We start from the raw sequence: 72,089 nt of genomic DNA on the forward strand, positions 1-72,089 counted from the left end.
GAATTAACTACCATCTCAGCACATGCCCAGGTATACCTAATTTTCAAATGGTGGATGGCGTATTTTTTGTATCCTGAGTTGATAGGATTACCCAGTCCTCACTATTGCCTTGAAGTCCACTAAGGCCTTGGCTTTGCTTCAACGTGTTCTCTAAACACAACTTTATGGTTTCAGGAAAGTCTTTTCACCAGTATGCCAGTACCCTCTGGGCTCCCATAGTACCCTGTGTTCCTCTGGTAACATCCCTGCTATATTGTAATTAATTTGTTTATAATCAGTCTGGCTGGTTAGACTGGCTCCCACATAATTGTATCCTTGGAACTTAATTTTAACAAAGGACCTGGCACAGGCTAGGCTCCCTATAAATATTAAATGGATTTAAAATGGAGATTTAATTCCTGGCTTGAATTCATCTCACAAAACATTTACTAAGTCTGTCCTATGAGCCAGGACATTGTGATAAATCAGCTAGTCCTTACCTTCAGGGAATTAGTATTCCTTTGTAATAGACTTAAAGACAAGAAGAATAGCTGACATTTATTTGGGAGCAGATGCTGTGTTAGGTGCTTTACCCGTGTATCTGAGTTATTCCCATTTTACAGGTAAAACAACCGATACACTGATGGGTTAAGCAACTTTGCTGAGGTCAGTAGGGGCAGAGCGGGGATTTTAGCCCAGACAACCTGACTCCAGTGACAATCTCCCAACTATTAGGTTGAAAGGTGCCATGTGAATTCACAGTTCTATCATTAACTCAAAGTGGAATAAGTTAATATGACCAACGTGGGGAATATTTCTGTTCTTTATTGGCCAGTGTGGATGGGCGAACTGAGATGCATTAGCTTTCTGTTAAAGCAGAAATGAATTTTGGTTTGGCTTCAGATATGAACATCATACAGTCAATAACATTTATTGGGCTCCCACTGTGCGCAAAACAGGTGTTCCCTGCCAGTTCCTCTGCTCCCCACACCCTGGAGAAGGGAGGAGAAGTGGAAAAGAAAAAAAAAAAAAGATAAAGAGCCTGTAAAGAGTGGGCAGATGAGCATTCTCTATACACCTGGGTCGCAGCCCCGCGCCCATACCGGCCACGCCCCTCAGCCTCGCCCATGCTCCAAACCCAGTTTAAACTCCCGCCCCCTCTTAATGACGACCAATGTCCGGCCGGGGAGTCCGCAGGAGGCTGCGGATTGGCCGGCGTTGTGGTTGCCGAGGTGACGGGTGGACCCGGAGGGGTCCCGGGAGCAGGGCGTGGGCTAGGGTGCCCGGCGGTTTCCGCCCCGCCCTGGCCCGCGCGCGTGGGTGGCGGGAAGGGCCCTCGCGCCCCCAGTCCCGCGCACCGCTCCCCCACCCCCCACTGCCGCGGGCCTCCTGCTCGGGGCGCGCCGCCCTCCTCCGTCTCCGCCCCCAGGACCTGCGGCCGCCAGCTGTAAGCGCCGCTTCTCCGGCCAGCGGCGCGATGGGCTGCGGGAACTCCACTGCCACCAGCGCGGGCTCGGGCCGAGGTGAGCTCAACGGGCTGCCGGGGGGCGTGGGGCGGCGACACGGGGGCGATGGGGAGTCAGCAGGGCGGACCACCTGGGCGAGGGAGACCAGGAGAAAGGCGGTAGGATGGAGGGAGCCGGAGAGGGAGGGCGTGCAGCCCCCGTGCCCGTCCTCTTTTCGGGACTGGAGCACACCGCCCGCTTTTGGAACCATTGAAAGCAGGGCATTTCCCCCGCGCGGGGGCGGACACGCCTGGACGAGGAGAGCCTGCAGGGTGATCCTGCAGAGGGAGCGCTGGAAGGACTGGCGGCGGGGCTCCCCTGCAGCGTGTAGGCTGGGCATTCTCCTAGGAGAGAGGGTTCCTAGTGGTGGTGTGTGTCCGTGCCCTGCGCTCCTACACTCGCACCCCCTGGGCCTGGCCCCCAGCCCCTCGGAACCCAGGCGCTGCACCTGGAAAAGTGTAGCACAACAGTTCAGGACTTTTATTTGGTGGTGCTGCTGTGGGGATGCGAGTGGGGTTGAGAACTGCAGACAGGCTCTAAATATTCATCCTAGTCAGTCTTGATGTTTAAGACCTGCTGGTCCTTTTGTGGGATTTCTCTGAGAGGTTGCAGTACACAGGAAGCTTCAGGTATCTGATGGAGTTTTAGTGTTAGCAGTGATCTGTTCCTATATTTTTCTTAAAAAAAAAAAACATACCGAAACTTCTTTTTACATCACTTCATTTTGTTGATTGGCAGCGAGTTTTTTCTGGATTCCCCTAGTCACCCAGGCTTTGTATCAGTGACTTATTTAAAAAATCCAATCCTTCCCTTGAGCCCAGCTAGTGCCTCCTGATTTAAGAGTCTGGATCTGTTTTGAGTATTATCTGCTGACCTATTTTAGTCTCTGTTAGGATAAAGAACTTGTATCTCCTCCAACGGAGATCAATCAGATGCCACATCCCATCCCAACCAGCAAATGTAAACAGCGGTCTGATGCTGCAGTATTTCCTAGGTGGGGGTGGCTACCCTGTCAATGACTTTGTGACCTTGAGGTGTCACTTTCTTTAACTCAAATCACGGTGGAAAATGCAGTTTTAAAACCCAAGACTTATTTGCTTGTTTATTTTAAAGTTTATTTTCACGCTCATAGACTGGATCAGCTGTGGAAATCTGCTCAGTTAGTTGGCCAAGTTTGTTTTTCATCCTTGGTTGTCAGTGGCCTCATATGTGGAATATATTAAGAGAAGGTGCTAAAATATGTGGGATTCTAGTCCTAGAGCTGTGAATGAGCCCAGGTAATGATTTAATCCAAAGTTTATCTCTTCCAGGTAATCTTTATTATCTTGAATTAAATTCCTATCCGTGTAACATGTACAGAGAGCCACCAGGGAACAAATCTTTTCAATTCAGATAACAGTGACACACGTTAGTTAGAGCCTTATGCTAAGGAAGGCAAGAACAAAATTCTTGAGAGTGGCCAGAGAGCTCTGCATGGAGACGTGGAACAATGTCAAGGCCACATCCCACACCATGAATTATATTTCTCAGTCTAACATGCCCTGTGGCCCTATGTCAGCCACTGTATGTACACCCACCCTACTTAACAAAAAGTTAAGGACAGTTATCCATGTTAAAAAAAAAAAGTAAGAAGGATTTGTAACAGATTTTCTTTAAAGTGGAGGCAGTTTAGTTCATTTGCATTTTTATTACTGAACTGCTTTTGAGCTGTGGGAGGAGCCCCATTGCTAATTCAGAATGATAATAAGGTGGCTCTGAAGAGTGGTAATGTAAGAAAATGGGAAAATATGATTCTCTTTACATGTATCTGGTTGATCTTTTTATTTGTTTACCCCCCAGGAGTACACCCTTTAGTACACGAAGGGAGGTACAGTTATGTTGAAGAAAACCATGCAGAACTCCTGTCTTCTTGATGAGTACCCTTTTGTTTATGAAGGACAGCTCATGCAAGAGCATGCTGTTCTCTCCTCTGGCTTGCTCTTTGCTAAAAATTACTTTATGTTCAGGGAAGAGCAAGATAGCCTGCAGACTGTTAAACATTAAGGAAAAGAAAACATCACGAACAGGGAGTTACTGCATCACCTCTTTGAGGGATCTGCCCTTGTCTTTGAGAAGTCATTCCCCAAACATTTCCCTGCTGGTGAATCCAGCTGGCTCACTTGGGGATTTGGTCATGGTTATTTTGAAGTTTTCTGTAATCTGGTAGTAAGACTTTAGTTTCAGAAAGGTCATGCATAGGGATGAAAGATGACAGGGCAAAAAAAACAAAAACAAAAAACAAAAACCAGGCCCTGGCCGGTTGGCTCAGTGGTAGAGCATCGACCTGGCGTACAGAAGTCCTGGGTTCGATTCCGGGCTAGGGCACACAGGAGAAGCGCCCATCTGCTTCTTCACCCCTCCCCCTCTCCTTCCTCTTTGTCTCTCTCTTCCCCTCCCGCAACCGAGGCTCCATTGGAGCAAAGATGGCCCAGGCGCTGGGGATGGCTCCTTGGCCTCTGCCCCAGGCGCTAGAGTGGCTCTGGTCGCAACAGAGCGATGCTCCGGAGGGGCAGAGCATCGCCCCCTGGTGGGCAGAGTGTAGCCCCTGGTGGGCGTGCCAGGTGGATCCCGGTTGGGCGCATGCGGGAGTCTGTCTGACTGTCTCTCCCCGTTTCCAGCTTCAGAAAAAAATACAAAAAAAAACCCAAACCCCAGAGTGCAAAGGTTTTTAAATTTCTTTCAATTGTGAACTTTAACATCAGTGTCAATTATGCTATTGACTGAACTGCAATAGTACTTATAGTACTGAACCCCGGGGCAATGAAATGCATTAAATAGATGCTGTTCCTGTGTTCCAGGTACTTATAATGTTCAACTTCTGAAATGTCCCAGGATCATACAGTTCAATAGCCATGTTTAAGCTTTTCAGCAACAAAAGTGCAGAGAGAGGTAATGGGAAGGATGCTGAACTTGAGCCTAGAGAGTGAGGCTTAAGCTGGACTTTGGCACTGTGCTGGTTGCTGTGGCCATTTCAGTTGCACTTTTTTTTGAGTTCCAGAGTGAGAGCACTCTGTACTGTATTTATTATAGAGTAGTGGAATATTACCATGTGGAGGTGAAATGGCTTTTCCTTAGTATTTTTCTGTAAGAACATGGCAAATCCACTTTCAAAGGAAGCATTGGCCCATTATCATAATGCTCCCAAACCTGAAATCTCCATTATAAGCCCTGTTTTACTCCCTAAGTAATTCAGGTAAAACCAGATCATTGTTTCTCCTTTCCCTGAGTTATCTGGACAGCTGCTTTTCTTGGCTTTTGTCTGGTGGAATTGGTTAATATGACACATTGGTATTTAGTAGTGTACTTGAGTAAATTTGATTCAGTATGTTCCCTATGTGGAGAAACTGATATGCAGCAAAATGGTCAATGGCCAGAAGAAATCAGCCTTAGATCATCAGCCAGGCTCTAAATCATTCAGTTAGATTTCCTTCACAGGAGTTGTCTAACGTCAACTTAAACACACCTCCTCTAGGTGCAGAGCACTGTACTAGGAAGTTAGGGGAAGGGTTGGGGCAGCCAGTAATGATGGTTGCAGAATGAAATCAAACTTTCTTGCTCCTGAGAAGTTAATTGTCTAGGTAGGAAGATTAACCTTTGAGAACAACTGCAAAGCAGATAGAATTCACATTGAACATCCATGTGGCCAGGACGTTTTGAATGATGTAGTTCAATCAGAGAAGGCTTCTGGAGGAGGAGCTCAGCTGTCAGTCTACATGGTATCATGAGAACCATTTCGATTACACAAGAGCTCTCTCTATTTTAATGTTCTAGGAAGATCCCTTTCTCAATGGAGGAATTTGATTTTTCCCTACCGAGAGCTATAGTAAAAGGATGGCTTCTTGTATTTTTCATTCAGTGATGATTCAGTACATTTTTCCTGCATCTTCTGCAGTCTAGACCAGGCATGGCCAACATACGACCCTTGGGCTGGATCCCGCCCGCGTAATAAGTTTATGCGGCCCGCGATTAAATTTTTAATATTCTCCACTACTTTAAAATCTCAGCTACTCAGAAGCGGAAGCATCTTTGATTATTGCAAATCGAGATATTTAAGAAGACAGTGATATGCGGAAAAGAATTCCGCGTGTGACTGATCTAGGGTTAACTTCCAATAATTGGTCAAATGGATTCATGATACTTTATTTAAAAAAAAAATTCCATTATAAAGATTTACGGCCCTGGCTGGTTGGCTCAGCGGTAGAGCGTAGGCCTGGCATGCGGGGGACCTGGGTTTGATTCCCGGCCAGGGCACATAGGAGAAGCGCCCATTTGCTTCCCCACCCCCCCCTCCTTCCTCTCTGTCTCTCTCTTCCCCTCCCGCAGCCAAGGCTCCATTGGAGCAAAGATGGACCGGGCGCTGGGGATGGCTCCTTGGCCTCTGCCCCAGGCGCTAGAGTGGCTCTGGTCACCGCAGAGCGATGCCCCTGGTGGGCGTGCTGGGTGGATCCCGGTCGGGCGCATGCGGGAGTCTGTCTGACTGTCTCTCCCCGTTTCCAGCTTCAGAAAAATACAAAAAAAAAAAAAAAAAAGAAAAAAGATTTACAACTTTTGTACTCATATGTACTCGATATGAACTGTTAGACGTTTAGCAGCAATGTGAAACCCACATTCTTTTAGGCGGAGTTTGCCAGTGCGCACCCAAGGTCAAACAATTCGTTATTTTTGTAGTTAAGTGTGCTGAATCAAGTGGCATTGTAGCATAGACAATAGCTGCAGTTGATAACTGAAAATGTGTCCAGGCTGTTTGTAAAACGAAATAATTGTTTTATTTGTGATATAACCCCTTCAAGCTTATTCTATTAATTATATATTGTTTTGATTGATTGCGATACAGTTTGGATATTTATACGGTATGTAATTATATTTTTATTAAAATAATATTGTATATTAAAAAGTTTTTCACTCACTTACATTTATTCATAAACAAATTACATAATAAAATTTTGTTTACTTAAACGAATCGTTTTTGTATTTAACATTTTTTAATTTTAATATTTCATCTGGCCCGTGAAAAAAGTTTTCTTTCTAATCTGGCCCGGGGACAAAAACTGTTGGCCATGCCTGGTCTAGACCCTAAACTATAGAGCAGCGGTTCTCAACCTGTGGGTCGCGACCCCGGCGGGGGTCGAACGACCAAAACACAGGGGTCGCCTAAAGCCATCGGAATTTCCTATAGAGAAACATGTGAATTAAATAGTTTATTTTAAAGGGTTGCATCTGCTGTAAGGCAGGGAGCTTTTGCTTTCTGTCTCTGTCCCCCAACCCCCACCTCTCCCTCTCAGCCATCAGATTCTCTCTCCCTTCGTTTTTCTTTGAACATATTCCCTAAGCAGGCAGAGAAATGAGCAAGCCTGCATTCAAGGCAGTGATTTCAAACAGGTCAGTCATTCCCTCTTACACAGTTGTACACATAGATTGTTAAGTGAGTCCGTAATGTAATCCAGAAAGTCCCTTAAGAGTTTGGATGGTTCCAGTTATCTATCTACTAAAGCATATTTCAGTGCAGGCAAAGGCTGTAGAAATTACTTGTAGCAGCACAGTTATTTCAGAAGTATTCTGCTTATGATAGTTGATTGAATTGGTTAGTTGTAGTTTTTCTAGCAGAGGTATGTAACTGGCAACTATCTAACCATAACTTTGTGGGCAGTTTATTACCAGACTGCTTCTATCATGGTTCCACTGCTATTTATATAACAATAGTCAGGAGGAGGAGACGTTTAATAATTTTTTTTTCCATTTTATAAGTTAGCCTAGGGAGTTGCTATAATTCTTTTGGGTCCAGTTACTTAGATTAGTTATTCTCATTCCCAGTTAGATAGATTACTACATTCTCTTTTGTAGCTGTCTGGTCCAGTCTGTATCTACAAATGCTTTGGTAGTATCGAAATGCTGCCCCTGTGCTTAGCATTAGTCCAGGCCGAATACTGGGGAGATACTATACAATATTTATTTATTTATTTTAAATTTTAGTGAGAGGAGGGGAGGCAAAGACAGACTCCTGCATGTGTCCTAACCGGGATTCATCCAGCAAGCCCACTAGGGGGCGATGCTCTGCCCATTGGGGCCCTTGCTCTGTTGCAACCGGAGCCATGTTTTAGCACCTGAGGTGGAGACCATGAAGCTGTCCTCAGCACCCAGGTCCAACTCACTCCAGTTGAGCCATGGCTGCTGTAGGAGGGGAAGAGAAGAGAGTGAGATAGAGAGAGAAATGAGAGGGGGAGGGGTAGAGAAGCAGACTGGTCCTTCTCATGTGTGCCCTGGCTGGGAATTGAACCCGGGACATCCACACGCCGGGCCGATGTTCTACCGCTGGGCCAACTGGCCAGGGCCAATACTAGACAATTTTGTTGATATCATCAAGAAGTCGTGTTGTCTTGTGCTTCTCAGCTTACTTAGGCCCTAGCCCCACCAGCCTTCTTTCTGTTCTTTAAACATGCTGACCTCTCCTGTTCCCCCCCATCTCGAACACTCTGCTGGAGAGCTGGTGTTTGTTGTCTCTGTTGTCCTCCCACCCCCCAAATGTGGGCCTGATGCAAGCCCCAGGCATCCTGTTCACAGCTGTGCCCTCAGCTCCAGATCAGTATCCAAACGTTCAAAGGAATTTTTTTGGCCCTCAAAAACATTTTTGTTGAATGAATGAATATATTTGGGGAAATGAGATGATACAAATGTAAGTAAGTGTAAATTATGTGGGAACACTGTGACTGGCGTGGCAATTTTTGAGAGAACAGGAGGGAGGGCTTTTTTAGTACTGTGTGAAATCAGAGGGACAGAAATGGGATCGCTGCTTTCCAAGGCAGGGAGAAGGCTGGCCTGACCTGCTTTTGTTTTTTTGTTTTTTTTTTTTTTGTATTTTTCTGAAGTTGAAAACGGGGAGAGACAGTCAGACAGACTCCCGCATGTGCCCTACCGGGATCCACCCGGCACACCTACCAGGGGCGATGCTCTGCCCACCAGGGGGCGATGCTCTGCCGCGACCAGAGCCACTCTAGCGCCTGGGGCAGAGGCCAAGGAGCCATCCCCAGTGCTCGGGCCATCTTTGCTCCAATGGAGCCTTGGCTGCGGGAGGGGAAGAGAGAGACAGAGAGGAAGGGGGGGGTGGAGAAGCAAATGGGCGCTTCTCTTATGTGCCCTGGCTGGGAATTGAACCCGGGTCCCCCGCACGCCAGGCCGACGCTCTACCGCTGAGCCAACCGGCCAGGGCCTGACCTGCTTTTATAGTTCATATTGGTCACAGGGTGTTGCGAAGGAGGTAGGAATGGTTAGGATGGGGGTGGGGAGGACAGAGAGACTTTTGTCATTTTTTCATAGCAAATCCAGCTTTTGTCTTTGATTGGCTGCATGACGTGGGGTAACTTGTTTAAACTGTGCCTTAGTTTCCTCAACTGTCATGGGGGAGTAATTATGGAACTGACTCTAGATTTACTGAGTTAATGTATGTAAAGTGCTTACAACAGTGCTTTGTATATTGTTAAGTGCTTAATATACTATTTATTATTAAATAAGGCATTCATAGCTGATGTAGAGGAAAGAACGAGCATAAATTAGACGTAAATTAGAGCTGCTGTTTTCTGGCATCAGTGGGGTGACAAGGGCCCGGATGATGGACGTGTTGATTTCAGAGACCCCTGGAAGACAGCCAGGCTGAGGGTGAACTTCAAGTCAAGGAGGGAGGAGGAGGGGGAAGTGAAAATAAACTCAAACTGGTAAAGCCTGGGTAACTGGAAGGAGATGCTACTACCTCTAAAGGGTAGGCAGGAAGATGCAGGTGATCAATATACTCTTGGATGGAGCTCCTTTGAGTGAGGGTGAATGGTGAAGATGGGGAGATACCACTCTCAGCCATCACCACTGGTCTGACAGAATCAGCAAGTTTACTTGTTCCAGCTTCCCCCAATTGACCTTGCAATCACATGAGTGGTTCATAAAGATGACCAAAGTAAATTATGCAGTTCTGCCATGAACTGCTTATAGCTAGCTCAGTATAGACATGGCTTAAATTATAGCAACTAAATGTCAATGTGGTACTTTAGTTGTGTACTTACACGGCTACCTTCATTAATATTTCTCTACTTAGGCGTAGCTACTGAACCAGGAAACCTGTAAGCAAGAGATCTGCGTTCATTAGTATAATTTGATATTTCTAGGATACATTGACCTGCATGTTTTTTTTTACATTATTGAAGAAATGTCTTAGGAATCTGTGTCTTTTGTTGGCATCTTGAAAAATAAATAGTGCTCTGGATGAACTGAAGAACTATTATTCTAGTTCTTTGGGCCAGACTGAGAGAGACTATGACATAGATTTAGAACTGTTGTGGGTCAGAATAAACTTAGCAAGCTGTCAAAATTAAGAGAATTTTGTTTGTTTTTCTGTAGTCATGCTTCTACAGTTCTCAGAGGGGCTTTTTTATAAAGCAAATAAAGAGTAAAACATTCCTGCATATTTTTATGATTTCCCATAAGAGCCATAATCTTTTGTTTCTTACCATTTATGGTGAATGAAAGAAGACTGATTTATAAATCCTTCGTACTTTTTAGAAATTATGTATATATTTGTATTTTTTTGGTGTGTGTGTTTAAAGAATCACCACTTAGTCTAAAGAAATATTATTTAACATGTAATTTAATAATTCATTTACTTGTGTGACTCTTTCCAGTATGTTACATAAACTCTGTAAGGTACATATAGACTAGTGATGAAAAAAGGCATTAATAGATTATTTTTTTTCAAATGTAAAAATGTATGTGACCTTCCTTTAAAAAAGAAATATTTTCTTTATATTAGAACTTGGCATGTTTGGGGAACTCATAACAATAAGTATATGAATCTGAAAAATATTTAAAACATGCTGGGCACTATGGCTCACTCTTCTTAATTTATGAGACTGATAAGATTTAAAAGGGACATCTGTCTGTAGGAACCAAGATCAAAATTACTGAACTGATGTAGTAGTATCTTGCAGCTGGCTTGCTTTATCATTCATTAGGAATACAATTTTGTTTGTGCTTGTGGAATGTATGATATGTTATATAAATTTAATTCTCCCTCAGATTTTAACTTTGCTACATATTTCTTTTAAAAAGAGATTTCTGGTTTTGGAGGGTTGATAAGAAGGTGCAGTAGTCTGAATGATAACCTGTAAAAAGTTTCCTACTGTTAGGACATGGTGAATGTTATCTTATATGGAAAACAGGGCCTTTGTTATGTAAGTTAAAGATTTGGAGATGGGGAGGTTATTTTAGATTATCTGGTTAGGTACCTAAATCCAATGCTAAGTGTCCCATAAGAAACTGAAGGGAAGACAGAAACAGAGAGGGTAAAATGGTGTTAGGACAGAGTGAATGGCCTAAGCCAGGGAATGCCAAGGAATGCCCATGGCTACCAGATGCCATGAGGCATGGATGGATTCTTCCCTAAAGCCTCGGTAGGGAGTGTGGACCCACTGACACCTGGATTTTGTTCTTCTGGCCTCCAGAGTTCCAAAGGCATAACTGATCACTGCCCAATTTTTGGTTATTTGTTACAGTGACCATGGGGAACTAATACAGAAGGTTTTTCTGTCATTGTTTTGGGAATGGGACAAAATTAGAAAATAAGAAAATATTAAACAACCCTATACCTGGAATGTAAATAATTATTTGTTGACATAAACAGCACGATTCAATCTTGATGTGATTCATAAAGCACTTCAGGATTGTCAGGGCCTCATTTATTAAGATACCAGATTTTTATAGAACATGTTATAAAACATGAAGAATACATGAGATTCTCCCCTGATACCATGCAGCTCTCCATTTCTCCGACACCAGTCGGGTGTCCCACAGTCCAGTTCAGACCTGACACTAACTTCATGCAGTGTCAACCGCCACAGGTTTAAGGGCTCAGTGCCCATACAGCAGACTCCAGTCACAAGTATTGGGTTCCCAGGTTACCACTTTTGAGGGGTTTCTATGGCCCCCTCCCTCAGAGTTGGATATGCCACCCTCCTGGCACATGGACATGTTTGCCAACTCAGAGAATCTGAACCCTGTTGTTTGGTGTTTTTTATGGAAGTTTCATTAGGTAGGCACAGCTGATTAAATGAATGGCCATTGGTGATTCAGTCTTTAGCCTCTCTCTCCCTTCTCCCTGGAGATTGAGGAACAGGTTGAAAGTTCCAAGCTTTTCTGATGACCAATCCCATCCAAGAGCAATTGGAGGGCTTGCCCAGAATCACCTCGTTAGAAGGAAAAATGATAAGAGTATCATTCAGGAAATGCCAGGAGCTTTAGAAGCTCTGAGCCAGGAATGGGGGCTAAAGACCAAATACCTTTGTGTGATTCTACAATATCAGATTAGGTTTTTTGAATGTTTGAACACATTGAATTTGCTATGTGTTCTTAAGTAACTGAGACTTTGACTTGGAGACTCATGTATAAAATATGGAAATCTTTTGAAGTGTGTAAAGTGAAATGTATACACAATCACAGTGAAATGAGATATTGTGAAGAACCAACACGTGGGCAAAAGTAGGTTTACAGTTATTTGTATGGAAAAAGACATGTAGGTTATGCTTATTACAATAGCTTTATTAACTCAAATGAATGCCACAGTGGCATTTAGATATAATCTCCTAAGTGCTCAAGTTGCTGGCTTTCATTATTTACATAGTCTTATTGTCTAATTGCTATACTCTGTGTTTCACATACTCACAACTGTAAACCTACTTTTGTCCACCCTGGACAGGTGAAACACCATTTCCCTGTTTTCAGAAGGAAATGCTCTTCCTTACATACTCTAACTATTTGTAATTATTTTTTGTCACTAGAACTGCATATGATACTTTTATGAAAGCAAAAACTCCCTCTCTTCTACTTTTTAGGAAGATACTTAAAATTATGACAATTGTTTATACAGTTAGAAAATTGGCATTAACTCTTTTCACCAACAAAAATTCTAATGGTCTGTATATTTTGTGGTACTTTTATTCCACAAGAAACATGGTTATCTTTTTTTTCCCCCCATCTCTATTTCCCCTCAGGCTGTTATGTTAATGAACCAAGGCTATGTTTAAAAAGTAAAAAGTTATTTTGGCAGGAAGTGAAGAGGTGCTAACAGGGATGATTGCTCTGTCCCCAGGGCCTACAAAGAGGTGAACACACCACTGTAAACATTTGTTTAATAAATGACAAATCACATGAACCATAAACACAATGCAAATGGGATTTTGCCACTATTTGAATAGTTCTAATCAAAGTAGGTTTTGCATGAATTAGAGATTTCCATCTGGTTAATTATGATTCGTATTTAGGTAAAATGTGATTAAAATGTTGCAGTGGACGGTAATGATATTTTTTCTTCTATTTGTAATAATTGTAGGATTTTATAGTTTTGCTGAACAAAGGTATTTCACATTTTATATTCCTAGATATTCTGAGGGTTTCCAATAATTACATTATTACTTTTTTTTTAATTTGAGAAATTGTGTGTTGGGGGGTCATGTTCTTCCTGCCCTTGTAAACTTATTAACACCATGTTATCTTGCTTCAAAGATGCATGTTTTCGGCTGGTTCCGATGGTAGTGGGTTATCAGAACTTATTAACTTAGTGTCACTAAAGTTGGTATACAACCAACTGCTAATTTGACGGGCTTAAAAAAAAAAAGATGCATGTTTTTGCAAATTCTAGAGGGAAGAGGGGAGGGAGTTGGGGGAAGGGGGCAAAGGGGGTGTAAAAAGAGACATGGGTAGGGGGTGAGGGAGTTATATTCAGTGGGACACTTGAATCCATGTAAACAGAATAAATTAAATAAAAAAAATAAGGCATCTATTATAATCATATGTATGCACTTGATGTAGTGTTTCTGACTTCTTTTTCCTCCCCACCATTATTAAATAGATGGTGATGTGAGGGACATTTGAGAACAAAGAAATGATGTCTGACTTCCTTTTGGAAGGTAACACCAGGCCTGGGACCTACTGGGATGTCAGATGCTGAACCCAACTGGGAAGAGCCCGTGGGTTCCTGGAGCACAGAGCACTCTAGGTCAAGTGGATGGAGAGTTCCTGGTGCCTGATTAAAATAAGCACTGATGAGACAACGCGGGGCTGTTTTGAAACTCATTTCACAAACATTATTGTGCTTTGTCTCCTCAGCTGCCTTTATTGGCCCAGTGTTAGAAACTGAAGCAGAGTGATCTATTGGCTGTTAGATATTGGAATAGGACTTTATTGGGGCCTTCTGCCTTCCAGTTTCATGGCATTCTATTCCTGCCACCCTACTGCCATCCCTGAGATGAAGGGGGATGGCTCCTGTCCCCTCTGCTCCCCCTGTGGCTTGTACTAGATGGCCCTTCATTACTAAATGGACTTGCAGCCCACATTGTGATCTCTGCTTTCTTTTCCCTGGAAGACTTCCCTGAATTGAAGTTTCTGATTATGCCTGGTTCTCCACTCCCCTGACCACAACAGAATCCTCAAATGTTCCCTATTCTCTTCTATTAAAATAAAAAAATGAGAAAATGCGGATATAATTTTCATTCTAGACTGTCTTCCAGATTCTCATACTTGTCTTGACTTTGAAGTAAAATGTTCATTTTCACGGGTTTTTGGTGGCACTAATCATTTGTTTATTTTTTTTTCTATACAGATACCTCACTGTTGGCAGAGTTTCTTAGGCTATGGTTTGTTTGTTTTTTAAGTTAGAATTTTTTGTTTTTATGATCTCGGATTCCGAAGCAGTTTCTATTTATATAAATGAATTGATAGCCTTGACACAGAAATATTATTCTTCCCTGAAGGAAGAACTGAGTTTATTACAAAATTCAGGTTTGGTGAAAGCCTTTAAGGTATTTGTTTGAGACATATCTTGATTATCTTTACGTTCTGCTTTGAATTTGCAGTATGACAGATCCTAACTTGGCATCACTGGGGGGTAGTTTTTGCAGTCTTTTTATTTTTTTAATAGTGAGAGAGAGAGAGAGACAGGAAGGGAGAGAGATGAGAAGCATCAACTCATAGTTGTGGCACCTTAGTTGTTCATTGATTGCTTTCTCATACGTGCCTTGACCAAGGGGCTATAGCAGAGCGAGTGACACTTTGCTCAAGCCAGTGAACTTGGGCTCAAGCTAGCGATCGTGGGGTCATATCCATGACCCCACACTCAAGCTGGTGACCTTAGGGTTTTGAACCTGGGTCTTCAGTGTCCCAGGTTGATGCTCCATCCACTGTGCCACCGCCTGGTCAGGCCTTGCAGTCTTGACAATAACTTTTCTTGCAGACTTCCTTGCTTATTTTCATATTTATTTATTTCTTCCTTTATTTTCATATTTCTGTGACTTTTGCAGAAGTTACTTTTTATTTTTTTAAAGATTTTATTTATTGATTTTATAGAAAGAGGAGGGTTGGAGGAGCAAGAACTATTAACTCATAGTTGCTTCACTTTAGTTGTTCATTGGTTGCTTGTCAAATGTGCCTTGACCAGGGTGAGCCCAGGGTTTCGAACTGGCGACCTCAGCATTCCAGTCAGCACTTTATCCACCACACCATCACAGGCCAGGCCATTTTATAGATATGGAAATTGAGATATTAAGTTAAATGTGACTGCTAATAGTAACTGAACTATTTTTATGGCCAGACTTAGTGCTGTGTTTACATTATGGTATTATATATATATATATATATATATATATATATATATTTATATATATATATATATTTATATTTAAATTTTTTTATTTTTTGTATTTTTCTGAAGTTGGAAACGGGGAGACAGTCAGACAGACTCCCACATGCGCCTGACCGGGATCCACCCGGCATGCCCACCAGGGGGCGATGCTCTGCCCATCTGGGGCATTGCTCTGTTGCAACCAGAGCCATTCTAGTGCCTGAGGCAGAGGCCACAGAGCCATCCTCAGTGCCCGGGCAAACTTTGCTCCAATGGAGCCTTGGCTGCGGGAGGGGAAGAGAGAGACAGAGAGGAAGGAGAGAAGGAGAGGTGGAGAAGCAGATGGGCGCCTCTCCTGTGTGCCCTGGCCGGGAATCGAACCTGGGACTCCTGCATGCCAGGCCGATACTCTACCACTGAGCCAACCGGCCAGGGTGGTTTTTTATTTTTTCAATCTTCACAACCTTTGAAAAAAGTACCTTATTACCTTCATTTGATACATGAGGGAAGTGAGGTTTTAAGAGGTTAAGGGGCACTGAATGTGGCATAGATAGTAAAGTTGGAACCAGGTTCTCTGGATAGATATGGATATTAGGAGGAGGAAGCGTGCAGGTCAGACTATGTTGTGGGTACAGAACCTGTGATAAGTGATAAGAACCAGAACCAGGTCCAAACGAGATGTGTTGTTTATGGCATGTGAGTGGGAAGCAGAAAGTTCAGTAGCAAACAGGAGCACAGTTATAAATGTATGTACCTGCTTTTGGAGCCTGGCTGGCGACCTTGACATGTCCTAATTCACTTAACTATCACCTCCATTTTGTCTCACGACTTTGCTTTATTTTGTGACTAATGCAGAGTGTGGCTTATGACAGTGACATGTAGACACCAGTTTAAAAGGGGTGTGGCTTAGAAGAAAGGTATTTCTCAAATCTTTCAATTGATTTATCTGTAAAATGAGAAGATTGAATTAGGTGATCTGTAAAACCCTTTAAGAACCAACACTGTGTAATATACAGGAATTGTTAAAAATGGGCAGAATAATTTCTTAAGATTCAAATTTTATGATTGCCTTGCCCTCCTTTTTCTGAAATAATCTTTTAAAAACCATATCCTCAAGTTGTCTCTTGTAGAATATTATTTTAATTGGGTATTGGGCTTAAAATTTTTATAGCAATACTAGCATACTAATGATGAACTTACCTTTTTTGTTTTCTAGGTTCTGCAGGAGCAGCTAAAGATGTGTAAGTACTTAATATTATGATTTGCCAAATTCCTTCTGAGAGAGACACTGCTTTTTATGATTATGACCTTTAGATATATGTAGGTATGACTGAAAGACATGAAAATACTTTCTGTAGTATGAACAAATCAAGTTTATCATTTGGTTTATGAGTAAAGTGTTAGTTGAAGAATGTGATTATTTGTAACTTTTCTCATTAGCCTTTCAGTTGCCCTTGGACTTTAATTTGGAACTTTAAGAAAGGGAAATTCGTGTTTCCATCCCAGCTTCTGTAGAGATTTCTTTTATTTAAAAGCAGTGGCCATTGGAGACTTAAGCCCCGAGCTCCTGTGCAGTGTCTTACGGTTAGATGGTGGCGGACAGCTGGAGCCCAGCCTTCACCAAGTGTACAGTCAGTTATTTATTTATTTTTTTACAGAGACAGAGAGAGAGTCAGAGAGAGGGATAGACAGGGACAGACAGACAGGAATGGAGAGAGATGAGAAGCATCAGTCATCAATTTTTCATTGCGACACCTTAGTTGTTCATTGATTGCTTTCTCATTTGTGCTTGACCATGGGCCTTCAGCAGACCAAGTAACCCCTTGCTTGAGCCAGCGACCTTGGGTCCAAGCTGGTGAGCTTTGCTCAAACCAGATGAGCCTGTGCTCAAGCTGGCGACCTTAGGGTCTCGATCCTGGGTCCTTCGCATCCCAGTTCGACGCTCTATCTACTGTGCCACTGCCTGGTCAGGCTACAGTCAGTCATTTAAAAGTTGATAATTAGATATTTAAGTGAAGGCACAGCATAGCCAGTCAATTCTGAGTTGATCTTTAGACTGTAGCACATTTAATAAAAGGGATTCTCTCTGTGAGAGGTTTCTGGAACTCAGGAACCCTTTCAGTATTTCCATATGCCCCTTTTCTGAATCTTCCTACCTTCAACTGAAGTCTAGTCAAGGCTTTGCATTAGTTCACTATTTAAGAGTATTTGCAGTTACTCCATGGAGGGTGGGATCAACCCCTGCCCCACGCACCACAAACTGGTTTGATATGAAGACTGATGGTGCCGCACACACATCAGGAGTGTATGGAGCCCTGGCTGGTTGGCTCAGTGGTAGAGCGTCGGCCTGGCGTGCAGAAGTCCCGGGTTCGATTCCCGGCCAGGGCACACAGGAGAGGCGCCCATCTGCTTCTCTACCCCTCCCCCTCTCCTTCCTCTCTGTCTCTCTCTTCCCCTCCCGCAGCCAAGGCTCCACTGGAGCAAAGATGGCCCGGGCGCTGGGGATGGCTCCTCGGCCTCTGCCCCGGGCGCTAGAGTGGCTCTGGTCGCAACAGAGCGACGCCCCAGAGGGGCAGAGCATCGCCCCCTGGTGGGCGTGCCGGGTGGATCCCAGTTGGGCGCATGCGGGAGTCTGTTTGTCTCTCCCCGTTTCCGGCTTCAGAAAAATACAGAGAAAAAAAAAAGAGGGTATGGAAAGGTCTATTGATCACATAATGAGGCTTTTTCGGGAGGGCAGGAAAGGCACCCAAACCAATCATTCAGCTTGAATGAAGGAATACGTGCAGCTTTGGTTTTAATGGGGGCTGGGGAGTGGCGTGGGTGAGGACTCCCGCGCACAGGCAGAGGGTTGCCTGATCCGCTCTTCCCGCCAGCACAGAGGAAGGAGTCCCCAGCTTTCTCACCGGCTGGCCCAGACCTAGGCAACATGGATGGTGGGACTTGAAAGCTGTCAGTGGTCAAACACCCAAAATAGATGTTTTTTTTTCATTCCAAGGAAGAATTCAGAGAAGATTAGAATGGAGTTGTAGGCCCTGGCCAGCGTTAGAGCGTCGGCGTTAGAGCGTCGGCCTGGCGTGCAGGGGACTCAGGTTCGATTCCCGGCCAGGGCACATGGGAGAAGCGCCATTTGCTTCTCCACCCCCCCCCCCTCCTTCCTCTCTTGTCTCTCTCTTCCCCTCCTGCAGCCAAGGCTCCATTGGAGCAAAGATGGCCCGGGCGCTGGGGATGGCTCCTTGGCCTCTGCCCCAGGCGCTAGAGTGGCTCTGGTCGCGGCAGGGCGACGCCCTGGAGGGGCAGAGCATTGCCCCCTGGTGGGCAGAGCGTCGCCCCTGGTGGGCGTGCTGGGTGGATCCCGGTTGGGCGCATGCAGGAGTCTGTCTGACTGTCTCTCCCCGTTTCCAGCTTCAGAAATAAAGAAAAAAAAAATTAAAAAGAATGGAGTTGTATAGTTTTTGAGGACTTAAATGTGCATTTTATATGGGACTTTAGGTACAATGGAAGCAGTATAGTTTGCCTCAAATTCCTGGTTGTAGTGTTTGAGTTTATTATAAAAACAGTAGCCAGGCCCTGGCCACTTGTCTCAGTGGTAGAGCATTGGCCCGGTGTGTGGAAGTCCTGAGTTCGATTCCCAGCCAAGGCACACAGGAGAAGCGCCCATCAACTTCTCCATCTTTCTCCCTCTCCTTCCTCTCTGTTTCTCTCTTCCCCTCCCGCAGCCAAGGCTCCATTGGAGCAAAGTTGGCCCAGGCTCTGAGGATGGCTCCATGGCCTCTGCCTCAGGCGCTAGAACGGCTTCTGCAACAGAGCAATGGCCCAGATGGGCAGAGCATCGCCCCCTCATGGGCATGCCAGGTGGATTCCAGTCGGGTGCATGCTGGAGTCTATCTGACTGCCTCCTTGCGTCTAACTTCAGAAAAATACACACAAAAAAATTAGCTACAGTGAGTTCAGTATCCTCTCCTTCTTCCTGTTATTGCAGTGTCTTGGTCTCTCCTCACTCCTTCCCTTTCATTTTTATATGGTGTTGCCAGATTAATTTCCTCAAACACTCTCCTGCCCTTTTATGACCTCTGTTCAGAAATGTTCAATTATTTTCCATTGCCCACTGTATTGAACCCAGAATCCTTTGTGAATAAGAAGACAGTTTATGTTTTAGCCTTTATCTGACCGACTCTGCGTGAGGTCGCAGGAAACAGTGCCCCAGGATTGAGCAAGGCCAAGGACAGAGTGGAGCTGATGTCCCCTTCGGTGAGACGACTCTCGGGGGGCCCAGACTGACTGCATGCTTTCTGTCTCTGTCCCTAGATTTTTGCTACTCCCTCTACCTGGAATGGAATTTTCTCCAATTCTGTTTATATAAATTCAATTTTTTCAGGATTTACATCTCATCCTTTTAAAAAGAACTTGATATAATCAACTGGATATAATATGTCTTTCTCTTCTGAACTTGTATACCAGTTTTCGGACCACTCTTATACATCATTTTTGGCTTATATTGTAGTTATTTATCTTCTTGTCTTGTCCCCTTGAAAACTGAGGGACATGAAATGTCCTGCCCATCTCTGTGTCCCCTGTAGTTGTTACTATTGTGCTTTGAACATACTGTTCGATGAATATATATTGAATGAATTCTATCAGTTCTCTTCAAGCAGACACTGAATTCATGATTTCCTCTTTCTTTTAGAGGCATGGAAATTTCTAATAAAATTTAGTGGTGCCTTGTGGATATTTTGTCAACAAAATTTATTTCAGGATGTGAGATCCCATTTAACTACTTTCTAAAATCCTGAGTTCTCCAGATTTAATTTTTCTGTGGCTCAGCGTATGTCCTTTTACTAAAAAGATATAATTTTATTGAATAAATGACCCTTTTAAAAATTAATGTAGTGAATTTAATTGGAAAAAGTGAAAGAATATTATAGTATTACTTTACACAAAAGATATATTCAAACATGTTCTTTTTTCTAAAGTAGAAGCTATAGATTTATAAACCTTGACTATAGCATTAGGTGATGCTATGAGTGAACAAGAAGCTAAGAAATTAAGACAATTTAAACCTTTTATAATGAAGGTTAATTTTTTTTTAATTTAAAGAAATTGATTCTGAACCAAAAGGAGTAGCCAAAATCATATAATGGATGTTAAGAGTAAGAACTTCAAATAGGGCCGCCACCATGTTATACAGACCACAGAAAATCTTTTGGGAGAATTATGGTTATTTTTAGAAGTCAGAAATGCTATAATTGACCCCTTAGTGTATAATAAAAAAATCAGTTCTTTAGGGAAGTTCTGAAATTTTTACTATATCTCCCCTTTCCTATTTATTCATAGGCAAGAAGCCAGGGTAGAATAATAGATAAAGTGATATTTCTTTCTGTAAGTAGATCACTGTCTACTGGGGACTAAAGTCCAGTGCGATAAGTATTAATTATTAAAGTAGTAAGAATTTAGTGCTACTCTGGTTTTGGAGGGTGAGCAAGAGGTTGTGCGGGAAGGGGAGGAGTGACAGCGGGCAGAGGCAAGAGCCCGTAAAGAGGCACTTGGTCCGTGGCAGCAGGATGGCCGCCACTTTCCTGGGAAAGCCTGTCTGTTTCCACAGAGGTGAAGATGCGGTCGAGGTGCTGGCCTGGCCTGTGCATGGCCTCTGGTGCCAGGCTGGTAACAAATTGTACTTGATTTTGTATGCATTCAAGAGCCATACGAAATTTTAAGGTGGAGAATTGCGTGATCATGTTTGAGCTTTAGGGTGATAAATCCCAAAGCAGTGCCCTATGTGAGATGGGGGAGGGGTGAGGCACAGAGGAGTGATGGGGGTAAAGCCACAGGAGGGTCAGACAGTCGACAGTCACTGTGGGAAAGCTGAATAGGTGATGGGGTCAAGGTACACTTGGAAGTAGAATTGATAAGATTTGTTGAACCACTGAACAGGGAAGGTAAGGGAAAGAAAAATTCAAACTTGAGTCAAACTTGACCAGGTGGTGATGTAGTGGATAGAGCATTGACCTGGGATACCGAGGACCCAGGTTCGAAACCCCAAGGTTGTCGGCTTGAGTATGGGCCGTTCTGGCTTGAGCGCGGGCTTACAGCTTGAGTGTAGCCTTGCCGACTTGAGCGTGGGATCACAGACATGACCCCATGGTCTCTGGCTTGAGCCCAAATGTTACTGGCTTGAAGCTCAAGGTTGCTGGCTTGAGCAAGGGGTCACTGGCTTGAGCAAGGGGTTACTGGCTCTGCTAGAGCCCCCCTGGACAAGGCATGCATGAGAAGCAATCAGTGAACAACTGAGGTGCCACAACTATGAGTTTTATGGTTCTCATTTCTCTCCCTTCCTGTGTCTCTGCTTCTCTCTCTCTCTCTGTCTCTCTCATTAAAAAAACAAAAACAAACAAAAAACTTTAGCCAAGGAAAGGGATGGCTGATAATTCAGAGGTCAAATGGGTTAATGGGAAGCCATTGGCTGTGGCATGATGACCACACTGGTCTCCTGGGGACAGTAGTTTCAGTTGAGTGGCGTGAGTCAAAGAGGAAGTGAGCAAGGAGCCAGGACGTGTGTGTGGTCTTTCACAAGAAGAAGCATATTTTTAAAAAGTGTATATTTCTCTCATAAAAGTAATAATACCAAGAAAATTTGGAGAGTACAGAAAACTAATTTTTTACAAAAGAGTAAAAATAGCTATCCTACTACTGGTGACAACTATCACTAGTAGCTTACGTTATTCTATATTTTTCTAATTACTTCTGCCTGATTGTGTGTATAGACACTTTTGTATGTTGAAGTCTGTTACTCTTTAATTTTTGCATGGAGGAGTTATAGGTGTACTTATAGGCTAAAGGGTAGTGACCAGTAGAGTCAGAAAAGTTGAGGGTGGTTTGGGGACGGTGTTATCTGTGGTGAGGGAGAAAATAATTGATAGAAATAGATGACCTGACCAGGCGGTGGCGCAGTGGATAGAGCACCGGCCTGGGATACTGAAGTTCAAAACCCTGAGATCGCTGGCTTGAGCGTGGGATCATAGATAGGACTGCATGGTCACTTGCTTGAGACCAAAGGTCGCTGGCTTGAGCAAGGGGTCACTGACTCTGCTGGAGTCCCCCGATCAGACACATCTGAGAAAGCAATCAATGAACAACTAAGGTTCTGCAATGAAGAATGTATGCTTCTCATCTCTCTCCCTTCCTGCCAGTCCCTGTCTGTCCCTCTCTCTCACTTAAAAAAAAAAGAAAAGAAAAAAAAGAAACAGATGACAGAACAGGCAACAAGGATTAAAAACGTTGAAGCTTAACCTTAGAAACTTGAGATAGGGAGGAATGTACAGGTGAAGTTACCTAGAAATTTAATTAAGACAGATTAGCATGCACATCAGGGCATCAGGGAGTGAGCCTTTCTTTTTCTGTCTCTTCAAAATTAAACCACAGTGCAGTGACATGCAGAAAAAAATAGAAGTTAATTCAACATGATGACATTTGGCTGTTTTTACAAATCTGCAAATATCAGCCATGCTTTTTTAAAATTAAATTAAAATTTATTTCAGTGAATGATCTTTAACTATTTGGCACAAATAGGTTGTGTTGAGATATTTTTGGTTGGAAATGGCAGAAGCCCAGCTTAAACTGGCTTAAACAACAAAAAGGAATTTATGGGCCCGTGTGATGGAAAAGCTGCATGGCTTGGGCCGTAGTGACAGCTGGGCCCAGGTAATCAAGTGACAGGAAGAAGCTCCCCCATCTCTGCCTTCCTGTTTTTGGCTTCATTCTCAGGCAGCTTTCCCCAGCTGGTGATGGAGATGCCAGTTTATATCTTACCAGCTTAATAATTCCTGTAGAAAAAGGGCTTCTCTTTCCCTGTGATTTGATGAAAAGTCCCAGGGCTCGGCTCTCCCTGGTCAGGACATGGGGTCATATGCCTCTGAATTAGTCAGTGGGCCAGGGGGAATGGGAGCTGCTTAATGACCAGGCCTAGGTCATGTGCCCACTGCCAGAGCCCGTCAGTGCCATTAGCTCCACATGACTACATGGCCAAAAAGGGGGAGAGGGGCAGTTCCCACCCCAAAGAAGAATTGGAATGCTGTTACCAGAGCGAGGGCAGTTCTATCTGGGCAGGCAGAAATAAGGCCTGTTCTCCATGTGGGTCAGTGTTCATGTCTTAAAAAAAGATTTCAACTTAAAATTTTAAGCAGTATTTATAAGAATATGGTAAATATATTTCAGATGAGACTGTATTATACAGCTTGACTTAAGTTTAATATTTGCTGTTAATTCAAAAGACCATAACCACTCACTGTAAGCAAGATAATTCAAATGCTTCTTGCACTTAAAACTTTTAAAGTGGCATTTCATTAATATTTCATTCTTAAAGCAATTTTATTAATATGGAAGGTGGCAGCTATGGAGAGAATTATTTTGAAATGAGTTTGCATAAAACACATTGAAGTTCTGTTTGTTTTTTTTTTAAATAAAATTATGAATCTCTAATCTTGAGTTTCCTTGGAATTCTTTATTAATTTTCGTTTCTAAAGCACTTGTGTCAGCCGAGCCCTCTCTGTTCCTTGTTACACACCCGAGGGTATTTCATGGACGCATTTTTCCTCTGTGAAGTAGCAGGCAGGGTGCGGAAGGTGGGGTGAGGGTAGGATTGGAAAAGCATGCATTTTGGAAGCAGAGAGACCTGCTACCATTTACTAGCCATGTAATATTGTGTCCTTATTAGCAAAATTGGGATATGAGAACTGTGCAGAGTAACCACCTTCATTGTCATCATCATTCTCAGTTAGTAGCTCCTCTTGACTGAGGACTATATGCTATGTAGTGATTCTAGCATTTCAAGTACATTATCTCATTCTGTACCCATGACAGTCTGATGGGGAAATAAATCTGTTTCATTTTACAAATGAATGAGGCCTAGAGCACTTAAGTAACTGCTCGGGGGTTACAATGGGTTCAGTAGATTCAGTATCCTAGGATAATACTAGGTATACACTTTACTGCCACCCAGTAAGTGCTATAGAAGTATTAGGTGGTTTAAGCATTGTTGAAAAGATTTAGCAGAGCCTCCGTCATGATACCTGATGGCAGAAGACCCGTCGCATTGAGGGCCTGGCCTTCGTTAGAAATCAGACAGTCCCAGGGGTTGTCCATCAGTACACGGTTAGATTTTCCTTGGGGTAGGACCCAGTGGAGGAGGAGCAGGTAGAGGGAAAGTAAAGTAGCTGTGCGGGTTTGTCCAGGGACAGAGAGGGAGAGGGTGACCAGCAAGTGTTGCTGAAATGCTTGACTGCTAGGCACCTGCTGGAGAGAGAGGGGGAGGGACACCCTAGGGGCTGATGACTGGGGACAGGGAGGGTGGATGGACTAGAGGTGAAGGCTCAACAAGAACACAGGCGCATTGGGAATGGAAACATCGGAAGGAAGGCTTTTCCCCCCCAGGGGGTGGGATTTTCTGCTCTCCAGTGTCAAAAGTGAAGCAGTTCCAGGTACTAAGCTCTCCTGAGCAGCCATGGGAGTCAGTTTTAGAACAGCAGTTCAAGTGGTTGGGATGGAGAGAGTCAGTAAAATGTGAAGCAAGAAGTCGATTTGGTGATTTTTGTGGATTTTAAAATTGTCTAAGATCATGATGCTTAGGAGGAAAGCCAGAATCTTCAGGGCGTTGAGGCTGTTACAGCTGGGCTCCGAGGCCAGAGGGGAGAGGCTTTGAGTGAAGGTGAACTTGGCCAGGGCGAGAGAGCTCTGTGGGAGGGCGGCCCCCATCTCCTGCCGGAGGCTGTGGGGCAGGGGTCCCTAAACTTTTTACACAGGGGGCCAGTTCACTGTCCCTCAGACCATTGGAGGGCCGGACTATAAAAAAAAAACTATGAACAAATGCCTATGCACACTGCACATATCTTATTTTAAAGTAAAAGAACAAAATGGGAACAAATACAATATTTAAAATAAAGAACAAGTAAATTTAAATCAACAAACTGACCAGTACTTCAATGGGAACTATGGGTCTGCTTTTGGCTAATGAGATGGTCAATGTCCAGGTCCATATTTGTCACTGCTAGCCGTAACAAGTGATATGATGCACTTCTGGAGCCGTGACACATGCGTGTGTCCCATGTCACCCGAAATAGTACTGCATGTGAGTGACGACTTGCTTTGCGGCACCGCCACATACAGTATTCACATACAGTGAGAGGATACATCCTGTGCTCCTCTCACTGACCACCAATGAAAGAGGTACCGCTTCCAGAAGTGCGTCAGGGGCCGGATAAATTGCCTCAGAGGGCCGCATGTGGCCCGCAGGCCCATAGTTTGGGGACCCCTGCTGTGGGGTATGAGAAAACCAGCTGTGATGTGGGAAAAGTGGTACCATCCCGGAAAAACAAGTTTTCGTTAGGTAGAGAGGTGAAGAGAACATTCCTGACTTAGAGCAAATGATACTTTTACAGCCAATGATGAAGCTTTTACAGCCTTCACCCCAACACTGTGTGCTTCTTAGGTGGAGAGCAGTAAACGGGGAGCGAAACTGTAATTTCACTCTTGCCCCATTTGCCCCGTAAAGAGAGTGACACCACTCAAGTTCTCCAGCAACATGTTCTGGAAGAAAGAAAGGGACCAGTAGTGGCCGAGGGGCTCATCCAAGGAGGGGGATTTAAAGATAACTGTTTAAAAAAGTTTTGAAATTGTGAAGAAATGAACAAGGTTGTATTATAGGTCAAAATAATCCATGGTAAAGCATGAATTCCGTCCTGAAACAAGTGTAATTAAAAAGCTGGAGCAGTTATAAAAACATTATAAAGAAAATGAAATAATTATACTTTATCTGGAGAAGTGCCCTGTGACCAGAAGTCAGCACTGTCAATGAATAAACCTGTTCGGAAGATTACTCACTAAGAGTAGATAGTTAGCTACACAAAAGGTCTCCAGAGGTTCCCATATTAAGTTTTTTCTGTTTACAAATCAAACGAAGTTAGTGGCACTGCAAATATGGAAAAAGAAAAGACTACAGGCTGTTTTTGTGCTTCTTAGATCATCACTAATAAGATAGCTCTAAATTTAGAACATTTTTCTTGATGAATAAGTAAAAAAATAAATCTCTCTTTTTTTTTGGTTACATAACTATGTTAGGTCTGGAGAGCTGGGGAAGTGAGAACTTTGTGCATTTTAAGGCGGCTGTAGCCAGGATGAGTTAGGAGATGCCAACTGGGGACAGAGGCAGGGGCTGCTGTCTAGCATTTGTCGTCTGTATCTGTCCTAGAGAGTGCGTGTAATGTATCCCATGCCGTGGTTCCTCATTTTACCTTGGAAACCCCTTTTTAGGCCACTTCAGATTGCTATTTTATACAACCCAGAAACTAAAATACAGTGATGGAAATATTTTGACTACCATGTATGACTGAGGAAGAAAAAAGTTGTGGTTTGTGTGTATTTGATATAGTAACTTTGGATAAGGTTTCTCTTAATTAAAGTGCTAGTTATTGATAAGATAGAGGTTGTGGTGATATAAACTGACTGAAAGGTTTAAGTGTTCTGTATGGATATTTGGTTTTAGATAGGTCTGTACAAAATACATTGATACATAGGACAGGCAAAGGAAAGTCCTCTTGCCCCAAAAAGCCACCACAGACACGAACCTGGTTTTGAGGCAGCCCACTTCCTGGAACCTTGACTTAAAAGAAGTCAGAGTTATGGTTAGAGAAAAATTCAGTCTTTCTGGTTCATTTAGGAAAGGTCTACAGAGCTAAGGGCATGGGTCTGTAGTTACCTAGAGAATATGGACCAGTACAGACAATCTGAGAACGGTTAAGGGGCCCAGGCTGATGTTAGCAAGTTCACAGGAAGTGGGCTATAAGTATTTGGTGGAAACTCTGAGATATATGAAAGCAGTTTTGGAACTTGAAGGTATCCAACTGTAAGCTTAGTTGTGGTTGTCGATAGTTGGTTGCTTATTTATTTATTTATTTTTCTGACATGCTGTTTGAGGGCTAAGTGTTGGGACAACTTTGGTAAGATAGGTATCACTCAACAAGAGTATGTCATTTTTAAACTATCAACTGAGGATTTACCGTATCTTTTTAACACTCTCCAAAGTGGAGGTAATGTTAGCGGTCCACCTCAAACATTTTTACTGGTCCTGTGACCAAGAATTTCAGTCAGAGCCTGTGAGCTGTGGTCTCACTCTGGGAGATTATTATAATAACCAGTGGGTCACTTTGGCCTTGACACAGTCTTTCTACTTGAATACCTGACTTGTTCTTTGATAAAAGGAGCTAAATCTCTGCTAACCAAAAGAGATCAAATTTTACTTAAATACCCAGTTTATTTTTTAAACCCGATCCAAAATTGTTAATACGTGTTTCACAGATCTTAGGAAATGTTCCTGTGGTTTTAAAAGTTTTCTTCATAGCTGGAATTTGAGCTTATGATTAAAAAAGTAATTATACTTACATTTTTTTTCAAATACTACATCACTTTCCACAACTTTTCATTTGATGTACATGGTCAGAAATAAAACATTATTTTGATATCAGAAAAAGCAATTTATCATTAGGCTTTTGGTCATGCTCCCTCTGGAAAAAACAAATGTGTCACACAGGCTTACTCTGTAGAGTAGTGGCTCACACACAACTAGAAAATGCAATGACTACTCGTTAACATTAATGGCAGTCCTTTAGTATTGTACTTCCTTGCTCCTTTGCTCTCCGGACAACAGAAGTAAGTCTTGCTTCCAGGATTGATCCTGGGTACAACTGTGAAATGGACAGTGTTGAACCCGGGTCTAGCCCCTTCTTTGCGCCCCCCCCCCCCCGCCTCTCTCTTCATTGGCACTGAAGCACACATAACTGATAATAGAAAACTCGAATTTGTAACTTGAGCCAACAAGTACAGTTAAACTATACTTAAGCTCATCCTTTTTAGACTCCTGAAATTATTCAAATAGTTGGTTACTTATACCTTTGAATAAAAATAGTCAACCTACCTGCTTCTTTATACTTCTCCTTACCACCTTGCACTCTTTAGGGCATTAAAACCATGGTAAACCGAAGGGCTTCCTCTGTAGGGTTTTAGATTCAGTTCCATATTGCAGGGAGAATTTTGTGGCTGTTTAGTCCCTGGTTAGATTAGAGACGGCTGCTGTAGCTTCTTCTGTTTCCCGTTTCCTCTCTTGAGAGCACTAGGCTGGCCTAGATTAGAACTGAGGTGAAACTAATGACAAAGAGTGGACTTTCTTCGCCAGCCAGGAACTTTCTGTTTTCCTGGCAGTGCCTTTGAGAAAGGGGTAGGCCCTCTAGGTGGGAGGCGTGGAATTAGTCCCCTGACCTGGGTGGTTGCCTTGTTAGGGGGTGCTTGTCCTCTGTGAGACCTACTAGTCACCTGATTACCACTAGACCCACAAATAGAGTCAGACCTCAGTGTGCCCCAAGGGACAAGTGCACAGTCTGACCTGGGGGGAATGAGCTTATACTACAGAGTGAAGCAGGATTTTGTAGTTTGTAGTCCTAGACACTTAGGGAATGTGTGTGGGAATGGATTCTAAAGGTATGAGGGCAAAGAGGAAGGAATATATACTGAATTAGACTGAATTTATTGTTATACTTAAAGAGATTCTAGATTCAGTAATTTAGGTGCAAGGCTGGGACTCTTAACGGTTCAGTTAACTTGGTTGATCAAACAGAATGAGCTTACACTCTGAGCAGGGAGGAGTGTGTCAGAACTCCCCTGACCGGGGAGGAGTGTGTCAGAACCCCCCCTGACCGGGGAGGAGCGTGTCAGAACCCCCCTGACCGGGGAGGAGCGTGTCAGAACCCCCCTGACCGGGGAGGAGCGTGTCAGAACCCCCCTGACCGGGGAGGAGCGTGTCAGAACCCCCCTGACCGGGGAGGAGCGTGTCAGAACCCCCCTGACCGGGGAGGAGCGTGTCAGAACCCCCCTGACCGAGTGTCCCTGACAAGCTCTAAGGCGGCTGTCCTCTGTAAGGTGACTATGATAGTGGGAAAAACTGTCCCTGAGATGGGCTCTTAGGAGCAGAGGCCTAGTGGTGGCAGAACTTAACCACCTGAGACGTGGTGGGCACACTTGCCATAATGGACAGCAGGGATGAAGGGGCAATTCAAGTGTTTTATCCGGGAAGGATCTTTGGTCATAGCTAGTTGGTCACAGGCTCCCTAGGGATAAATTAGATGGATGGTCTTTTAAAGGCTAATTTTCTCTCTCTGTATATTACTTTCTTCTTTTTAAAATTTTATTTATTGATTTTAGGGAGAGGAGAGAGAGAAAGGTGGAGTGGGGAGGAGTGGGAAGCACTGACTCATAGTAGTTGCTTCTGCTTGTCATATGTGCCTTGACTGGCCAAGCCTGAGGTTTTCAACCGGCGACTTGAGCATTCCAGGTTGATGCTCTACCCACTGTACCACCACAGGTCACGTGCTCCCTCTGTGTATTTCTATAGGAGGAAGACTTCTGGTCTGGGAGTCCGGAACCTGGACACAATGGAAAGGCATAGCCTTAACCTAGTTTCCAGACACAAGTTAGTCTCTGAGCCCCTTGATCGAAGGGGAGGCCCTGCTCCCCGAGGGAACGTTCAACATGGCCACAGTCAGGTACTGTAGATAGTCCTCCATGTCTTCCCCAACAGACTCATCATGTCCATTTACTAGAGCAACTGTGCCTGGAGCTAAAGGATGTACCTGGACTTTTTAGAGATTTCTAGACACTAGCTCTGAGTTGGTGCTAATATATGAGGTCCCAAAAATGCCACTGTGGTCCACTAGTCCATGTGTGGGCTTATGGTAGTCAGGTATAAAATGGAATTTTGGCTGATGTTCAGAATTACAGTGGGTCCAGTACTCTTCAGACACATGCTCTGGTTATTTTCTTAGTTCCTGAAGTCATAATTGGATTAGACATGTTTGGTAACTGGTGGAATCCCTACATGGGCCTCTGACCTGTGACGGAAGGCTGTCTTGGTAGGAGGTGCCAAGTGGAAGCCCATGGATCTCCCTTCCCTACCAGGATAATAAACAAAAGGAATACTGCATCCCTGGGGTGCGGGATTTCAGAAGTTAGTGTCCTCACAAAAGACTTGAGAAAATGAAGGCATGGTGATACCTCTCATATTGAACTTGCCTGTTTGGCCTGTGCAGAGGCAGATTTATTTTAGGGAGTGATTTAGGATTATTGTACACCCCATGAAGAGGTGATTCCAATTGAGCTGCGGTTCAAGATGTGGTATCCTTTTTTTTTTTTTTTTTTTTTAATGTAAGAGGCAGGGAGGCAGAGACAGACTCTTGCATGTGCCCTGCCCGGAATCAACCTGGAATGCCCACTAGGAGACAATGCTCTGCCCATCTAGGGTATTGCTCCATTGCTCAGCAACCAAGCTCTTATTAGCGCCTGAGGTGGAGGCCATGGAGCCATCCTCAGCACTCTGGGCCAACTCACTCAAACTGCTTGAGCCATGGCTTCAGGAGGGGAACCAAGAGTTAGATAGAAGGGAGAAGGGGAGGGGTGGAGAAGCAGATGGTCACTTCTCCTGTGTGCCCTTGCCAGGAATTGAACCTGAGACTTCCACATGCCATACCTATGCTCTACCGCTGAGCCAACCTGTCAGGGCCCAAGATGTGGTAGATTTAGCTCTTGTTTATGCCACCTTTGGTCTGTTCTTTATCCTGGTGCCAGTTTGTAAGGATCACCCGAAGCGGTGTACTGTTCCTGGCATGGCCAGCAGGATACCACTGCAGTCTTGCCTCTGTGTTATATATCCCCTGCTTTCTCACAGGCTCTGTTCTGCCATATCTTCATTTTATTGATATCCCACAGCACATCACACTGGGACAATATATGGATGACTTTGTAGTGATTGGACACAAGAACAGAAGGGAACAGTACTTTGCTTCAGTAAGATGGGTTCAGTGGGTGACATTAGCCTTACTTTTGCTACCAAGTAGTGTATCAGTCAGTGTCCAGTCAGGGTGAAGGAAATCACATTAACTGTTTTAGCAGAATTTTCTGTTGGGAATTGGTTAAACAGGTGTAGGTGGATTGAGAATGTAAGCAAGGGGGACTGAGATGAATAGAACAGTAATAGCAGGAAGTAGCTGCCTGGATAGGGCTGGAGTGACAAAGGAAAGAGGTTGGGGTTATCAAAATCTAGGAGCTGGAGGAAGAGGGCTGTGGGCTGGGACCCAGGCTTCTGAGGAGAGTGTTGCCTGGCTGCTGCTAGTGTCTCAGGGTCTTGGAAGCCAGGGCAGTGCCAGGCTGGTGTTGTCACATCTGACTTTTGAAATCCATCAGTGATCACAGCTGCAGGCCACTCAAGAGCCACTGCCCTCACTTTCCTCCCCTTGAGTTGTAGTGACCAGAAAACGGGAGTAATGGGTCCTGTTCTGGACACTGGAACCAGATGCTGGGGTGATGCTGACAGATCAGCACCCAAAGCTGGAAAGAGTAGCCCTTTTCCTCCTTTTGCATTTTATCTCCAGCATTTTAAGGAGAATGTGGTTTTCAGAGTCCTAATCCCAGCATCACAGAGTAGGGGGCAGGGATTTGGTGATGCGATATAGTAGCTTAATGTCCAGTATGGGCCCCCTAGAGAGAGTAGATTATGTCTTTCTCTGCTACATAGTGGTTTCCAGATCACCCTTGACCCTTTGGTAATTTGTGCTAGTTTCCATTCCCATCATTGACCCTCGTCTTTGGCTCCCTGATGGTGATTCCCTAATTGGAGTCAGGGGAGGGGAGCAGCGAGGAAAACAGGTAAAAGTTACCTTTCCCTTTTTGTTTTTAGATGATATGGTTTATGGTACCTGGTCCCTCACCTCCTACAACCCTGTTATTTTGGTTCTCTTGGTAGAAGCCTTATTCCCAAGGTGTCTTCACCTATGGTAGATTAAGGGGTGCTCAGATTATCCCTGTCTTGCAGGACAGTGGTGAGGACGAAAGGAAATGATATGGTGGCACTAACAAAGTGCTGGGTGCAGTTACACAGCAGGTGTGAGCCAGAGTGATGCTGAAAGCTTTTGTAAGGGTGGAGTGGAGGCAGCGCCCACTTTAGGAGCTTCCTATTTTAGAGGCAGAGTGGTGGATTAGGATGTGGAGCATGGCTTTGGTGTCAGGTGATTGGGGTAAATGTTGATCTTGCTTATTGGTCTTGCATGTGTATTAATTGCATGGCTCTCTATTTCCTCAGGTTCAAATTCTCAGAGGTGTTGTGAGGAATAGCACTGATGGGTGTGAGGTGCCCTGTGCAATATCTGACACACAGGAGGGACTCACTGATGATGCTATTTTTACCCATGTGGTCTTTGGTCTCCAGTCATTGTATTGTAGAATAATTGTTTGTGGAAAGAATGGGTGAAGCAGCAGTCTAATACATGGGGGCCTGTGTACCAAGGCAGGCATTATAAATTATTTGAAGGTTTTAAAGAATAGACATCTTATAAGTCCTTATAAATGATACTTTAAAACATTTTGCATTATATCTGAAGCTTAATTTATTATTCAATAAATATAGCAGCTATATTATTATTTCCTGCCAATTAGATGTATAAGATTGTTGATTAATTTTATAATGGAGAACAGATTGGGTTTTAGGATATTTAATCATTAATAAGATATAATAGATTAAGATAATTTATGGTTTTCTTATATTTAGGGAAGTTAAATGTATGTTAAAACCTTGACTATATCCTTAAGCAGATTAAAAAGGGAAAGAATTAAACAGATTTGTAATTGGATATGAAAAGTATAGCTGTGGCAGAAAATAGGAGCTTTGTGTATATATATATATCAAAATCTACCAGTTACATACAGCTTCAGTCATGATAACATTAGTCACTCAAGTCCAAAGGAAACTGTTCTAATAATCTTTCTTGAGTGTATCACAATCATTTTCCTATTATCTGTACCAACAGCTTATAAATCTATTTTAATTACAAGTACTAGACAACACTTTGTTATACCACTGCAGTAAGCATAACACCATTTTTAATACAGTATGACTTTGACGCCTTTAAATTAAAAAAAAAAGACCCAACTTTAGCAAGAGAGAAATGAAGTCGATAATTATCTGGCCAGTTTAGCTTATATGCTCAGTTTGGATCAATTAGATCTCAAGGGGATTTTGCACTCTATTGGAGTGTTAGCTGTGTGGATGGCCAGTGTTCAACTGATAATTGCCACTTTTATACTCCCTTTCTTTATAGACCTGGGGCTTACTGGCTGTTACACTGAAGCCACATCTCATGTCCATATACATTTGAAATGTTTACAAATAAGTGAAACTACAGTTAGACAGGCCCTAGAATGAGAAGATTCAGGGAAGCTATTTAAATGGTTTTAGTTTGCTTTTCTTCTTGTCTAAAGCTTCTAAGAATTACACATTGAGTTCAGCCAGATAGATTTGGATCTTGTTGAATTTTTATTCTATTTCAGAAAAGTAACTCAAATCTGCTAACTTCAAGGAAAGCTTCCTGATCTTCTCAGAAATATGCCAAGGAATTCTTTGGTCCTCTTATGCAAGGAAAGGGACTGTACATTTATAGTAGTGGTTCCTGCTGTGAACTTCCCTTTCAACAGTTCCTCCTCTTTTTGCAGTAGGTCATGTATAAAATAGTTGAAGTTTTGTTTTATATAAAAAAATTTAATTGACATAATTTTTTTTTTGTACTAAAGAAATCGTTTGTACCTAAAGTAGTGCTATTAAACTGGCACGAAAAACACAAATGAATGGTACTATATTAAACTAGAAAGCTTCTAAGACTATACTTTCAGGGATTATTTCTATAGTTTGTTACTAGAGAAGTTTCTCTGATTGTGTAGAGTACCCGAAACCATGAGGAGGAGTTGCAGTGTTCTTTCCTGAGCGTGAAGCCGGCTCTTGGTGTTGCTTGTGCAACTGCCTTTTGCCATTGATGATCGTTCTTCTCTTCCTTTGGGAGAGTAAGAGGCAGAGAGCGCAGTCTGAGTGGTTAAAAAACAAACAAACAAAAAAACTAGAAAGCTTCTGCATGGCAAAAGAAACTGACAACAAAAGAAAAAGGCAGCCAACCAAATGGGAGATGATATTTATAAACAACAGCTCCAGTAAGGGATTAATATTCAAAATACATAAAGAACTCACAAAGTTCAGCAACAAATAAGCAAAAAATCCAAATAGTAAATGGGGAGAGGACCTGAACAAGACACTTTGCCCAAGAAGATATACAAGTGGCCAACAGGTGTATGAAAAGATGCTCATCTTCACTATCTATTCGAGAAATTCAAATCAAAACTACAATGCAAATCAAACTACCTGTTAGATTGACTATTATCAACAAGACAGGTAATAACATGTGTTGGGGAGGCTGTGGAGAAAAAGGAACCCTCATTCACTGCTGGTGGGAATGCAAACTAGTACAACCATTATAGAAGAAAGTATGGTGGTTCCTCAAAAAATTAAGAATATAACTACCATGTGACCCAGGTATTCATCTGCTGGGTATCTACCCCCAAAATTAAAAAACGTTGGTCTGCAAAGACACATGCATCCTCATTTTCATCACAGCATTATTGATAGTGGCCAAGACGTAAACAACCAAAGTGTCCCTTGATAGAGGATTGGATAAAGAAGATGTGGTACATATATACAGTGGAATACTACTCAGCCATAGAAATGATGACATATTGCTATTTATGACAATATGGATGGACCTTGAGAACATTATACTAAGTGAAATAAATAAGTCAGAAAAAGCTAAGAGGGAAGACAAGATGACGCTGGAGTAGGCGGACGTACCAACATCCACCTCCCAGAACCAAAGTGGATTACAAAATAATTTTAAGAATTATCATCTGGAAAAACCAACTTTGGACTAAACTAAGAGGACTCTTCAACCAAGGAACACTGAAGAAGCCACACCAAGACTGGTAGGGAAAGCAGAAACGGGAGAGGGCTGCCCAGCTCCCCAGAGCGAACAGCAGCCAGGAGAGACTTGTGTGGTGGGAAGTGAGTTTAGCAGAGAGGGGAGGGTCCTGAGCCCCAGGAACAAAGCCCCAGCCTGTAGCCCCAGAGCCCAGAAGAGGCATAAGGACAGTATTTAGCTGGAAACAAGTCAGGATACTGTTTGTGAGAAAGAGACTAATTTCTCAGACCCAAGATTCTTTTTAAAGGGACCGCACAGAAAACCTCTCTCACCTCTCTCACAACCACTCACCTGGAGCTCCGGGGGATGGGGAGAGAGGAGAGGACCAGAGTAGCAGGAAGAGAGTGTAATCTAGGAGGCACAGGGAGAAACATTTTGAGAGACAGCCACCCTAACCCCTGGGACAAGTCACTCCACAGCTCTGAAGTGAATATTTTCCCCGGAAACAGCAATACCAGAAAAGGGAAGCAGGAGAGCAGCCAAACAAGCTCCCGTGCAGCACTCAAAGCAGAGTTGCTTAGAAGAAGGGAGCTTTCGGGTCTACAGTAGTGAGTGTTAGGGTCTGAGCTGCAGCACCTGCACCCCACATGGCTGAGGGCTCGCTGGAGGGTGGGCGGTGGTGGGACACAGAGGCGCGGTTCTGTCGGCAGGGGCGGAAGCCTGCTGGCCGCCACTGGGCTCACGTGTGAGCTCAGTCTTGGCTGGCTGGGGAGGAATAGGCGTGCAAAAGTTGTCAAGCCATCTGCCAGCAGCCTATAATCCAGCCTGCAGGAGAAGGGCGGGAACCCCGGAAGGGGTGGAGACCAGTCCTTGAGCAAGGGCGCAGGAGCACAGCCTTGCCCTGCCCATGGAACCGAGGCTTGTGGCCTAACTTGGGAGCCGGCTACTCCCGTGGGGGTGGGGCCAAAAGCCCAGAACAGGCGGAGTTCCGTTACTGAGCTGAACGTGGGCACACAGTCCTGCCAGGCCAGTAGAACCAAGGCTAGCAGCTGTTCCACGAGTGGGCTCCTCCTGCAAGGGTGGGGCGAAAGCCCAGAAACAGGCAGAGACCCGCAGCTGAGCAAAGGTGCTGGCCACTGCCCTCAGGGATGAGCATAATGCCACCCACGGGGGTGGGGCAAAGGCCAAGGCCACCAAGGCTTGTGCACCCGAGCACGTGATCACAGCCACTCCCATGAAGGAGAGATGGAAATCACAGCAACAGCCCCAGTGGGCAGGCACCGGCAATGCCCATACCCAGATGCCCTAGGAAGCAACAGCAGAGGGGGTGGGGCCTGCAGACAGACCATACCTAGGGAACAGAGGCCATACCCAGTGGACTCCAGTGGCCAAAACCTTCCTTTACACAATGAAAATGCGAAGGCAGAGAAATGCAACACCAATGAACCAAGAGAAACCCCCAGAAAAGGACCTAAATGAATCAGAAATAACCAAATTACCAGATGCAGAGTTTAAAATAACGATTCTTAGGATGCTCAAAGATATTAGAACAATAGATGGTCATTATGAACACCTAAAGAGATAGGAAATATAAAAAAGGACATTGAAATAATAAAAAGGAATCAGTCAGAAATGGCATATACAATATCTGAAATAAAGAACACAATGGGAGGAATTAAAAGCAGAATGGATGAAGCGGAGAATCAAATCAGCGAGTTAGAGGACACGATAAATAAAGGCACGGAAGCAGAGCAGAGAAAAGAAAAGACTCAAAAAGTCTGAGGAAACTCTAAGAGAGCTCTGTGACAACATGAAGAGAAATAACATCCACATCATAGGGGTTCCTGAAGAAGAAGAGAAAGAACAAGGGATAGAGACTTTGTTCAAACATATCATAGCGGAAAACTTCCCTCAATTAAGACAGGAAAACATCTCACATGTTCAGGAAGCACAGAGAACTCCATTAAGGAGAAACCCAAAGAAATCAACACCAAGACACATCATAATTAAAATACCAAAGCTAAATGATAAAGAGAAAATATTAAAAGCTGCTAGAGAAAAAAAGACTATCACCTACAAAGGAACCGCCATAAGGATGACTTCTGACTTCTCAACAGAAACACTTGAGGCCAGAAGGGAATAGCAAGAAGTGATGCAGAACAAGAGCCTACAACCAAGACTACTCTATCCAGCAAGGCTATCGTTTAAAATTGAAGGAGAGGCCCTGGCCGGTTGGCTCAGCGGTAGAGCGTCGGCCTAGCGTGTGGAGGACCCGGGTTTGATTCCCGGCCAGGGCACACAGGAGAAGCGCCCATTTGCTTCTCCACCCCTCCGCCGCGCCTTCCTCTCTGTCTCTCTTCCCCTCCCGCAGCCAAGGCTCCATTGGAGCAAAGATGGCCCGGGCGCTGGGGATGTCTCTATGGCCTCTGCCTTAGGCGCTAGAGTGGCTCTGGTCGCAACATGGCGACGCCCAGGATGGGCAGAGCACCGCCCCCTGGTGGGCAGAGCGTCGCCCCTGGTGGGCGTGCCGGGTGGATCCCGGTTGGGCGCATGCGGGAGTCTGTCTGACTGTCTCTCCCTGTTTCCAGCTTCAGAAAAATGCAAAAAAAAAATAAAATAAAAATAAAAAAAATAAAATTGAAGGAGAAATAAAAAGCTTTCCAGACCAAAAAAAAAAAACAAAAACAAACAAGAAAAACTCAAGGAATTCACTACAACCAAACGAAGGCTGCAAGAAATGCTAAGGGGCCTGTTGTAAACAGATCAAAGGAGAAAAAGAATATAGCAAAAGAGGAATACAATTTTAAAGAATAAAATAGCAATAAACAATTACATATCAATAATAACCTTAAATGTGAATGGATTAAATGATCCAATCAAAAGACATAGGGTAGCTGTATGGATAAGAAAACAGGACCCATACATATGCTGTCTACAAGAGACACACCTTAAATCAAAAGATGCACATAGACTGAAGATAAAAGGATGGAAAAAAAAATTTCACGCAAATGGAAATGAAAAAACTGGGGTAGCAATACTTATATCAGACAAAATGGACTTTAAAACAAAGAATATAGTAAGAGATAAAGAAGGTCACTACATAATGATAAAGGGAGCAATCCAACAGGAAGATATAACCATTATAAATATCTACGCACCTAATATAGGAGCACCTAAATATATAAAGCAGACTTTGATGGATTTAAAGGGCAAGATCAACAGTAATACTATAATAGTAGGGGATTTTAATACCCCATTAACATCATTAGATAGATCCTCAAGAAAGAAAATTAACAAAGAAACAGCAGACTTAAAGGACATATTAGATCAACTCTATTTAATAAATATCTTCAGAACCTTTCACCCTGAAAGAGCAGAATATACATTCTTTTCAAGCGCTCATGGTACATTCTCTAGAATAGACCACATATTAGGGCAGAAAAGCGGTCTCAACAAATTTAAGAAGACTGAAATCATATTGAGCACTTTCTCTGATCACAATGGCATTAAACTAGAAATCAACCACAACAGAAAAACTGAAAAATACTCAAACACTTGGAAACTAAATAGCATGTTATTAAATAACGATTGGGTAAACAATGAGATCAAAGAAGAAATTAAAAAATTCCTAGAAACAAATGATAATGAGCATACATAAACTCAAAATTTATGGGACACAGCAAAAGCAGTCCTGAGAGGGAAGTTAATAGCATTACAGGCATACCTCAAGAAGCTAGAAAAAGCTCAAATAAACAACTTGACCCTACATCTAAAAGAACTAGAAAAAGAACAGCAAGTAAAGCCCAGAGCTAGTAGAAGAAAGGAAATAATAAAGATCAGAGCAGAAATAAATGACATAGAGGCTGAAGAAACAATACAGAGGATCAATGAAACCGGGAGCTGGTTCTTTGAAAAGGTAAACAAGATCGATGAACCTTTAACCAGACTCACCAAGAAAAAAAGAGAGAGGACTCAAATAAAATTAGAAACAAGAGTGGAGAAATAACAACTGACACAACAGAAATACAAAATATTGTAAAAAAAATACTATGAAGAACTGTACGCCAAAAAACTAGACAACCTAGATGAAATGGAAAAATTCCTTGAAACATATAATCTTCCAAAAATTAATCTGGAAGAATCAGAAAACCTAAACAGACCTATTACAACAATGAGATTGAAACAGTTATCAAACCCCCCCCCCCAAAAAAAAGAAAAGTCCTGGGCCTGATGGCTTCGCAAGTGAATTCTACCAAATATTCAAAGAAGAACTAACTCCTATCCTTCTCAAGCTATTTCAAAAAATTCAAGAGGAAGGAAGACTTCCAAGCTCCTTTTATGAGGTGAGCATAATTCTGATTCCAAAACTAGGCAAAGACAACACAAAGAAAGAAAATTATAGGCCAATATCCCTGATGAATTTAGATGCTAAAATCCTCAACAAAATATTAGCAAACCGGATTCAGCAATATATGAAAAAAGTCATACACCATGATCAAGTGGGATTTATTCTTGGGAGGCAAGGCTGGGACAATATTTGGAAATCAATCAATGTGATTCATCACATAAACAAAAGGAAGGAGAAAAACCACATGATAATTTCAATAGATGCAGAAAAAGCATTTGATAAAATCCAGCACCCATTCATGATCAAAACTCTCAGCAAAGTGGGAATACAGGGAACGTACCTCAACATGATAAAAGCCATCTATGACAAACCCACAGCTAATATTATACTGAATGGGCAAAAATTAAAAGGAATCCCCTTAAGATCAGGAACAAGGCAGGGGTGCCCCCTTTCACCACTCTTATTCAACATAGTTCTGAAAGTCCTAGCCACAGCAATCAGAAAAGGAAAAGAAATAAAAGGCATACAAATTGGAAAAGAAGAAGTAAAACTATCATTTGCAGATGATATGATATTGTATATAGAAAACCCTAAAATCTCAGTCAAAAAACTAGTAGACCTGTTAAATGAATTCAGCAAGCTGGCAGGATATAAAATCAATACTCAGATATCAGAGGCATTTTTATACACTAACAATGAACTGTCAGAGAAATTAAGGAAGCAATTTCCTTTATTATTGCAACCAAAAAAATAAAGTACCTAGGAATAAATTTAGCCAGGGAGATTAAAGACTTATACTTGGAAAATTATAAAACATTGATAAAAGAAATCAGGGAAGATACAAACAAGTGGAAGCATATACTGTGCTCATGGTTAGGAAGAATAAACATCATTAAAATGTCTATATTACCCAAAGCAATTTATAAATTCAATGCAATACCGATTAAAATACCAATGATTTACTTCAAAGATATAGAACACATATTTTAAAAATTTAGATGGAACCAAAAGAGAACACGAATAGCCTCAACAATCTTGAAAAGGAAGAATAAAGCAGGAGGTATCACACTTCCGGATACCAAGTTATATTATAAGGCCATTATACTCAAAACAGCCTGGTACTGGCATAAGAACAGGCATATAGATCAATGGAACAGAACTGAGAACCCAGAAATAAACCCACACTTTTATGGACAACTGATATTTGACAAAGGAGGTAAGAGCATACATTGGAGTAAAGACAGCCTCTTCAACAAATGGTGTTGGGGAAATTGGACAACTACCTGCAAAGAAATGAAACTAGACCACCAACTTACACCATTCACAAAAATAAACTCAAAATGTAGAAGACTTAAATGTAAGCTGTAAAACCATAAGCATCTTAGAATGTAAGATGCTTACATAGGCAGTAAGCCCTCAGACATCTCTCGTAACAATACATTTGCCGATTTGTCTCCACAGGCAAGTGAAAAAAAAGACAGGATAAACAAATGGGACTTTATCAAACTAAAAAGCTTCTGCACAGCTAAAGACAATAAGAACAGAATAAAAAGACAAACTACACAATGGGAGAACATATTTGACAATGTGGCTGATAAGGGGTTAATAACCAAAATTTATAAAGAACTTGTAAAACTTAATACCAGGAAGACAAACAATCCAATCCAAAAATGGGCAAAAGAAATGAATAGTCACTTCTCCAAAGAGGACATACAGATGGCCAATAGGCATATGAAAAAATGCTCAACATCACTAATTATTAGAGAAATGCAAATTAAAACCACAATGAGATATCACCTCACACCAGTCAGAATGGCGCTCATCAATAAAACAACACAGAATAAGTGCTGGTGAGGATGTGGAGAAAAGGGAACCCTCCTGCACGGCTGGTGGGAATGCAGACTGGTGTACCACTGTGGAAAACAGTATGGAGATTCCTCAAGAAATTAAAAATTGAACTGCCTTTTGACCCAGCTATACCACTTTTAGGAATATACCCCAAGAACACCATAGCACTGTTTGAAAAGAAGAAATGCACCCATGCTTATGGCAGCATTGTTCACAATAGCAAAGATCTGGAAATAGCCCAAGTGTCCATCAGAGGATGAGTGGTTAAAAAGCTTTGGTATATATATACTATGGAATACTACTCAGCCATAAGAAATGATGACATCGGATCTTTTACAACAACATGGATGGACCTTAATAACATTATACTGAGCGAAATAAGTAAATCAGAAAAAACTAAGAACTATATGATTCCATACATAGGTGGGACATAAAAATGAGACTCGGAGACATGGTGGGGGGGAGGAGAGGGAGGGTGTTGGGGGAGGGGAGGGGCACAAAGAAAACCAGTTAGAAGGTGACGGAAGACAATTTTACCAATGTCACCCCATCAAAATTAATAAAAAAAAAAAAAAAAAAGAATGTGTCTCATGGCTAATTCAGGCAGTTAGAAGAATAGTATAAGGATGATAATTCTGCTTCTCAGGCCACATCCTGCAAAAGGGACCCCATGCAAATTGGTGATTTGGCTCCTCTGATTTTGCCAATTGGATTTAAAAAAAAATAGGTCAGGAACGCCCTGAAATGGAACTAACAATACATGAGCATAAATTTAAAGGACTTTTAGATACTCGAGCTGATGTATCTGTTATTGCTAAGCTACATTGGCCTCCTTCCTGGCCCATTCATGCAGCAGCCACAGAATTACAAGGTATAGGGCAGAGTAAATCCCCTCAACAAAGTTCTAGTTTTCTACATTGGGAAGATTAAGAAGGTCATTCTGGATTTTTTAAGCCTTATGTGCTCCCTGGATGGCCAGTTTATTTGTGGGGTAGAGATGTTTTGAAAAATATGGGAGCATTGCTTATCAGTCCTAATGGTTTAGTCAGTACTCAGATGCTTGATCGGGGATTTTTGCCCACCAAGGGACTAGGGAAAGAACAGCGAGGAATTCTCACCCCCATAGAAGTAGTACCCAATACCAGAAGGTGTGGATTAGGATATCAAAATTTAGCATAGGGCCTTGGGAGCTCCTGCTACCTCAATAATGCATTGTGCAGACCCAATTACTTGGAAATCAGATAATCCTGTATGGGTAGACCAATGGCCCCTTTCTCAGGAGAAACTTAGGGCAGGTGCTCAATTGGTACAAGAGCAGCTACAGCTTGGGCACATTGAACCATCTAATAGCCCATGGAATACACTTACATATTTTGATCTTGTTGCCTCCTGGATTATCAAGGGGCATAGGCGACCCTTACAGCTTATAGATTTTGATCCTCAAAATTATTGTTGTTCTTTTTTTTTATTATTCATTTTTTTAGAGAGGAGAGAGAGGAAGCATCAACTCCCATATATGCCTTGACCAGGCAAGCCCAGGGTTTCGAACCGGCGATCTCAGCATTTCCAGGTCGACCCTTTATCCACTGCGCCACCACAGGTCAGCTGTTGTTCCTTTTTTGAAAGGATCAACAACAATGGCTCTGGGAAACTTCCACTAAATGGCAAATCGCTTTTGCAAATCAATGGACAACTTTATACTGAAACAGTCAACTTAAAATCAGCTCAAAGTCTAGAATTATATGCTATTATCATGGCTTTTCAGCATTTGCCATATTCCCCCTTTAATCTATATACAGACAGCAAATATTTACTTATGGTGTTTCCACTATAAAGACTGCTGTCTTAGGGACAAATGCTGATGAACTATTTCAGCAGTTCCTCCTTCTTCAAAGACTTGTATGTCAACATAGAGTTCCATGTTTCATAGGACATACTCAAGCTCACTCCATGCTCCCTGGAGCTTTAGTGCAAGGGATTGCCTTTTTTTTTTTTTTTTTTTTTTTTTTACTTTTCTGAAGTTGGAAACGGGGAGGCAGTCAGACAGACTTCCGCATGCGCCCAACCGGGATCCACCCGGCACGCCTACCGGGGGGGATGCTCTGCCCATCTGGGGTGTTGCTCTGTTGCAACCAGAGCCATTCTAGCACCTGAGGCAGAGCCATCCTCAGCGCCCAGGCCAACTTTGCTCCAATGGAGCCTTGGCTGCGGGAGGGGAAGAGAGAGACAGAGAAGAAGGAGAGGGGGAGGGGTGGAGAAGCAGATGGGCGCTTCTACTGTATGCCCTGGCCGGGAATCGAACCCAGGACTCCTGCACGCCAGGCTGACTCTCTACCACTGAGCCATCCGGCCAGGGCCTAGGAATGCCCTTGTTGATCAAGCTACCCAAAAGAAAATTATTTGGAGCAACCATGACAGATCGAGCAATTTAGTCTCATACTATTCATCACCAGAAAGCTGCAGCCCTGTGTAAACAGTTTCAACTTTCTCGGAAGCAGCACGGCAGATTGGGAAATCCTGTCCAGGGGGTCCTATACTACAATGTGCCCCTTCATTCGGAGTTCACCCTCAAGGACCCCTACCAGGGAAAATTTGGCAAATGGATGTTTCTCATATACCTTCATTTGGCAAACAGTCCTATTTCCATGTTATAGTGGGTACATATTCTGGATTTATAGTAACCTCTGTCAGAACAGGAGAGGCTGCTAAGCATGTTATAGCTCATTGTCTGTATGCACTGTTCTATTATTGGATTTCCTAAACTGGTTAAACTGACAATGCTCCTGCATATGGAGCAAAAGCATTTACTGTATTTTGTCAAACCTATCGAATTATGTGTATTTCTACAATCTTTAAAGTCAAGGTATTATTAAAGTGTACCCAGCAAATATTTTAAGGTCAATTTAAAAAAATTTAAAAGGGGGGAGTCATATCCTGGAACTCCAATGGATCTACCATATCATGCTTTTTACTTAAAATTTTTTAAAAATTTCTTTTGAATGCCGATGAACAGGAGACGCCGAATCTTTTTCTCCTGCAAACTACTACCTTTTTTTATTTGATCCAGGTAATAACACTGTTTTGTCTTTTTTCAAATAGCTCCAGATATATGGAAAAGATTTATATAGGCGGATGGGGATCCTCAAACCCCTCAGCAAGATCTTCTGAGCATGGCTTTTAAGATACCAAGAGGCAGAAAAAGCCCAATAGAGATCAGGGGAACTACCAGCTTTTAGGATATGCCCTTAAAGGCTCCAACGCACCAAAGGGGTCTCATAGGCTGCCATCTGGGTCCTGCTTCAATAGTGGAAAGGAAGGTCATTGAACTAAAGCCTGCCAGGCTTACATGCCTCTGCTGTGAGGAAACAGGGACACTGGAAGGTAGGCTTCTCCCTCGCTCCTCTAAGGGAGGGTTCAGTCTCTTCCAGCCCTGCTCCATCCACCTAGAACCTAACCTTGCTCAGAATGCTGGGGTTTGCCACTGAAGGTTGAAGGGGCCCAGGGCCATCGGCCCCATCTATGACACTGTGGACGAGCCTAGGGTATTTCTTCCAAGAAGCAGGTAAACTGATCTCATTTGCACAAGGGCCACTTAACTATGTCTTGCCTGAATAGTCAGATTTTTTATTCTTCCCTCGAAGATCTCTGTTGTGGGTGTTGATAGTCCTATTTCCTGCTGCTTTATTTAATATATAGTGTTTCCTTTATTCCTCCTACCTCAATGCCCCACTCATATTTCAGGCTGGGACCTACTCCTAATTTAGAGCTCTTTTTCCCCCTTTTGCCAACTTGTAGTATGAATCTACCTTTGCCACCCAGCTTAGTGTATCCCAAAGTTCTCTTTACCAAGCCACAATTGCAGAGCTCCAGGGAAAAGCAACCTGGTCTCATCTCTCCAGGCAGAAGAGAACAGAAGCTCCATCTCCACACATGCTACAGATGGCTTTTCCAGTCTACCTGAATCATTACCAGCTAGAAGCAGCGGTCATTGGGAGTTGGACATGAGCTGCAAAGTATAGAATTGTGACAATTCCAGTGCCATGTGGGTTTTTCCTGGATGTGGACTTTTCCTGGACTCCTGCTCCTTGTGACAGCTCCTAACAGACTGAACTGGGGTTGGGTTGCATTTTTCAGGGATTTGGCATGGTGTTGGGGCCAACTTGGACTTGGTGAACATGTTAAGGACACTACTCTTTTATGGATTCTTGCTGTATTGGCCAAGAGTTTGCTTAAAGGCTTTAATCACTGTGAAAAAAAATAGAAGACTGGATCAAGAAGATGTGGCATATACACCATGGTATACTATTCAGCCATAAGAAATGATCCCTTGCTGGTTGGCTCAGTGGTAGAGCGTTGGCCTGGCGTGTAGAGGTCCCGGGTTCGATTCCCGGCCAGGGCACACAGGAGAAGTGCCCATCTGCTTCTCCACCCCTCCCCCTCTCCTTCCTCTCTGTCTCTCTCTTCCCCTCCCGCAGCCAAGGCTCCATTGGAGCAAAGATGGCCCGGGCGCTTGGGATGGCTCCTTGGCCTCTGCCCCGGGCACTAGAGTGGCTCTGGTTCCAACAGAGTGATGCCCCGGAGGGGCAGAGCATCGCCCCCTGGTGGGCAGAGCGTCACCTCCTGGTGGGCGTGCCGGGTGGATCCCGGTCAGGCGCATGCAGGAGTCTGTCTGACTGTCTCTCCCCGTTTCCAGCTTCAGAAAAATATCAATACAAAAAAAAAAAAAAATGATGACATCGGATCACTTACAAAAATGGTAGGATCTTGATAACATTATATGGAGTGAAATAAGTAAATCAGAAAAAAACAAGAACTGCAGGATTCCGTACATTGGTGGGACATGAAAACGAGACTAAGAGACATGGACAAGAGTGTGGTGGTTACGGGGGATGGGGAAGGGGAGGAGGAGGAGGGGAAAGGGAGTGGGAGGGGCACAAAGAAAACTAGATAGAAGGTGACGGAGGACAATCTGACTTTTGTTGTTGGGTATGCAACAGAATTGAATGACAAGATAACCTGGACATGTTTTCTTTGAATATATGTACCCTGATTTATTGATGTTTCCCCATCAAAATTAATAAAAATTTATTTATTAAAAAAAAGCTAAGAAATTATATGATTTCATATGTAGATGGGACATAAAACTGAGAGTCATGGATATAGATAAGAATGAAGTGGTTACTAGGGGCAGGAGGTTTTGGGGAGGTTGGGGAGAGGGGAATAAAGAGGGATAAATATATGGTGATGGAAAATGATTTGACTTTAGGTGATGAGCATACAACACAACCAACAGTTCAAATGCTATAGAAATATTTACCTGAAACCTGTGTACTTTTATTGATCAATGTCAAATCATTAAATTCAATTTTCTAAATACAGTAAAATAAAAAAAAAGAGACACAAAATCAGCATGTTGGGCCTGGATAAGATCTTTGGAGTTATCTGCTCAACCTTTTTTTGCAGATTAGATTCAGGTAGGTCACTTGTCCACAACCTGTCACACAAGAGAGTGGATGGCACAGCCAAGAGAAGAACCCAGACTTGCTGACGCCTAATTTCCATGCTCTTCCCATTTGTGGCTGCCCTCAATTTTTCATTTTGTTTGCAGTTGGGTTTATGTCATTGGCTTGGTTTACACATTTTGATAAGTAGAAAATTACCAATTTTTTAGTGCATGAGTGATTGTAGTGAGACAGAATACTGTGTTACAGAAATACCTGGTGGAAGAGCTTGAAATAAAATAGACTTTAACTCAGAGTCCTTTTTCTCATATAGAAAAATAAGTCTCTGACTACATAACCAAATGTCTCATAGCAAATGTTTTTTTGACCTTTTAGAACAGAAGAATCGATAACAGAAGATGATAAGCGGAGGTATGTTTGATATTGAAGCTGGCTTTAATTTGTATAAATTTGGCCACATCGCATTTAATTTGACACAGATTGATTTGAATCACAAATTTAATTTAACACTGTGGCACACTACCAAACAATAGAGATTCCACCAGGAAAACTTGGCACAGAATATGTGATCTGAAAAAGAACTTGCCCAGGGTTTATTATCTTCGTTTTATCCAAGCAAGTTTTTTTGTCCTGTGCATGTGGTCTGTAGTAGTTTCCATCTTGTGGCCTTAGGGTGTGCTCTTCTCCCTAACTTGATGCCTTCTCTCAGTCCTCATCCTTCTCCCTTCTCCCCTTCCTCCTCTGGTGTACTGCTCTCTGCTCTTGTTACCACTTAGCGCGCTCTTTCAGTATTTTATATAATATTTATAGCTACCTATAGCGGAAATGTTTTTGTATGTCCATAGCATTGAGTATCCCTTTAGCCACTCTGAATTTCTAATAAATATCACATGTCACTCCACTAATATTTATTAGAATACTAAATTAGAATATTTGAACTTTTCTTCTTTTTGTAAGTAAAGTATCTAAAAATTTTACAAACTCAGTGTATAGATATATGGCTTCTTTTAAACAGAAAAATAATTATATTTTCAAGGGCCATAATATTCTGAATTCTACTTTTGAAAACTCATGAGTTACTTTTAATAATTCTATAATTGTTTGACATACTCCATGCTTCTGATGCTTTCTTCAAATACTGTATTTCCCATGTATAAGACACTCCCATGTATTTATAAGAGGCACCTTAATTTGGGGCCCGAAATTTGAAAAAAAAAATGTATTGCATAAAGTTATTGAACTCAAGTTTTATTCATCATAAAATTCATACAGCTCCTCATCACTGTCAAAACTCCCATCCATTAGCTTGTTCTTATCTGTGTCTGATGACAAATTACTGTCTTCAACAATGAGCACAAAACAAGCATGAAAAAGCGGCAAATGCAAGTAAAAAACCCCTATAACCATTGTATAAATATTTGGGGTCTAAAAACGCACCCCGTTTTTAGACCCCAAATATTTCTTTTTTTTTTAAATTTTTCTTTTTATTAATTTTTTTTTTTTTAGAGAGGAGAGAGAGTGAGAGAGAGAGAGAGAGAGAGAGAGAGAAGGGGAGGGAAGAGCAGGAAGCATCAACTCCCATATGTGCCAGGCAAGTCCAGGGTTTTGAACTGGCGACCTCAGTGTTTCCAGGTTGACGCTTTATACACTGCGCCACCACAGGTCAGGCGACCCCAAATATTTCAAAAAAAGGTGTGCCTTATACATGGGGAAATACGGTATATAGTATTATTTAAGTTGGTCTGCTTTTTCTATATCTGCTTTTTTTTTTTATTAAGAAACTATGGTGGAGTGTATGTTGGTCTCCCATCTGAAGCTGTGAATATGGTATCCAGTCAAACAAAGACTGTTCGAAAAAGTAAGTAATATCATGTGATATTTTTCTCTAAAGATTTATTTTATGTTTTGTGAAAAAATATGAAACTTGTATTTCAGCTTGCTTGACTCAACTTCCATATTACTGAGTGGCAGAAAATCATATCTGTCCTTTGTAATCATTTGTTGAAATTACCACCCATATGATGAAAGTCATAATTGTGCTTCTCATTGTAGTTATGCTTCATGGGTATTGGTATTTAAATTTTTTTTATTAAGTTTAGTGATGATTCATGTGAAAAGGAAGGCTAATGTTTCACTCAGTTTATGGAGTTTTTGTAGAACATAAAGGCATATTCCTATCGTATATTATAAATATGACTAACTGATAATCAGTTTGGTGATTGGAGGAAGAGTACCTACCTGTTGTGTAATTAAATGAAGTGAGGCTCTTTTGTCTGAGTTTTAATAGTAATTGTGGGTGAATGAAATCCTTTTGATAATAGGTATGACTGCAACCTTGTAGATAGCTTCTTGCTTAAATTTTTAAAAAAAGATTTTACTTGTTGATTTTACAGAGAGAGAAGGGGAGGGCAAGAAGTATCAACTCATAATTGCTTTACTCCTTCACTCTAGCTGTTCATTGGTTGCTTGTCATATGTATCTTGACCCAGCAAGCCCAGGGTTTCCAACTGGCAACCTCAGCGTTCCAGGTCAACACTTTATTCACTGCGCCACCACAAGCCAGGCAATAAATTTTTAAGTGAGGCTTGTGGTAAAGACACTGATTTACTAAGTGCTGTACAGTTAGTTGTCTCATATTTAGTTTTATTAAAAAACTATTAATATGTTTAATGTGCACACAAGGTTGTAGTACATGAATTTTAGAATACGTTAGTTATTTGTTCCTCATTACTGTTTCTCTGCTTTATGACTTGATTAGCAAATAATGTATTCATGATTACTTGTGGTTTTATAAGGCACTAGAATGTTTATAATCTGAACATTTACCTTTTCTTAATTTTCTCTTTAAGATTAGAAGAAAATATCATGACTCAGTAATCAAGAGGTACTGTATATTTTCTAAATAATTGGATTTATTTAGCCTGTATGATGAATGAACTGTAGATATTATTTTGCCATGTATTTCTAAGAAATCTTGGACTTCAAGATTAGGAGGGGGTTTCATCTTGTGGTTAAATGTATGGAACAGAACATGTTTTATTGTAAAGAGGTCTTTAATAATCAGATAAATTTTCTTTGCAGGTTTTAAAACATTTTTATTTTCAAATGCAATTTATAAGAGCAAGCCAAGTGTTTACCAAAAACATGAGGTTTCACTCTTCATTGGCTAAAACTTAAAGGGGCTTCGATCTTAGAAATGACAGGGAGAGACTAGAGAGGCTGTGGCTGGGAATGAGATTAGGATCAACATTGTTTGACATTAGCCAGGAGTTTGTTAATGTACATAGAGCAGTGGTCCCCAACCCCCGGGCCGTGGACCGGTACTGGTCTGTGGGCCATTTGGTACCGGTCTGCAGAGAAAGAATAAATAACTTACATTATTTCCGTCTTATTTATATTTAAGTCTGAACGATGTTTTACTTTTAAAAAATGACCAGATTCCCTCTTGTTACATCCGTCTAAGACTCACTCTTGACGCTTGTCTCAGTCACGTGATACATTTATCTGTCCTACCCTAAAGACTGGTCCATGAAAATATTTTCTGACATTAAACTGGTCCATGGCCCAAAAAAGGTTGGGGACCACTGACATAGAGTATATGTATCAGTACTGAAACCCCAGTGGAGATGGGCATACATCACTGCTCAGTTTGGCAGGAAGGAATAGTAAAATCAGAGGCCAAGTTTACTGGTTGGATATCATAAAACATGTTCAGTGTGGACAGAAGAAAACATCTAAAAGATACACTGTGGACTTGGGATCCTGGTGAAGAGCTGGGAGTTAGAATTATAATATGACGAACAAGAACAAGAAAAGGACAGCTTTCATTTATTAACTACCCTAGTCTCTAAAAGATATCAAGCAGCCTTTCCAAAGAGGCAGAGAGCTTCAGCAATACATTTGATGCTTGGATCCCCACTTTCAGTCTTGCTAAATTACATCTTGCCTTTTTTGAACCTTGCTTAATCAGTAACGCTCTATCTCCTGAGATTACTGAGATAGCCCATTCTCTTTTGGGAGCCATACAGCCTTGGATTTGAATTCAGCTCTTTCACTTATGGGCTGGGCAAATTACTTCCCCTTTGTTGCCTCCATTTTTTAATCTATAAAATGGAACTAATGCTTAGCTTGAAGGGTTGTTAGGATTTGATATGAAATAAATGGTAGCTTCTGCTATCATCATCATCATCATCATCATCACCATCATCATCACTTAGTCCTTGGCAGACCCAAAGCAAGATTTGATTTTGGGTGATACTGAACTGATTTGATACTGAGCCAACTTCTTGCTGAAGAGACAGTACTGGAGGTGGCGTTTGATTGGAAGGGAATGACAAAATAAGCTCATAGGTGGAGACAAATAAGCTTTCCCAACAGGGGATGGGGGCACAGAAACTGTAAATAATTTCTTCCTGATAAAAAACATAACAATCTTGGGTAGCCACTTCTTTGAAGATTTTCTTGTCAAGGCACCAGCATCATGGAACTTTATTCCCTAGTGCCCATGGCCACATTAGGGCGTTGAGTTCTCTTTAGGAATTTGATGGAGATTTTCTATTTCTAGTTTTTCCTTCCTCCCTCCTTTCCGTTCTTCCTCCCTTCCCTCCTTTCTCCTTTCCTTCCTTTTTATCTTTTGAGAGACAGGAAGGAAGAGGGTGGGGGAAGGAGAGAAATGAAAAGTATCAACTTGTAGTTACATCACTTTAGTTGTTCAATGATTGTTTCTCATACGTGCCTTGACCAGGGGGCTCAAGCTGAGCCAGTGACCCCTTGCTCAAGCCAGCGACTTTGGGATCATGTCTATGATCCTGTTTACAGGCTGGTGACCCTGCACTCAAGTTGGCAAGCCTGCGCTCTAGCCAGTGACCTCCGGGTTTCAAACTGGGGCCCTCAGTGTGTGAGCCTGACGTTTAATCCACTGTGCCACCACTGGTCAATCATATTTCTCGTATTTTTAATAGAGTTCTAACCCTTCATGTAGATTTCTAAATTCACTGCCACTTTCTCCTGATTGCAGTAGTACTTTTTTTATTCTCATCAAATTGAAAAGACAGTTGAGTTGAAAGCATATGTTACTGTTCACCTTTCTGAAAACACAGTATATTTCAGAAAGCAGGGGAATGGGGTGGAAAAAGGTGCCATGTAGACAGATACCAGGAGACTCAGTAGCTTTGTTGACATAGGACCTTAAATGAATCCTTTACTTTTTCTTGGCTTCTCACAGTTCTAGTTTTTTCATGGAAGTTAAGGTGATTGCTAAATTTTGTGTGTGGATCTAAAATTCCCTGACAATAATTTAGCGATATTGCTGGTCCCCCAGCCCACATACCTTTAGGCAGCTGGCTAGAATATTTCCTCACCACTCATAGCTATAAATGTCTTATTTTATTGCCATCCCTCTCTCTTCTCAATTTTCCCTGTTTTGACACAATCAATTTAATCCTGATCTTTCTTTTGCTTCCTTTGAATTAAATGCAAAGCTTTCTAAGTTGAAAAGCTGTCCATTTTCTCTAGTTGCTAAGTGTGCCTTTGGTGCTTATCTGTAATACATCTGAACTCATGGCATTCTGGGTTTAAATTATCTGGCAGGAACCCTGATGAGAAGACTATCCTTTGGAAAAAAAGACATTTTATGGAAAGGAGTGAAGACACCTTTTTTGGCCTACCATGTAAAATCTCTTTTGAAAAAAGCCACTGAACTCACTCAGTGATTAGTGTTTAAAGTTGATTTGGTTACTTTTTGAAGCAAATTAAGGAGTTCTTTTAAAATTATTTATATCATGATAGAAATGTGTAGTTCCTTGTACAGCTGACGCGAGGGGGAAAGTTGTGCCCATGTAGGTGTGTGGAGTACTGCTAACACAGGAGGCCAAAGGGCTGGCTCTCAAATGCCAGTGGACGGGCTGGCTCCATCAGAATCCCCCTCGACAGAATGCGGGTGGGTGGCTAGACCCCGCCCAGCAGAGTCTCCCAGGTAGAGAGGGGGGATGGGGTTGTGGCTGAACAATCGGTATACCTTTAGGCTGAGTGATGCTGACCCGCAGCTAGGTTTGGGCATTATGATGTCGTGTTTTAATTGTAAGTTTTAAGTCTCTTTTTTCTACCTGACCTTGTCTCTTTATATGTCAGTAGTTAGTGCTGTATTGACCATGTATTAAGTCTTAAATAAATAGTTAAGAGAATGTTGAATGTGTGTTTCACTAAAAAGAAAATAATGTATAAGCTTAAAGCTGATCGATTTTTATTGAAGTTGTACCTCTTCACGCTTGCTAATTATTTTCCCTTTGTCTGTTTTCTTTGTAGCTTGCTCATCAAGATTTAGAAGGTATTTTGCTCCATGGGATGTTGTAATGTGCACAGACCTTTCTAAGTAAATTCTAAATAGTCACCTGCCCTACCTCGAATCTCCCCCAAACACTTAAGTCAGTAGTTAAAAGCCTGGGTGCATATTGAGTGGTGTGGTACTGGAAAGGAGTTGGTTAAACAGGACCCTTGGACGTGGAGCTCTCTGCAACCCACCTGCGGAAGACAGGCCTACTGGTGTTGCCTGGCCAGCCGCTCTGTTCTAGCAGCAGTCACTGGCCATGCAACACAGTTTGTGAAGATGATGGTCTTTTCACTGATACTTTTTAAATAGTTTTTATATATTAGAATCCTTATTGTATTTGTAACTGAAGATAATAAGACACTATAAATGAGTTACCTAAAGTAATATATTTGTTACCTTTCACTATTTCTACTTCATGTTAATTATTAGTTGTAGAATTGTTAAATTGATTCTTACCGTTACCTCTCTCCCTTTTTTTACTGTTTGGTTTTCAGCTTTATTTAAATATCGGAGAATTTCCTTTATTAGGAACAATGTATGACATTGCAATATTTAAAAATAAACCATTGAAATTGGCATGTCATGGATATATGTATTTTGATTAACTTCCTGTTTTTTTTAGTCCAAGGCTCTGTAACTACAAACACTTCCTGGCCACTGAGTCTCCTATTCTACTTTCGAATGGTCACAGCAGCTCATCATGTTAATTCTATATTATTTCAAGGACTTGTGACTGATGGTTACTGGAGTTATTTGGCAAGTTTTTAATATGATAATGACCATGTATATCCACTTAGTACTGCAATGTAAATTACTCAATTTACCAATGAATTTCAACAATTAAAATATTTTTATCCCTCTTTACCTGGATTTCTTAATTACTTTTCAAAAGAACATTTTCAAGGAAGTCATACATAGGATTGTGATATATAGATACACTATATCAATATATAAAGATAATGTATAAATACACAGATTATCATGATAAAAATTTTCCCAAGAAGAAAAGCATGATCTTATATATTTGGTCCATATGACCACCATAGAGACATCAAATTGATAAAAAATATCAAAGGTAAGAATCACTAGGAAATGATTATGAACATGTATGCCTGTCCCATATCTACAAGTCCTTTATGGTATTTGGGTGGACCATCAGCAGTTTATCCCATTAGGGATATCGAATAGGGTCACTTTTGAAAACTTTTAGTTTTAAAATACTTTAAATTTACAGAGGAATATAAAGGTAGTATAGAGAGTTCCTGTATACCCTTCCCCCAGCTTTCCCTAATCTTAACATCTTACATAAATATAGCTTATTTGTCAAAACTAAGGAATTGACCATTGGTAGGTACAGTGCTATAAACTAAACTACAACCTTTACTTGGATTCTGTCAGTTTTTTCATGTCCTTATTCTTCTGTTCCAGGACCCAATCTGAGATTCCATTGCATTCTGTTGCATGTGGTCATCCTTAGTCTTCTTTTCCTGGTGATTTTTAAATTTTTCCTTGTTTTTCATGACCTTGATACTTTTGAAGGCTCCTGGTTGATATTTTGAGGTATTTCCCTTAATTTGGATTTGTCTTATGATTAAGAGCTCCGTGGGCCATGCTGGACTTTGGAAGTCTGCAGGAAGCCGTCAGGGAGTGAAGCAGTTGTGCAGCCTATGTGCTGGGTCTCCAGGTGCCCGCCATCTGGGGCCATCGGAAAGTTTGCTCTTACCATCTCTTCTAAGTCCTGGTTTGCCGGTCTCTGTAGGAGGCATGACTAATGCCGTTCTAGTTTGTGCAGGTGGGGCATTCCCATATAATCTGTGATACACATACCTGGGGTTTCCAGACACACTGTAATTTGTGAAAAGTGTGAGAAACAAGCAAGAACTAGGGCAGAGTTGAATGATACAGTTTATCTCCTACACAAGAGTACACCTTCACGACCGGGAGAGCTGGCTGTTTTCTGTAGTGCACAGAAACCAACACAGAGAGTCAAGGGGAATGAAGAAACAGAGGAAAATGTTCCAAATGAAACATTCCATTAGGGCAGGGCCATGTCTCCCAGCAGCAGTCTAACTGTGTGCTTAGGAAGTAAATTCTTGATAACATAAAGACCACCCTGTTGATTACATATTTCTCTCATTTCTTTCTCCACAAAACCATTCCATTAAATGAAGACAAACTTCTTTCCCCAGTGGAATCTGACACTTAAACTAGCACTCAACTACATATTTTATGTATTTTCTAAATATTTAATATAAAGTACTGTGTACTCCTCAGAAGGCAGGTGCCTTATATGCTCTTTTCTACTCTTAGAATTGAGTCCAGGGAACCAAAGTGAAGACATAGCCTTAGGCTGGTGTGAAAGCAAAGGAATTGGTGACTCCCAGAGCAGGATGGACTTCTGGGGCAAATGTGGTATCTTCTCTAGAGTGGTAATATCTTTGGGACACTGTTTAATACCTTTGGCAATTCATTTGGCTTTTGGGCACCTTGGAAATTTTCATTGAATGAGACAAAATCTAATTCTCTTCTACGATTGTTAGTAGAAATCATTCATTCATTGACTCGTTGATCCAGCAATTATTTCCTGATTATCTATTTACTGTTTTAGGCATTGGAGATACAGCAGTAAACAAATCAGAAAATAGTTCTTGCAATCATGGGGCTTATTCTATACAGAGGGGGAACACACTAAACAACTAGTATATATGTGGTTGTGAGAGATACAAGTTCTGTGGGGAGAACTATGCCAGAGAAGAAGGAGAGCTAGTTGGGAGATTTTTTAACAATTTAATTGCAATTTAATTCTTAACAGGGCAATCAGGGATTACTCATTGAAAAGATGACATTTGAAGGCAAAGACTAGAGGAGAATAGCTACCCATGTGGTTATCCTGCGGAAGAATGTTTTAAGGAGAAGGGACAAGTTAAAATGCCTCATGCAGGAGCATGTTTGCATATTTGAAGAACAGCAAAGAACTCAGTGTGGCTGGACAAAGATTACAAATGGGAGAGTAATAGAAGAGGCCAGAATTGTGCTGGGGAGGACATTTTAGAAGATTAGGTCTACTGTTGACTATTGGCTTTTTTTTTTTTTTTTCTTTTTGGTGACAGAGTGAGAGAGAAACAGGGACAGATAGGGACAGACAGGCAGGAAGGGAGAGATGAGAAGCCTCAATTCTTCGTTGCAGCTCCTTACTCTCCTTTGTTGTTCATTGATTGCTTTCTCATATGTGCCTTGACCGGGGGGCTACAGCAGAGTGAGTGACCCCTTGCTCAAGCCAGTGACCTTTGGGCTCAAGCCAGCGACCATGGGGTCATGTCTGATCCCATGTTCAAGCCAGTGACCCCGTGCTCAATCTGGGTGAGCCCATGCTCAAGCTGGCGACCTCGGGGCTTCAAATCTGGTTCCTCTGCATCCCAGTCTGATGCTCTATCCACTGCACCACCGCCTGGTGAGATAACTGTTGACTTTTTAATTATGGTAATTAATATATTTTAAAAATAAATATATTTAAGGTATACAAACATGATTTAACACACATATACATAGTGAAATGATTACTATGGTGAGCTAATTAACACATCATCTCATATAGCTATGTTTTTTGTGTGACAAGATCACTTGAAATCTACTCTCTTAGCAATTTCCAGTAATCAGTGCAGTATTAACTAGTCATATCCTGTACTAGATCACCAGCCTTATTTGCCTATACAACTGCAACTTTGTATTTTTTGATAAATATCTCCTCATTCCCACCACTGTGCCAGCCCCTGGAAACCACTGTTCAACTCCGCTTCTGTGAGTTTGACTTTTTTTTAAAGATTCCACACCTAAGTGATATATAGTACTTGTCTTTCTCTGTTTGGCTTATGTTACTTAGCAAAATGTCTTCCAGTTTCATTCATGTTGCCATAAATGGGAAGGTGTCTTTCTTTTTAATAATAATGGAATATTATAACATATACTATATATAGTATAATATACTATATATATATATAGTGTATTATATAACTTTATGCATTCATCTGTTGATGGACACTTGGATTTCTTCCATATCTTGGCTACTGTGAAAAATGCTGTAATGAACATGCCGGTGTGTGTGTGCGCCAATACCTTTTTGAGATACCTATTTTATTTCTTTTTAACACATAGCTAGAAGTAAGATTGCTAGATCATACTGTAGTTCTGTTTTTAATTTTTCAAGGAATATCCATGCTGTTTCTCATAATGCCTCTACTACTTTCTATTCCCATCAACAGTGTACAGTGGTGCCCTTTTCTCTGCATCCTCTCCAACACTAGTTAGCTTTTGTCTTTTTGATAATAGCCATTTTAGTAGGTATGAGGTGATGATATACCTCATTGTGGTTTTGATTTGTATTTTGTTGATGATAAGCATCATCTTTTCGTATATATGTTGGCCATTTACCATATTTTTTGCTCCATAAGACACACCTGACCATAAGACACAACTAGGGTTTTTTTTTTGTTGTTGTTGTTTTTTTCTTTTTAAAAATTTTTCCGAAGTTGGAAACGGGGAGGCAGTCAGACAGACTCTCGCATGCACCTGACCGGGATCCACCCGGCACACCCACCAGGGGGTGACGCTCTGCCCATCTAGGGCATCGCTCTGCCTCAATCAGAGCCATTCTAGTGCCTGAGGCAGAGGCCACAGAGCCATCCTCAGCGCCCGGGCCAACTTTGCTCCAATGGAGCCTTGGCTGCAGGAGGGGAAGAGAGAGACAGAGAGGAAGGAGAGGGGGAGGGGTGGAGAAGCAGATGGGCGCTTCTCCTGTGTGCCCTGGCCTGGAATTGAACCCGGGACTTCCACACGCCAGGCCAACACTCTACCACTATGCCAACCAGCCAGAGCCCACAACTAGGGTTTTAAGGAGGAAAATAAGAAAAGAAAATATTCTGAACCAAATGGTATGTTAAAATATTTAATAAAATACCGTATTTTTACCTCCATAAGACACACGAGCATTTTCCCCTCCACTTTTGTGGGGAAGAAGTGCGTCTTATGAAGCGGAAAATACGGTATATATCTTCTTTTGAGAAATGTCTGTACTGGTTCTTTCTCCATTTTTTGATTGGGTTATTTGCTTTCTTGCTATTGAGTTTGAAATTTTTATATATTTTGGATATTAACCCTTTAACAGATGTTTGGTTTGTAAATTCTTTTTTCCCATTCTGTAGGTTATCTCTTCACTCTTGATTGTTCCCTTTGCTGTGTGGGAGCTGTTTAGTTTGATGCAGTCCCATTTGTCTGGCCTTGCTTTTGTTGCCTGTGTGTAGATCTTATCTCTCAGTCTGTGTGGTGGGATGCCCTTGGATGATTTGCAGTAGAGGAGTCATGTGATCTGAGTTTAAACTGGATTACTGGTTGTTGTGTTGTATATGAAGAGGATGAAAGCAGGGACATTCATTGGGAGGTGGTTAGAATAATCGAGGAAAGAGATGACAATTTGGAACAGGGCGATAGCTTTGGAAGTGGTCAGGTTCTGGATGTATTTTGAAGATGGAGTGAATAGAATTTGCTGAAGTATGAGATATGGGATATAAGAGTAAAAGAAGAATTAAAGAGTACTCCAAGGATATTGGCTGAAGAACTGGGAGATTGTAGTCGCCATTTGCTGAGAAGAAAAGGATCATGAGAGGGGCAGGTTTGAGGGATAATAAGTTGATTAGATACATTAACTTTGAGATGCTTCTTTAACTTCACAGTGGAGACATAGAATAGGCAGGTAAGCTATCCGGAGGGAGGTAAGAGCTGGAGATACAAATTTGGTATGTATATGTTTATGTGTGTGTGTGTTTGCAGGTGGTATTTACAGCCACAGGGTGATGGGATCACCAGAATAGATACAGAAGAGGTTGAAGGGCTGAGTCCTGGCCACTCAGTTTGGAGTCCAGAAGATGAGGAAGGACCGGTGAAAGATAGTTAAAAGGAGTAGCTAGAGAGGAAGGAAAGCCAGGATTGTTTGGTGTCCTGGAAACCACACAGGAGAGCCCTGAATGAGGTACTGTGTAAGTTCCATTCAGGAGGAGGAGGAGGAGATGGGTAGGATAACCATGTTCTCATAAGCACAGATTCCCATGGGAACAAAGCCAACAGGGACAGATTAGAGAGTTTGGAGATACTGATTTTGTTTTAGGCAGATGGTCTATTAAAATAAAAACCCTATTTAGGCCTATTGTAATTTTTGGCTTTCGGTATATTTTCAACTGATGTAAGTTCTGTTTGGAGCTAAAGAATGAAATCAATAACTGGGGATTTCCAAATTCCCTACACAAGGGTGGTGTAACGGGAGGGTGTGATCAAAGGAGGTTGTGTCCTTTAGGAGTGAACTATTTTCCCACCGGTCTTGAGGGTTTAATACTTGGGGGTTGGGAGATGGATCTATCCTTTCTACTGTATCCCACAGGCCTTCTGGGTATCTTCTTCTCATTCTCCAAAGGAAAAAGGACAGCCCATGCTCTGGAACCTTAGTCCAGAGTATTTCTTCTTGGAATATCTTTCCATTTCTCTCCATCTTCCTTGCAAGCTTTATTTTTGTCTTAAATCTGAGTTCCAGTGTCATCATCAGGCAAAGCCGGTCACTCCCTCTCCTGTACTCTTACACCACTTGGCTCTAATACATCACTTATCACATTGTTTTCCAAATTCAGTTTCATCTAGGTGCTCCAAATATATACTGAACGTATCCACTTCTTTCCGTTCCTGTTGCTACCACCATTTTGTGCCTGGACCATCTCTGTGATCTTTCACACAAAACAAGGGTGGGTGCAGACTGGTACAGTGGTGTGGTGGGTCCTTGTCTCATTGTTTGGTGAACATCATACCTGGTACACCCTGCCTCCCAGCAGTAGTGCAGAATCTGGCTCACAAGAGGGAATAACAATGGCTTAGTGAATGTTGGTGAAATGAAGTCCTTCTATTTGACAGTTTACCAGACACTTTACATATATAATATTTAATCCTCACAGCAATCTTCTACATTTTAAGGTAATAGGAAAATGGAAAAGTAGTTTGGATTATATTTCTTTCTTAACAATCATGTAAAATATGTGCTAAAACATTCAGTGTTTAGTATCTTGGATTAGAGTCATGACTGTGTAATGCATGAGTCTACTGCTGCCTAGTGGAATTAACTTCTCATAGCAGCTTTATTTTTCCTTCTTATCGCCAGTGGGAGTAATCCTTATCTTACTTTATGTATTTGTGGATTCCAGGATTCTTCTGCATTTTCTTCACAATAGCAGGGAGTTTATATACTGGCTTATTATATCATAACAATAATTATACACTCTTATTACCTGTATATCTTAGGCACTTTAGTTCTCTATGTCTCAGTTCACTAATTTGTAAAGTGAAGACACTAACAATGGGGTTTTTGCAGATGTAATTTATATGAAGTCATACAGGATGAAGTGAACCTTTAATCCAGTATCACTGGATTATTATTATTATTATTTTAGATTTTATTTTTTGATTTCAGAGAGAAAGGAGAGAGATAGTGAGAAGGAGGGGGAGGAGCGGGAAACAAGTTATAGTAGTTGCTTCTTGTATGTGCCTTGACCTGGTAAGCCCGGGATTTCGAACCAGTGACCTCAGCATTCCAGGTCGATGCTTTATCCACTGTGCCACCACAGGCCTGGCACTGTTGTCCTTATAAGAAGAGAAAACACCCAGAAACACACAGGAAGAAGGCCATGTGCAGAGGCTGCGATCGGGTGATGCAGTTACAAGCCAAGTGGTGCCAGGGATCGTTGGAAGGCACAAGAATCTAGAAGAGGCAAGGAAGGATTCTTCCCTCGCACCTTCTGAAGAAGTATGGCCTTGTTAACACTGTGATTTGGGATGTCCGGCTGCTAGTACTGTAAGGGAATAACTTATTGTTTTCAGCCACCCATTTTATAGTACTTTGTTACAGCAGACACAAGAAATTACTACCCTAGGGTAACATGGCTTTCTGTTTGCAGTGAAGGGGGTTATGGGTGCCTCATCCCTGAATAGATGGACTTTCCCACCCAGCCTATGAAACACTTTCCATGGGCAGCAGGTTGGCTCCTGAGGAAGAAGTAGAGTAGCTGAGCACAACCAGTTTCTTCTCTGAAATGCACCAGTCAGGACAAAGACGAGGGGTGGGGTATGGCCTTGCTAAAGTTCCTCCCCAAGGAAACATGAGGAGTGGCTAAGCAAGAGTTCCTGCCTTAGAGTGAACTACAGATGCCAATTTTTCTGCCAGCGCAAACTTTTCCTAAAAATATTTGAATCAGTTCCTAACATTTAAAGCTGGGAGATTTCATATAAAATCCAGATTTCAAGCTGCTTCTTGAAAATGGAAAATATTCCCACACTGGACCAGTTCCCACAGAGCTCTGACTGGCTGATGTTGCAAAGTCGGTGGCTTCTTCAAAGGGACTGCAAGCTCACCATTCTGCCTGCTACTTCCCAGGTCTCACCTCTGACCTGTGCTGCTCATTTCTGTTCTCACCCATCGGCTTTAGACATTTTGGCTTGGGACTCCCAGAGAACAGACTCTGAAGTCCGGGTCCAAATCTGAGCTAAATCACTTCTTAAATAGGTGGTCTTTGGTAGTTTAGCTAACTACCCTGACCCTCAATTTCCTTGTTTGTAAAACAGGAATAATAATAGAACCTTCTTACGGGATGTTGTGAGAATGCAATAATGTAATCACATGAGTCTTTTTGAACATATGCACGACACATAATACATGCCCAGTAGATGGGAGCTGTTGTTACCCTTTGAAGAGCAAAGCTGGGCAGTGTAAGAGGAAACCTGGAAGAGAGAGAGTCTCTGGCTCCAGGTACGCTTTGTCTGGTTGTAACATTGCCCTTCAGTTTACCGATTTTCAGGAAAATATTTTAATAAGTGAGCTTCCAAGAAGCCCCCTTTTGTGGAGTAAGGAGTGCAATAGCAGATTTGGGAATTGGAGGTCCAATTAAGGTGGTTTTCCTCCTGCCCACAATTTGATTCTTTTCTGGAAGGGAGGTTGCAGGGAGGTAGGAAACTCTGGATCTTATCCAAATACTTTGATGTCTGGGTTTTAAAATAGCTGCAATCTTAGCTAGCTTTGCAGACTTCGTTGTGGGCCCTCAAAGGACAGCTTCTACTGAGACTGATCACTTCTCCTGGGCGGCCCAGAGTGATGGACGATGCAGAAGGAACCAATTGACTTTAAATAACCTACTTCCAAGTAGAGGTGAGAAACCAGATGTAATTGGGAAGGATGCAGGGTGACAGGAAAGGTGTTTTTAAATTTTTTAATGAAGAACATATAAGCTTCTATGGGAAGGAATATCCAGTTAGGAGGCCATCAACCTCTGAAATTATTGTAAGCTACAGAAATCAACTCAAACGAGTCTTTGTAAAAAAGTGAATTTATTTAAAATACTGAAGTATTTTCTAGACAACCCCCTCACAAGGACAGGAAGACCTCCCCAGAGTCTAGAACCAGGAACTGGAAAGTGATCAGGTCCAATGTGTAAAGTATTAATATAACTTAGTTATGGATACAGCAGATGACTACCTACTTGTTCAAACACCACGTATTGAGTAATCCGTCTTTTCTTAATTTGTTTGAAATGCCACATTTATCATACTGTGTGTGTGTGTGTGTGTGTGTGAATTTCTGATAAAATTCTATGCCAGCTGATATTCATGGTGGTTATGGGTTGAATTTTGCCCCATAAAAGAAAGATGTTAAAGTCCTCATCTCCAATACCTTAAGTGTGTGACCGTATTTATTTAGAAATAGGGCTTTACAGAGGTAATCAAGTTCAAATGAGGTTGGTAGGGTTGATCTTAACCCAATATAACTGGTGTCCCTATAAAAAAGGAAAATTTAGACACAGGCAGACATGCACAGAGGGAAGACAAACATATGAAAAAGGATGATTGGAGGCATCTATGAGCCAAGGAGTGTCAGAGGTTGCCTGCAGACCACCGAGAGCCAGGGAGAGGCGAGGACGGGTCCTTCCACAGCAGACTTGGGAGGCAGCACAGTGCTCCCTGCCCCTCAATCAGGGAAAGGCGAGGACGGGTCCTTCCACAGCAGACTTTGGAGGCAGCACAGTGCTCCCTGCCCCTCAGTTTCAGACTTCTACCCTCCAGGGCTGTCCCACAGTCAGCTCCTCCCAGGTTGAGGTACTGTGTTAAGGCAGCCCTACCAAACTACTATGATGCTCCAATAATAAGCTGGGTTTTTAAAAATGTTTATTTTTTTGATTTTAGAGAGAGGAAGGGAGAGAAAGAGGAGCATCGATACCCTAACCGAGGATCCAACTGGCAACCTCTGTGCTTTGGGACGATGCTTTAACCAACTGAGCTATCCGGCCAGGGCAACAAACTTTTAATTATTATAGCTTTCTAATATTTAAAAATGCCTGGTCACATTCATCCCAGGGAGGATATTTTAAAATGGGAAGGATTAGAGTCACTGTAAATGCCTAAGATTATAATCTAGGATATAATGTTTAAAATTAATTCTAATTATTTATACTATGCATTAAAATATATTCTTGAAATGGTTACATTTTATTGCATGTTAATGATACCTCAATAAAACTGATTAAAAAGAGCTCCAGAAACAACACAGACTCAAATGTATTATATACCCCAATGTAGCAAGTGGGGAACACCCCCATTTAGCTTTTTCATGCAGTTGCATGGTTTTTGCAAACTTTGGACCAGAGCTCTGCATATATTTAAAATTCTTGTGAAAGTCTCATTGACTTGTGGGGCTGGGGTGTTATGCTAATATTTAGAAATAATTTAGGCTAGCACTCATCTACTTGCCTAAAACTGTGCAAATGTATACATTCTTGTAACACATGTGCAGGCCATTCTCAAGTACAGGCTGGGTGAGGCTCTGTCATAACTTCATACATCAGCTGGGGAGTAACAGCAGAACATAAAACATGCTGAGTTGTGACAATATAATTTCATAGATCATTTATGTTTTTAAGTTTTTGTTACAGTTCTGGCTTTAGTAAGCAGAATGGTTTCAATATGGCAATGTGGGGCTCATGAGTTGCCATACCTATAGGAATAGCTAAAGCTTCCTTCAGGTAATTGAAAGATTACACTTTGGACTTAACATTCAAAACAAAGTGAATTAGGTAGTTTTGAAGTCTTTTGTGAATATCTGACCAAACAGGAATGGAGATGTCGAATAATTAAACATGTCATCGAATATTTCAAGATATATTTGAAAAACAATTCTGATTTTCCAAAAGAAGGAAACTTTAAATTAGATGAAGACCTTGTTCATCAAATCATTCCCAAGGTAATACTTAATAATTAAGAAATGTGAACAACTGTTAGCGGTAGTTGTCATTAGCCCAAACGTCCTGCTGTCTGTCCCTCAAGCTCTGGACTTGTTCCATTATACTGAGATTGGAAAGCAAGCTGTTAAAACTGTTCAAAACGCAATTACTTATGTAAGTTAAGTGAGCTGTGACAGCCATGGGTTTTTTCTGCCTAGCACATTTTCCTTTTTCTTTTCCTTCTGCTAACAGAAGCTCTCCTCCCTGTGGGAAACCCCTTTCTCATGGATGAGAGGGGCTGACGTCATGTCCTTCCTTCCCACCAAGATGGCAAGGTGACCCCAACCTGGCCAGAGTTCCTGAGACTGTCCTACCAGGATCTGCTCTGGGATTTTCTCCAGAACTTCAGGGAGATAAAATAATTCTTTTTTATCTAGGATTATGAACTTTGACTATAATATAAGCGTTAAGCTGCTGGGGTCACCCTTCCTTCTATAATAGGGTGGCTTTCTGAGAATAAATGCAATTTAGAGCAGAGCTGAGGGGTGAGCGGGGGGGGGGGCGATGGGCAGACTGCCATGGCCGAAGCCCTTCATTCCCTGCCTTTCCCTTGTGGGGGCTGGTAAATGCTTCCCCTTACACCCCCTTTCTTAATCTAGGTTCAATTGAATTTTTCTCATTTGCAACATAAAGATTACAAGAAAATTGTAATTATAATTACTGGCAAATTATCTGGTTGTGAAAATCAAAATTTTCTTGCAACTGTGCTGCAGTGGCAACAGCAATTAGATGCTGAAGCTAATATAGGACTGAACTATTCTCCATTAGGCAGAGTTCCGCGTTATAATTTGTTCAACCCATCAGAAAAACCTCAGTGAAACTCATTATGGATACTTTGTAATTAAAATGATATACTTATGTGAAAAATATGACTTTATCTCCCCACTTTCTACATTAAGGTTTTGGTTAAAATTTCATTTGATGAAAGTGTTCTCTTGCTAAAAATCATTTGAAAAATGATTATATTGGATGATCTCTTAAAGCTCTCCTAACCTTGACATTTTGAGATTTGAATATCCTTCTCTGGATTGAATGGAAAAAAAAAAAAGAAGAAAAATATCAGGGAGAAGGAAATGTCAGTTTCTCTGTCTTCCCCTTTGAACCAGTCTGTTGGTTCTCAGCTGAGCTGTGAAACCAGGCAAGAGGTCCCCCCCACCCCAGAAGACATGGATTCACTGGAGCTCGAGGCGGGGAGGAAATGGCCAGAGAAACTTTGGATGGGCTGTAAATGGTTATTGCCATCCTCCCACTTATCCCACTTCTTACTCAAGCTGCCCAAAGAGCTCTTCTCACCAAGAGTACTTTGGTTAAGGACAGACATGCTCATTTGTTCAGTACTAGTTCTCTCTTTCCCTCTCTCTCTCTTGATGAAGAAGAAAATGAACTGGTTTCTTTCCATTAGTAGTAGCAGGATTTTTCTGAAACCTTCCTCCATTGAAACACATGTTCTCTCCATTTGCTCACTGAGAAGAGTTGGTTTCCCGCTTAGTAGCTCTGAAATAGAATGGACCACAGAAATGTGGGATGGGAATGGCAACTTGAGCAGGAAACATGGCATCGTACACTTGTCACCCCCTGAGGCTGACATCTTACTGGGCTGAATAACAGAAGTAGGGACCGTTTATAGTGCCTGGTTACATGCCAGCCACTACCCGGGCTCTCATCTCATTTAATCTTCACAAAAATCTATGAGGTCAATGCAGTTTTTATCCATGACCTCTCCAGGCTATAGAAGTCTCTCCCATACATAATATTCTGTAACATCACCTCAGAGCATTTGCCTCAATTTGGGATGGTATGTGTCTCCCCATGGGAACATAAGCCTAACAGTGGCAGAAGCTAGGAATGTTAATTGTGGTTGCCCCACTCTAACACAGTGCCTGACATATAGCAGGCATTTAGTTAACATTTGCTGAATAAATAAACACTCATTTAATATGGAGAAATTGAAGCTCAGAAAGGCTAAGTACCTTGCTCAAGCTCACACAGCTGGCCAGTGGGGTGGCCAGTGCTGGAACCCATGTTCTTAACGCTGCCTCTCAGCAGGGAAGCCTGCTTTCCAGGCTCCTTCTGTTGACGCCTCCTTCAGGCAGGGAAGCAGGTGTGCCCAGTGTAGTTTAGAATCAACATTGTGTTACTGGAGCACCCAGGGTAAGAGCGCTGGACCAAGTGATGGGAATCTGTGAGACCAGAGTGGGAAAAGGGGACGTGTATCATTATGAAGAAGATGAAGTTGGCTTTCAGAATTTACCCACGGGCAGCCCTTGATGCTTGATTTAAGTTTCTGAAAGATAGTCACCTAATATATTATTTTCTCCAGAAGTACTTGAATCGTAACAAGGGGTATTTAAATCACAGGAGTGACTGTTATGAACTGAGACCTCTAACTTATTAACTGATTTCCAGTCATACCTTGGTAGAGGTATTGCCAACTCTCTCCTAACTAATGTCCATTTAACAGTCTTGCTAGAGGGGTTGGAGGAAGTGAGTACATCCCCGTTCCTTTCTCTGAAACTTCCTGACTGATGTGCAAAGCACACTGAAGAGTCACAGCTCTTGGGCTATTTTACAGAACTTGGTGCTTTTTCTCCCAAGTCATTGTGTTATCAGCAGACAGTTGTGTTTGCTTCCAAACCTATTCAGCCAATTAAACTTAGTGCAATTAAACTATCACTAAAATATGTTTTTACAGTGTTAAAAATTAAACCATGAGGGCATAAAGAAGGCTGTTTTTATAGAAATTAGAAAAAGAAAGACAAACTGGTTGCCCTTTAGTAGCAATAGCAGAATATTTCAGGAATGTGTATGTGTGTGTGTTGTTTTAAGTTAAAATACTTGAGGTATGTATGCATCATTAAGAAATCTTTTTTGATTGATAATCTCTGGAGTCATTCTGGTAATTGGCTCTTATTATATACATACAGTCCTAGAAGAGATACTCATATCCTTCCGAGGTGGTGAATTGGCACAGGCTGCCAGCTCTACCTGTAACCTGACCCCCAGTCCATTCTGGAAAAATAGAGGGAAGCATGAAATACAGGAAATAAAAATGAAAAATAAAACAATAGCAGTCAGCCAAGCAAACACAAACAGCAGAACACTGTAGAAAAGTTCTGGGGAGCTGGAGAGCTGAGTGGAGCTGTAGGTTTGGGTGGGAGAAGACAGAGTAGAGTTGAGTGGTGGTGGAGGTGGCTGTAGCCTGGGTCAGAGTGCCATGTGCTCAGATAAATAGATAAAGCTGGTTACATTTCTGCCCTTGTTACATTTCTGTCTGCTGGTTACATTTCTTGCTCCACCAGTGACTCAGGATAATCACGGTGCAGGTATAAATTAGGACAGAGCAAAAGCCCTGTTGGGATAAAGAGTTCAGGGAACAGGTGGGTGATTGACTTTCAATGGGTGTTCATTTCTTCAAAACTCTTCCCAATGTTGTTTGTCTTTGAAGGTATGAAGGTGATGTCTTGGTGGGTGGGACCAAGAGGAGTGATTGCAAGCTCTTTGTCCTAGGACTTGTCTAATCTGTCTCCTAGCACCCTGGCTGACACTAGGGTTTGACCTTCAGCCCTTTTGTGGGTAACATGACAGATACCTTTGAGGACTAATAACTCATAGACCAAAGTAAGAAGACATCTAGAGAGTACAGCCTAAGGAGTATGATGACCTCCATAGAAAAGATAAGAAACGGAACTAAACATACACATGAAGCAAAATAATTAGAACAAACAAATATGTTAAAATAAACACAGTAAAGATCCCAACTTAGATAAAGGACTAGAATAGAAAAGAAAAAGAAAATCATGACACAGAATCAAGTGGAAAAAATAGTTTTGAAAAATACATTGGTTGAAATCATTGACTATAAAATAGATGAGATACAGTAGAATTGATACAACGGAAAACACGAAGTGAGTTAGGTAACCATACTGATGAACCCTTCCATAGGAAGCAAGGATAATAATAATATGTAGAAAGTTAAAAAATATGGATGAAGCAGTTTACTTTGGCTTTGAGATCAATGCTGTGTTTTTACTAATTGGTGAAAGGAGTAATAGGGAGGCTTTGGCTACAGAGACTAGAGTCTTTGCTGATCTATGGAAATGATTTTCCTTTCCCAGCCAATGCCTTCTCAGATGGCTTTTTAAGTGGTGTTTTTTAGATTACGGATGTGTGGTTGAGAGTCAAGTTGTTGGAAAAGGCTTTTGGCAGACTCATGGGCACTTGAATGAACTTCTGTCCTTCCTCCTAAGTTTTCGGCAGTTACCCTGTTGAGTTCTAATGAACACCCGGAAATGTTTGCTAAGTTGCTCACTTCTGATGGTTGGGAATATTATGTTCATTAGGATCAGCACTTTTGTCCCACCATAGCCTCAACATCTGGACATTTTTTTTATGTGAAAAGTGTGTGGGTTCTATTCTCCAACTGATCTTGAAGTTTCTGCTTTTGATGTTCTTGTTTTTGGGGCTGTGATGGGCTTGATCATTTTCTGTGCTAAAAGGCTTTGTGTCTTCCAATGAAAATAAGAGCTGCCCTTAGTGTTTACTCTAGGGCAGGTCCTGAGCTAAGTGGAGTATCTGCATCGTCTCACTGAGCCCTCCACATCCCAGGGGGTTGAGGACTACTACTGCCATTTGGTAGATGGGACGCTAAGGCTCTGACAAGTGAAGTGATTTATTTAAGGTCATGAAATTATTCAGTACATAGGAGAGAATTGACCCAGGGTAGTGGGATTACAAAGCTGGCTTATTTAACCACAACACTAGGAGGGCCTGTTGCCATGCCAGTCCCGTTTCCAGGACAGCATCTGGAACCTGAGGGCAATGGTACAGAGGCTACTTGCTGGCCCAAGTCCCCACCGAGGGTTTCTGGGACGCCTCTTTTAGCAGGTTACTCAACATCAAGCATTGCTTTCCTACCTGGAGGAATTTAAAGCACTAATCATTAAAACCAGGATTTCAGTGACAATAAAAACACAAGTTATTCAACAAACTCTACCTTTTCTCCAGGAAAGTCTATATTGAGGAGGCTTGATACACTCCATTCTCTTGAAATATGTCAACCATGTGTATGTATGTCTTTGTGTGGGTCTGAGTGTGAAGGTGCATATGTGAAGCCTTTACTCAAATATCCCAGCCTTCTTTCCTATTCTCCATCCCTAGCTTTGGCATCCTGGGTACAATTGTCTTGGTGGTCATTTCTACCTCCAGTAGTGCCCTGCATCCTGAATATATCAGCCACTCTTGGTGGATGTTGCCGGTACCTAACTCTCACTCTGCTGCAGAAGGCATTCTCTTCTAAAGCTCTGAGTGTGGTCCCTGTACCAGCTGTGTCCCTGCTGGGATCTGTTAGCAGTTAGCTCACCTTTTCAGAGTGAGCTCCCCTCTTCCAGGGGAAGGGTGCTGTGGTACTTAGGTGAGGAGTTATGGAATCAGGTGGCCCTTAGCTGATCTGCTTTACTTTCTGCTCACTGTGTATCCTTGGGCACATTGCTTAGTATCTCTGAACTTTAGCCTTCTCATCTGTAAAATGAAGATTATGATACCTATCCCATTTCTGGTCATGAAGAATAACTGAGATGATGCATTTAAACCTAGCAGATAGCATCTAGGTAACTGGGGCCTTTTAAAAAATCTTTTTCTTAATTCAAACATCTTATTTTACTTCTTCCCATCATGTCTGGCTGTCACTGATAGTATGTTCCAGCAGCTCAGGCTCCTTGGCGCTCTCTGTTCTCACAGACTGAGGACAGGCTGGGGACAGCTGCTTTGTCTTTGGTTTTCTCCTGGTCCTTCATGGGTTTCAGGGTCTGTATCAGCCTTTGTAACTCAGTGTGCTCAATGCCAGCATTCGTGCTCCTGCTGAGACTTGCGCGCCTCTCTGCTCTGCTTAGAGAGCTGAGGGTGCGACATGGACATGACACCTTGTGCTGGCCACAATATCATCTTCCATTCAGTTTTACTTATAATTAGCCCAAGAGACAAAAGTCATGCTTGTGATCAGGCCCAGGGAATGTACGCTGGCCATCTCCTCTTTCCCTTGACTGGAAAAGGGTGATTCTGGCGGAAAGACATTGACAATCCATAGAGAAGCATGGACTGTAAGCGCTGCAAAGGCCTTAGGTGCAAATTCCCTTTTACGGAAGAGGAAACTGAGGTCAGGAGAAGGAAGATGTCTTTGTGTTTTCAGAAGACAGTTCTGTATAGTCATGAAGGCTACTCATGTTCAAATCTCTGTTCCTCCCCACATTTGACATGTGACCCTGAGCAAGTCGCAGGATGTCTCTAAAATCTCAACCTCTTCACCTATGAAATGGGAATGATAATGATAGTACCTGATTCACTGTGAGGGTTCATTGGGAGAATTAAACGAGATTGTGTGTGCGCAGGTGCATCTGCATCTGGGCGTGTGTGCTTGCGATGCTCAGCCCAGCTCCTGGTACTGAGGAAGCGCTCAACCAGTACTATTAACTCTTGCCCTCACACCGCCCTTCTCCGGCACTCTCTTCTTCAGCACCAGTGCTGTGGAGTGCTCTCTGAAGCACCCAAGGGATCGACAGTGAAAGCTCACACCTCCCTCTCCCCAGTGCCTACACTCTGGAATCTGGGGACCTGGGAATTGCCCCGCATTTTGTTTTTAAGTTTTCCATAGAACCGATGGTCACATAAACTCTGGGGACAACTTTGGATTTCTTACTTATAATCATGTCATAATAATCAGAGTAATAATTATAGAATTACATTTCTCATAAGGAGTGCTAGACCCTGGTCAGGTTGCTCAGTGGATAGAGCATTGTCCTAGAGTGCCGAAGTCGTAGGTTCAATCCCTCAGCAAGGCACAGATGAGAAGCAACCAATGAGTGCACAACTAAATGGGACAACTAAATGGAATGAGCTGGTGCTTCTCTCTCTCTCTCTCTCCTACTCCTCTCTTTTTCTTTCTCAAATCAATGGAAAAATTTAAAAAATACACACAACAAAGAATGATAGGGAACATCTGTGGGGTGTGTTCAATATGCCACCGTGCATGAATCTTCACAGCCATGCTCTGAGGTAGGTTCTATTTTTATCACCCTCATTATACATATGAAGAGACTGATGCACCAAGAAGTTAAGTAACTTAAGGTCATTAGCTGCTATGTGGCAGTGTCTTGACATGGTCCCGTTGCTGTCTGATTTTGGAGTTATAGTATTTCCCTCTATATACTCAAATAGCATTCCTTCTTTACTCTTAGCGATTGCCTTATTTAAAGAGGATCATTCTTTGTTTTGTCTTTTAAAATCCATGTCAACTTTCCAAGTTTTATGGGAAACTATAGTTTTCCAGTTGTTGGTTCTTGGGTGTGGGTGTTGGCCTGGTGGTTTCTCTGGGGATCAAACTGGAGATGCTAAGGTTGACCAGTTAGCTGCAGACATTTGACAACACAGTTTCTCTTTCCATTTAACAACTTTTGTCTCATATGGAAAATTTTATAGTTTTTCTTTTAATGACTTTTTTTTTTAAATGTGAGGGTTGGAGGATGTGGGTGGAAAAACAGGCAGGGCAAAGGAAAAGGTCTTTATTTTTTAGTCTGGTCTCATTTAAAATGCTCTTTTCACTCTGTTCTTAACATCTTGGCTTTCCAAATTTTCTCTTGTTAGTGGTTTTTCCCCCGTCTCTGTTTATTTTGTGACTCGTGCCTGCAGGGATATTTTCTCAAAAGGCAATTCTCCACACCACATCTTGTTCTGGCCACATGTTGACCACTCTCTTGGTCAAGGTCT

General features: G+C 42.0%; 1 protein-coding gene and 1 non-coding gene across 2 annotated transcripts; both read left to right on the top strand.

Annotated features, from left to right (window-relative positions):
* The first annotated feature begins 1,153 nt into the window (after positions 1–1,153).
* C1H12orf75 (chromosome 1 C12orf75 homolog) lies at positions 1,154–53,841 on the top strand. Its single transcript, XM_066252601.1, has 5 exons — positions 1,154–1,502; positions 16,388–16,412; positions 48,428–48,507; positions 49,499–49,533; positions 52,953–53,841. Exons 1-4 carry the CDS (start codon positions 1,154–1,156, stop codon positions 49,501–49,503), a joined length of 459 nt encoding a protein of 152 aa, XP_066108698.1. The 3' UTR covers positions 49,504–49,533; positions 52,953–53,841.
* Positions 33,906–34,119, top strand: LOC136321497 (small nucleolar RNA U3). The gene has a single exon (XR_010728692.1). It is a non-coding gene; the product is annotated as a small nucleolar RNA U3 (small nucleolar RNA).
* Positions 53,842–72,089: the final 18,248 nt, after the last annotated feature.

Source organism: Saccopteryx bilineata, chromosome 1, assembly GCF_036850765.1.
Source record: "Saccopteryx bilineata isolate mSacBil1 chromosome 1, mSacBil1_pri_phased_curated, whole genome shotgun sequence".
NCBI classification, from domain to species: Eukaryota; Metazoa; Chordata; class Mammalia; order Chiroptera; family Emballonuridae; genus Saccopteryx; species Saccopteryx bilineata.

Excerpts from the sequence above, each read along its gene's own strand:
- C1H12orf75 (XM_066252601.1), top strand. The coding sequence starts at position 1,154 with ATGTCCGGCCGGGGAGTCCGCAGGAGGCTGCGGATTGGCCGGCGTTGT. Across the intron at positions 1,503-16,387 it reads CAGCGCGGGCTCGGGCCGAG|GTTCTGCAGGAGCAGCTAAA; the intron begins GTGAGCTCAACG and ends TTTGTTTTCTAG. Across the intron at positions 16,413-48,427 it reads GCAGGAGCAGCTAAAGATGT|AAACTATGGTGGAGTGTATG; the intron begins GTAAGTACTTAA and ends TTTTTTATTAAG.